This window comes from Sarcophilus harrisii, chromosome 6 (assembly GCF_902635505.1).
Source record: "Sarcophilus harrisii chromosome 6, mSarHar1.11, whole genome shotgun sequence".
Classification (NCBI taxonomy): Eukaryota; Metazoa; Chordata; class Mammalia; order Dasyuromorphia; family Dasyuridae; genus Sarcophilus; species Sarcophilus harrisii.
The window spans coordinates 244,922,072-244,992,612 of NC_045431.1; the positions used below are offsets into that span (position 1 = coordinate 244,922,072).

General features: G+C 48.8%; 1 protein-coding gene across 1 annotated transcript; it reads left to right on the forward strand.

Moving 5' to 3' along the window:
- The first annotated feature begins 4,192 nt into the window (after positions 1 to 4,192).
- VWCE (von Willebrand factor C and EGF domains) lies at positions 4,193 to 37,199 on the forward strand. Its single transcript, XM_031941652.1, has 20 exons — positions 4,193 to 4,548; positions 10,511 to 10,605; positions 10,734 to 10,823; positions 12,719 to 12,847; positions 16,397 to 16,513; positions 19,963 to 20,079; positions 21,280 to 21,408; positions 23,923 to 24,392; positions 24,469 to 24,562; positions 25,348 to 25,430; positions 26,038 to 26,125; positions 26,957 to 27,042; positions 27,310 to 27,427; positions 28,481 to 28,566; positions 29,908 to 30,004; positions 32,802 to 32,884; positions 33,411 to 33,501; positions 34,191 to 34,273; positions 34,942 to 35,032; positions 35,920 to 37,199. The coding sequence occupies exons 1-20, from the start codon at positions 4,415 to 4,417 to the stop codon at positions 36,549 to 36,551; spliced, it is 2,913 nt and encodes a 970-aa protein (XP_031797512.1). The 5' UTR covers positions 4,193 to 4,414; the 3' UTR covers positions 36,552 to 37,199.
- Positions 37,200 to 70,541: the final 33,342 nt, after the last annotated feature.

A 70,541-nucleotide genomic window follows, 5' to 3' on the forward strand; every position in this document is an offset into this window, starting at 1 on the left:
AGATGAATACCAGGAGTTTACGGCAATTGCTTATCAGGGAAGAACTTTATTGAATTATAGTCTAGGGCAATGAAAGCTGAAGGTGGGGATGATCTGAAAAGTTTTTGGAATCTAGGACGGGTAGAGATGGAGCATGGATCTTGCATAAGACGAGGTTCTTGGGATTGAACATAAGGAATGAGGATGGAGTTCGTGGTAGATTAGGGTCACTGCGTGGCTTCTGGCAGTGTTAACAGTTGCTTTTATAGTTGAGCAATTCAAGATGGGCTCAAATACACTTAAAATCATTGACTGTGAGCTGAAGACAGAGCAGACCTGAAAGGCCCCTTGCCATAAAGTGTCATAGTTGAATATACTGTTGAGTTAGAAGTGATATTTGGATATGAGAACTTCAGAGCTGGAAATGGTCTTAGTATATAGAATGAGCTGGAAGGGGCTTTAGGACAAGGAAACCCAGAGCTGGGAGATAACTTTAGAACACAAAATGTCAGTGCTGAAAGACCACCCTCCCCTTGAACATATTGTAACTGGAGAGGTCCTTAAAACACTAGTGTCAAACTCATCCGGAAAACAGGGCCGCCAGATCATACAAAAGTGTTGACTGCAGACTGCAGAGGTAGAAATAGAAACCACCTATTCACTTCTGTATTCTTTTACATTTTTCATTTATTTTTCTTAAGTATTTTCCAATTATGTTCCAATCCTGTTGGGGTCATACTCAGAAGTAGAATGATTTACAGATCTAGGGCTACTGGAGACCCTTTGTAAAGTTAACACATATAGGACACGTTGCTTTGGGATACCTGAACAGAGGCAGGACCAGGAGGGAAAGCTTGGTGTCCTTGGGGTTAGACGCTGTTATGGGAAGGCAGTATGGGGTTGATTGATACCCTTGGTCTTTATTTTTAGGGACAGTACATTTTGACTTGACTTGGGCTGTTTTTAACTTGTGTTCACCTGTTTACTAGACATTTCCTTTCCGTTAAATTCAGGCTAGAACATAACTGCATGAAATAAGTAAGAGTAATAACATCAAGGTAAACATTTAGGTGTAAAAACGACTCTACAGGTATGGGGTGTTGCAAGTTTAGCCTAAAAGTAGCTTTTATATATATATATATATATATATATATATATAATTTTTTTTTTTTTAATGACTTAGGACTTTGAGTAGACTGCATTCAGAAAAGACAGAGTGATTTGATAGGATCGGTCGCCCATGGACAGGATTCAGATATTTGCCACCTCATCCACAGTCACTTCGTTATTGTTGGCCCTTTGATTCCTCTGGATGATCCATTAAGGTCTCTCCTAACTAAATCTTTTCATTCTAAACCCAATGTGAGGTAATATTGGGCCATGAGAGCCTTGACCTGATGCTCTAGTCAGACCGCATTTATGGAATATCATGCTCGCTTTGGGGCGATACACTTAAAAAATTTCATTGACAACTTAGTCTACAGATGGGTACCATGGTCTTCATGGGTGATGGGCAAGTCAAACCCTTTGTTTCTAAAGCGAGGGGTTGGAGAAATGGATCTGATGATAACACAGCTAGATCTGGAACTTGTTGCATGGCTAAGTTCAGAGAGAAGTAGTTTATGGTTTAATGGGCTTGGGGTCTCCAGTGGAATGCTTCAGGGACCCGCACTTGGCTACCAATGATTTGGATCAGACCCTCAATGACACGGTACTAAACGTGCAGATGGCACGAAGCCTGGAGGGTCATTGAGTGACCAAATCTGGATCCAAAAGGACCTTGACAGGCTGGAATATGGGTTGTTTCAAATATGAAAGTTAGTAGGGATGAAAGTAGCCTTGCATTTGGGCACAGATAATTGGCTTCTCAGTATAAGACGGGGGAGACGTGGATGGCTACCAGTGGCTCAGAAAAGGGGTTAGTGGGTTAGTGAACAGCAAGCTCAGGATGAATCATCACCACCCCCTTGGACTGCAAAAAAGCAGGGTGCAGCCTTGAGGCGTCCGAAGAGAGAGCCCTAGAAACTTCAGCCACCATTGAGGGTTTGAGAAGTCCCTAAACTTCCCCAACCCTAGGAAGTCTCTCTGGCCTGATAAGCAAAACTGCTTAGATGGAGGTCAGTGAGACAGTGAAATTGCCTCTGGGATGCCAGCTGTGAACATCGCATGGTTCCAACTCATGATCATAAAAGTCACCAAAGAATTGTGGGAAGGAGAACCGACAGAACTGAGACCCTACGGCAGGGTGCAGGGCTTTACTGTGGGAAGGGATTTTTGAGTTGGGGAATTAAAGGGAAGAAAGCGGCTTCCCCCAAGCTAAGGATCCCGAGTGGCATTCCCACCAGACAGCCAACCAAGCCAGCAGCCCCCTGGGAAGGCCCCAGCGTACCTGTGACTTGCCAGGAGCATCCCGGCAGCAGCCACTGATGCACTGTCCTACAAGGCCATTCCCTCCCGAGCCTGGGGGAAGGCTTTCTAACTACTCTTCTTGCTGTGAGTAAATAAATCCCTTCCCTAAAGAACTAACCAGACCTACAGGTGACTATTAAGGGGAAGCCCTCTGGAGCGGGATTGGGCTGCCGGTGGGAGGACGGCGGTTATCCCTGCGGGGCTTCCCGGGAGCAGGGATGTCACAGGTACTCTGCCCTGAGCCTTCTGGCGCTAGGCCGCCCTCTAGCGGCCACTAGGGGACTTCAGGCATAAAGTGAGTAGTGAAATTAGGGACATCCTCCAGTTCAATTCCCCTGCTGCACAGATGGGGAAACGAGTCCCAGATGGGCTAAATGGCTTAGCCAAGTCACGGAAAGTCAGCAGCAAGTCAGGAGTTAAAGGCGAGTCCCACTCCCGGTCCGGGCCCCTCTCCCCTCTAGCAGCGCCTCTGAACCTCCCTTTTCCCCTTAAATGGAGGTTAAACTAAATGACCTCTAAGGTGTCTCAGCTCGAAAACTCAATGGCCGGTGACGTTTCTAGGCGCTGACGTTCAGTTCAATGCAAGGCCGGACTTGTACAGTGGGACAGATTGAGCCGTGAGGCAGTGAGCTCCCCGTCCTTGGAAGTGTCCAAGCAAAGGCTGCAACCGCCGAGATGAGAACTAAGTAGCCTGTTTCCCATTTCCTCTCCCCCGGGGCGCTCCGTTCCGTGTCCAGGCTTAGCCCGTGCGCGGGACACTGCGGGCACGGAGGGAGGGGGCGGGGGGAGCTGCGCCTTGATTTGGCCGGTCCCCTGCGGCCATTCGGGAAGACCAGATGCTCTGGTGAGAGAGGAGCCGCTCGCTGTCATTCTGGAGGGGTATCCTGGGAGAAAAGGTGGCGAAAGCTCCCCAGCCTGTCTCCTAGGGACCGTCCCCCCGCGCCCCCCGGCCAGGGGCCGAGGCGCCACCTGCCCCGAGGGAAAAATCCGCTCCGGCTTTCCCAGGGCCCGGAGCTTTTCACCTTCACGGACAAAAGAAAGCGCTGCCCTCACGGGAGGGCGGGGTTTGGGCCCGCGAGGCCCCAGGCTCGGCCCCGCCAGGCCAGGAGAGGGGCGGGGATGGCAAAGGCCAATTTCGCTCCCTGTCGGGGCCCCCGGGCTCTCTGGCCGTATTCCCCAGGGCGGGCGGGGCCCCAGCGCTCGCCCCCCTGCCAAGGAAGCGGACCGCTCCCTCTGTCCTTGTCCCAGTGCCCCGGGGGACCCCGGGGGCCACCTTGCCCAGGGCGAGGAGCCCTAGTCCACGGCTGGGGGCCGAGGGCTCGCTGCTCCTTGCCCCTGCGCGCCCGTCCTTCCGCCGGTCCCCGGCCTCGGCTCCAGCGGCTCTCCTCACTCTTGCGCTCCCTTAGCCTCGGGGCCCCAGCGCGGCCCCCTCATTTCCAGCGCGCCCTCTAGGCTCCCGCGGCCCCATCCGCTCCCCGCTTCCACAGCAACGCCCCCCTCCGCTCCAGCATCCCCTCCAGACTCCAGTGCCCCGCCTCGGCTCCAGAGCTCCCCCAGCGCGCCCCCCTCGGCTCCAACGCCCCTCTGCTCCGGCGTGACCCTCCCGACTCGAGCGCCCTCCCCCCTCGGCTCCAGCGCCCCAGCGGCGCCCTCGCGCCTGCCCTTTGTGCTCGGTTGCGCCCCGCCGGTGCCGGAAAGCCGCCCCCGTCCCCACAGGCGCCCCCCACGGTTCCCTCCCTCCCCGGCGGGCCCCTCCGCCTCGGCCCAGCCAGCCCCCGCGCCCCTCAGCTCCCGGCGCACCCCCCCACCGCGGCCCGGGGCACGCTCTCCGGGCCGCCCGCTCCCTGCGGGGCCCCCGAGGCGCGCGGGGCGGGCAGGGGGAGGGGCCAGGGGCCGGCCGGCCGGGCAGCGCTCCCCCAGTCTCCCCGGCCCCCCCGCCCCACCCCCGGCTCCCCCCCTGCAGCGGAGCGAGGAAGGGGCGAAGGGAGGGAGCGGCGGGCCGTCCAGCCCCGAGCCCAGGCGAGCCATGTGGGCTGGGCTGCTGCTGCTGCGAGCCGCCGCCGCCGCCGCCGCCGCCTGCCTCGCGCTCTCCCTGCCCGGCGTCTCCTCCCGCGGCTACACGGGGGGCAGGAAGAAGCCCGTTCCCTTCGCGGCCGAGAGGTAAGCCCGGGACCAGCGCCGGCGCCTCGCGCTCTCGGGCGCTCCTGCCTCCCTCCGCGCCCGCCCCAGGAGCCCCGGCGGGACGGAGGGAGGGCACTGGCCGCTGGGCGGGCGAGGGTGGGCACTGCTCTCCGGGCAGGCTGGGCAGACGAGGGTGGGCACTAGCTGCTGGGCAGGTGAGGGTGGGCACTGCTCTCCGGGCAGGCTGATTGGCGAGTGTGGGCACTGCCTGCTGAGTGGGCGAGGGTGGGCACTGCTCTCCGGGCAGGCTGAATGGGCGAGGATGGGCACTGGCTGCTGGACAGGCGAGGGTGGGCACTGATCTCTGGGCAGGCTGAGTGGGCGAGGGTGGGCACTGGCTGTCGGGCATGGAGGGGTAGCACTATGCATGTGGCCAGATGTTCTCGGGGGCACACCTCTGTGGCGCTGTCCACCTGGTGGTGGGGGTGAGAGGCTCCGGGGTGGTCAGAGGCTTGAGGGAGCCAAAGCAGCCCAGGAGTCCTCCTCCCTGGCCTGGCCGTGTCTGGCCCCACTCCCGATGTGCCCCTGCCTGTGCTGGGGCTCCCCCACCTTCCCGCTGAGCTCTGCCTTCTGGCTGCCTGCATCCTCCCTCCCTGGGCAGCCCCACAGCCTCCACCTGGGACTCGAACATGCCTCTGGTGAAAACCTGAGCACTCTGTGAGCTGAGGGGGTGGGGGGGGGGTGTCTAGCCCTGCCCCTGCCTCTGTCCCTGCCCCTGCCTCTGTCCCTGCCCCTGCCTCTGCCCCTGCCTCTGTCCCTGCCTCTGCCCCTGGCGGGCCACGTTGCACTTCGGGTCAGGTGGCCCACAGAGTTCGCTGTGCCCTCCCTCCCCCCTGTCCTGAGTGACAGACTCCAGTGGGGCCCAGCCGGGGCCCGACTTCAGCCCTAGAAGGCCCAGGGTTCAGTGGGAGGAGACAGGGATCTGGGGCCCCAGCCCGGCGCTGCTCCCTCCTATCTTGGTGATCCTGGGCAAGGATTTCTCAGAGCCTCCCTCTGCCCCAGGGCACTAGGCTAGGCGCTGGGAACAGAAAGGGGGAGGAGGGGTTCTGGCCCCAAGGCCATAATCCACCCCAGTCTGCTTGGATACATGTTTGCATCTATACGGTGCACACGGAAGAAGGAAATCATCCATTACCCACCAAGTGTTTTATAAATATCGTCTCAGTTGAGCCCAAAACAATTCTGGGACCAGGTGCTCTTAGGAGCTCCATTTTACAGTTGGGGAGACTGAGGCGAGTAGGGCTTGCTCAGGGCCACACAGCACTCGTCCGAAGGCTAGATCTCCCAGCCTCGGCTCTATGTTATTCTATAGAAAGGAGTAATTGGGGCGGAGAAGGCCCAGGCAGCGGGGGGCAGGGCCAGAGCAGGAAGGGCTGTCACACACAGTAGGATGTGTAAATGCTGGTCCAAAGTAAGAGAGATGCTAACAGGCAGGGTGGCCTGGTGAGCGGCGGTCTCAGCAATCCTCACTGGTCACTAACCGGTTGATTTTGGGCAAGTTCCTAACCCCCGGGTGTCCTCCATAAGAGAGGTTCCAGGCGCTCCCTTGAGGGACCTCCAAGGTCCTCCATCTGATCCTTCCTCCATTGGGAGCTGTTTGAAGCAGGAACGCTTGGGCTCTTTACCTTTCTCTATCCCCGGTGTGCCCGGCGTGCAGTAGGTGCTTAATAAATGCTGGTTGACTAGGGGGATGACAGCGACTTCTGCTTCTTTTTGTACTTTAATAACAGAGAAATAGGGGATTGAGTTTTCACCAGAAATGCCTTTAAACGCAACAAATCGTGACTTTTTTGGGAAATCTTCCCTAAGGGGTCCAGGCCCATTCGAGCATTGCCTGGTGTTCATCTCCTGGGGAATCTCTGTCTCCCCTTCCTCCTCTCTCTGTCTCTGTCTCTGTCTCTCTGTCTCTCTGTCTCTCTGTTTCTGTCTCTCTCTATCTCTCTTTCTGGTCTCTTTCTCTGTCTCTATCTCTCTGTCACTGTTTCTTTTTCTCTCTGTCTCTGTATCTCTGCTCTCTGTCTCTCTTTCTCTCTGTGTCTCTCTGTCTCTCTCTGGGTCTCTCTCTCTCTCTGTCTCTGTCTCTTTTTCTCTCTGTCTCTGTCTCTGTCTCTCTCTCTTTCTGTCTTTGTGTCTCTCTGTGTCTCTGTGTCTCTGTCTCGGTCTCTCTCGGTCTCTCTCTCTGTCTCTGTCTCTGGCTGTTGCCTTCTCAGTTGGACGAGTCCGGACTCGCTCCCCCACCTCCGGGCAGCTGGCTGGGAAAGCGCTCCTGTGTGCGTGTGCTGCCGGCCCCTCACTCCCTGCGTGAGAACACTGTGTCGAGCTGGGGTTTCTGGCGGGGGGCCAGGGCTCCCTCCCCTGCAGCGGCGGGGTCCTCGCCCCTCCCCCCACATGACAGCTTGCACCTGTGCTGTCTCAGGAGCTGCCTGCGGCTCTTGGCCACGATTCAGGGCCTGGGTCCACCTGTCTCTCAGGCAGCCTGTCAGCTCTTCTCCCCGGGGTCGCTGCCTGCCCCGGTGGGATCTGATTGGACAGACGCGGGCTGGAGCTCCGGGGGAGGGGGGGGCACTCATCACTTCCTGTGGCTGCTGAGCCACAATCAGATACCACATGAACTGGCTGGTGGCCTGATGGGCGCCCCGCCAGCTGTCACCCCGACACTTGTTATTGGGGGGACTCAGCCCGGCATGCTCTGGGGTGGGGGGAGGGGCAGGGAGCAGCCCCTGGGGGAATGTGGGAACTGGAGGAGAATCCGCTGACTCCCCAGCGATGCTGTTGCAGAAAAGGCTCTGGGGACTCTCCCTATTGGACAGTTTGAGTGACCATAGACAAGTCACATCATGGACAGTCATCGATTGGGAGCAGGGATTCCAGAAGCTTTCATCCTACAGATGAGGAAACTGAGACAGGGAGTGAACATGAGAGATAAGAGCCGAACCCACGCTCTCCAATTCCAGAACCAGCCTCCTTTCCGCTCCACCAGACCAGGCCTGCAGGCCTCAATTTCCCCCCATAGTATGAGGGAGATGGCTTCTGAGACCAGCTCAGAGTCTCTGAACCTCTGAAAGGAGCCCCAGAAACTGCTTAGCACATTTGCCTGGGGGGGGGGGCGGCGAGGGGGGTGTTCCTTGCTCTTCATTTCCAAAGGTCAGCTCTCCACCCCTGTATTCCCGTTACTAGGTGTCAGCCAACAAACCCAGTGGCCTTTTCTCTTCATGGCTCACTCCCCACAGGCTGCTTAATCCTTTGCTTGGAACCCCCCCTTTTCTCTTCCTCCTTCAGCCCTTTTTTCCTTCTCCCTCTTCCTTCCCCTTTTCTTCCTTCTTCCTCTTCTCCCCTCTTCCTAGCCTTTCCCCTCTTCCTCTTCTTCCCTTTTCCTTCCCCTTTTCTTCCTTCTTTCCTTCTCCCTCTTCCTTCTCCTTTTCTTCCTTCTTCCTCTTCTCCCCTCTTCCTACCCTTTCTCCTCTTCCTCTTCCGTCCCTCCTCTCCCCGCTTCCTTCATCCTCTTCTTCCTCAGATGCTACCTCCTCATTTTTCACTCTCAAGCTCGCTCTGCCCATTAGGAATTGGAAACTTGGTGATGAAATACTCAAACCCTCTTGTCTGGAGAATGGAGAAAATGGAAAAAAGAGCTAGAAAACGAGTGCTAAGGACATATGACCTGTTTGTGACAGATCTGGGATTCAAACTCAGACCCCTTTCTCCTGGTACAATGAGGGGGGAGATGGACTCCAGCAAAAGCCTGTGTCCTTGGTAACAGCCCAGTATCCGAGGGGGCCATAGTGAGGAGCGCAATGACCCCTGGGAGTCTGTGTGGGGTAGACAGAGCTTCCCGGTACTGACGCCCACCACTATCTTACACAGTCTGGAGGGGAAGCTACGGCCGTCAGCTCCCAAGACTCTCTGGTACAACCAGACCTGTGCTGTGGCTGCCAGCTGATTTACACGCTCAGCGGAGCTGACGCTCCTTGTTTTGGGGCCTTTCCCATGAAGGGTCCTCCCTTTCCCCTCGTTGACCGTGAGCTCAGTAGGCTCAAGCCTGTGAATTTGCTCCAGATCGCTCCCCACTTTGAGGCTCATTGGTGTTCAATCAGTTTCCCTTCCTTACCGTCCATGTTCACGGGGCAGCAGCGCTGGTTCTGTCCCAGGGGACCTGGATTGAAAAGCCTGACCAGACTGCTTAGCTGCTTGTGTGACCTTGGAAAGGTCTGTGCCAATAACGATGCTCTCGCTCCCTGCCCCCCAGTTAGGGGGAGGATGGAAAGGGGGCTTTGGGGGAATGGGCCGTCTCTCCCAGGTGAGCTTGGGAGCTCTCCACAAGCTAATTTCTGACTCCATGAGAGTCTCTCCAGTGGAAACCACCCAGTACCCAGCATGCCTCTTAAAAAAGTGGGTTTCTAGTATGGGAAGTTTTCTCACTCGATTCCTGCTCCAGAATGGAGGGCATTTCATGTTTTCCGTGCCTGGAATATACCCCTCTTCACCTCCACCTTTGAGAGTCCTTGACCTTCCAGGCTGAGCTCATATACTGCCCTTAGTGAGCACCCATTTATTTTTTTTTAATTTTTAATTAATTTATTTACTTTTGCTGAGACCATTGAGGTTAAGTGACTTGCCCAGGGTCACACAGCTAAGATGTGTTGAGTGTCTGAAATCACATTTGTACTCAGGTCCTCCCAACTTCAGGGCTGGCGCTCTATCCATTGTGCCACCCAGCTGTCCCCCAAAATTTATGAAGTATTCAAGACATCCAAAGACAGGTTGAAGCAGCTTCTCTGCTCCCAGAGCTTCGTTCGAGCAGGGGAGATCCCCCTTCAAGCTGGTACTTTCCCCCAATATGCTCCCCAATTGGTCTTGTTTATATGTGGTCTCCTCCCTTTGGCTGGGGACCCCTCAAAGGCTGCCCTGGTTCCTGGCACACTGCAGATGCTTCACAAGATGGAAAGTCATCTCTGGGGCAAAATGTTAGCTATGGGGCTTGGACTGGACCGGGAAAGGAAGGGAACCAGAAAAAGGTAGAGTCTGAGCTGAGTCTTGAAGGAAGGCTGGGAAACTAAGGAAGGAAGATATTCCATTGAATTGTATTATTGAAAAGACATGGAGGGGCAGCTAGTGGCTCAGTGGAGAGAGCACCAGTCCTGAAGACCTGAGTTCAAATCTGCTCTCAGACACTTAACACGTCCTAGCTGTGTGACCCTGGGCAAGTCACTTAATCCCAATTGCCTTAGCAACAAAAACAACAACAACAAAAAGACAAGGCATGGAGAGGGGGAGATAAAAGATCAACCAGAAGACCGGGGAACCTGGATTGGAGAGTACATAGAAGTAAAGTGTAAGAAAACTGGGATGGTTGGAAGGGACCAAGTTGCAAAGACTACATTTGATCCTGGAGGTAATAGGGAGCCACTGCAGTTTATTGACCTGGGGAGTAACATGGATGCACCTGCTCTTTAGGAAAATTACTTTGGCATCTGAGGTGAAGATACATTGAAGGGAGGAGAAATAAGAGGCAAGTTCAAGGTTACTGCTGTAGACCCAATGAGAAATAATGGGGACCTGGACTAAGATCACACTGGGCGGGGTTGGACAGAAAGGGATGTACGTGAGAGGTGTTTCAAAGGCAGGAGCACTTTGTTCCTCCTCCAGTGCTTAATACGATGTGCTCTGTCCTCCTAGAGAATGTGAGCCCCTTGAGGGCAGGCCGGGTTTTGCTCTGTCTGTGAATACTCGGCACACAGTAGGAACTCAGCAAATATCTGCTGACTTAATTTTGAGCATGGAATGTCCCTGCACCCAAGGTGGAGTCTCTAACCCCCTATAGATCCTCAAGGGGTCCCCTTCTGCTGACCATCCGGCCCCCCACCCGGGCGATGGTTTCCATCATCCGCTTGACTCGGTTTCTCCCTCGGTGCAGAGGATCCCAAATAATCTCTCTCTTTTCAAGACGCCGCCTGGGCCCCCACGTTTGCCTCTCGGGGTTTGGAAGTGGATGCTGCCCTGGCTGGGTGCCCTCCCTGGGCAGCGGACAGTGCACCCTCCGTAAGTGCCTTTGAACCTCTGGGGCCTGGGAGTGTGTGGGGAGGGGTGGGGCTCGGGGCTGGAGGACATGCTGCCTGTCCAAAGGGGCCCCGGACCTTCCTCATTCCCCCCTCGGTGTCTTCCTCCAGCTCTCTGCTCCTTCGGTTGCGGCAGCGGCTTCTGCATCGCTCCCAACGTCTGCTCCTGCCGGGATGGAGAGCAAGGCATCACCTGCCCAGGTACTCAAAGTGGGGGCCTGGGTTCTAATCTTGCCTCGGCTCCGACCAGGCCCCGGTGCCAGAATCGAGCCCTTCTCCTGCCTGGACTTTGGCCAACTCTCTGGCAAAGGATTCTGGCTCGTTGCTTCAGCTCTAAGGCTGTGTTCCTCTGATGTGGCAAGTGGGGCACTATCGATTTACTCTTATATATATTTTTTATTTTAGCTTTTTATTGACAAAACATATGCATGGGTCATTTTTCAACATTGACTTTTGCAAAACCTTTTGTTCCAACTTTTCTCCTCCTTCCCCCCACCCCTTACCCCAGATGGCAGGTAGACCAATACATGTTAAATATGTTAAAGTCTATGTTTAGTCCAATATAAGTGTACATACTTATACAGTTCTCCTGTTGCACAAGAAAGATCGGATCTAGAAAGAAGGTAAAAATAACCTGGGAAGAAAAACGAAAATTCAAGCAAACAACAACAGAAAGAGTGGAAATGTCATGTTGTGGTCCATACTCATCTCCCAGAGTTCTTTCGCTGGGTGTAGTAGGTTCTCTTTATTATTGAACAATTGGAACTGATTTGGTTCATCTCATTGTTGAAGAGGGCCACGTCCATCAGAATTGATCATCATATTATTTTGTTGTTGCTGTATACAATGATTTCCTGGTCCTGCTCGTTTCCCTCAGCATCAGTTCCTGTCAGTCTCTCCAGGCCTTTCTGAAATCATCCTTCTGATCGTTTCTTATAGAACAATAATATTCTGTAACATTCATATACCACAATTTACTCAGCCCTTCTCCAACTGATGGGCTGAATTTACTCTTTTAAAGACTTTTTTATCTTTTTTAAATCAATTGCATATAAACAAAAATTTTAATGTTTGTTTTTAAAATTTTAAATTCCCAATTCTTTCTTTAATTACTTCTCTCCCTTCCCTGAGAAGGCAAGCAATTTGACAGAGATCTATGTAACATCCAGGGGGCACCTAGAGGGTGCAGTGTCTAGAACGCTGGATCCAAAGACATGAGTTCAAATTCACTCTCAGACACTTCTAGCCATGTGTCACTGAGCAAGTCCCTTAACTCTACTTATTGCAGTTTCCTCGTCTGTAAAATGAGCTGGAAAAGGATTACTTGGATATCTTTGCCCCCAAACCCAAATGGTGTCACAGAGAAGTGGATGTGATTAAACATCACTGAACAACAACTTTTGATATTGATAGCAGATTGATATTATACACATGTATTCATGCAAAAGATTTCATGAAGAGACTCTCTCCAGAGATTTGGTAGGGGGCAGGCTGTGGGTAAGGGAGGCTGGATGGCCTCCACTGAGGGCTCACAGAAGCCACAATGTAGAGGCAAAGAAGGGAGCAGAAGACCGGGATTCAAGCCCTGGGTCCATTATTTAAGACTCTCTAAGAAGACTTGGACAAATCAAGCTTCTCTTGTGAGCTTTGGTTTCCTCCTTTGTAAAATGTAATTTTTGCATTATCAGAACTGGGATGAGGCAAGGACTCTGCAAATAGTCAATTGTTATTACTTGAGTGTGAGCTATTATCATAACTGTAACCAAGGCTGGGCCAGCTGGGCTTTCACCCAGGTGGGAAATTCAGAGACACTATCCTGGAGTGTGCTTCCTTTCCTACCTAGTTCTGTCTCCTATTTCAGCTTCTTTTAGAAGTGCAGTCCTCTCTCCTTCAGGTGTTAGGGTGTCTCAGAATGTGCATCGCCCCTCAGTGCCCCCCATCCATTTGCTTATGTCCGATCTTTTGGCATCCTAGAGACCTTACGGTCCTGGAATGGACTTCCTCTCTCTATAACAGGAGATCCTCCCGATAATCCGGGCAAGGATTGCCCTGCGGTTATTGCTATTACTCTCATGTTACCAATGCTTTCATTTCAGAAGCCCCCGGACCCTGTGGTGAATATGGTTGTGACTTGGCCTGTAACCATGGAGGTTGTCAAGAGGTAGCCCGAGTCTGCCCTGTGGGGTTCTCCATGATAGAAACAGCCATCGGTATCAAATGTACAGGTGAGAATGGTGGGAGAGTCCTTGCATCCATCTGTCCACACTTGTTGCTCCTTTCACTTTCCAAGGCAAATGCAATGGAAGACCTAGATTTTGAGTGACTCCAAATTTAAGGGAGGAGGGAATGTCATTTTTCATGCATCCATTTATTTGTCTGTGCATTCTGTATAAATATCTAAAACCCCATCCAGATGGGGAGATGCTTGGGAGAAACACCAGTCTCTCTATCGCTCTCACCAACTGGCTACCTTTATCCCCGAGTTCCCCTTCTTTCATGATTAGGAATATTAAAACTATCTTGTTAGTCTAAAGGGAAGCTTCTTTTTTTCCCCCGATAGTATTTTATTTTTCCAAATATATATAAAGAGAGTTTCTAATATTCATTTTTAGAAGACTTTGGGTTCTAAATTTTTCTCCCCCCACCCTTACTTCTCCTTTCCCCCCAGATAGCAAGCAACCTGATATAGGTTAAATATGTATGATCCTTTTAAACATCTTTGCATTATTTGTCCTGTTGTGCAAGAAAAATCAGACTAAAAGGGGAAATAAATCACAAGAAACAAACAAATAAACAAAAAAAGGTAAAAATACTATGTTTCGATCCACATTCAGTCACTATGATCCTCTTTCTAGATGCGATTGACATTTTCCAACCCAAGTCTATTGGAATTGTCAGGCAAGGCTTCTTAAACTTTTTCCACTCACAATCCCCTTTTGCCCAAGAAATTTTACACAACTCCGGGTATATAGGTTTATAAAATGGGTATATAAATCAAACACTTACTAATAATAAATCATGATTTTATGGACCTCCCCCCATATTCGATTTCATGAGCTCATATGGGATCTCAACCTGTGGTTTAAGAAGCTTTAATCCGAGGAGTGCTCGCTATAGATTTTATCCAATTAAATTATTGGCTCAGCCCACACCCACCCAAAAAATGCCACTGTCTTCTGCTCCTGTTTTATTTTAAAAAGTCTTGCTGCCATAACATGATGGAGTAAATCATACAGCTACAGTTTAATTGTAAACAGTTTTTTGCTCGTAGGAATAAAAGGAATGAAATCTAAAATGAAAACAACTGTTCCATGGGCTATTTATCTATAAGTTCTCCTGTGTCTTAGGCAAACCTTTAAGTATACCCCAAGCCAGGAAGTGCTAAAATCATGGTTCAGGCCCTTGGACTGAGACCACCTCTCCCATCAGATGCTTTTACCGGGAGTTTGAAATATCCTCAGTATTCTTCTCTTCAGTAGTCTCCAGAAGAACCAATGTCTGATCATTTTTGGAAACTAGATGCAAGACACCAGTGGTTGTTAGGGGTTGTTTTTCCTTTCTATCTCAGTTTAAAACATTCCCCTAATCTAGCTTCTTAGCATGGCCGGCACATTGGATGGGTGATACTGGTGCCCAACTGCTCCTCCACTGAACTTGCCCATTACTTGTGAAGTGATTGAGTAGGCTCAAGGGCAAGTCCAGTCATGAAGAAAGACTCATTACGTGTTATCCATTCTACTTGCCAATTTTCCCAATTTCCCCCCCCCTCAAGTTTTTGCCCTGGTTCTATCCTTTCAGATTGTAAGTCTTCATAAGCTCTAGGATATGTGGTTCATTCTCCCCTTATTTCCCAACCCCAATGGAGCAGAGTGAGAAATAGATTACATGCAAAGAAAGGACTGAATTTAACAAGATGAATTTAAATGGAGATAAATGTCAAGTCACATTGAGGTTTAAAAAATCAATAGCATGAACTCATGACTGGGCATCAGTTCATCGGGGAAAAACACCAAGAACCAAGTGAATCAATAATGTCACCATCCCCCCAAACTAATATTTTGTTTATGCTCATAGATGCCATAAACATTCCATGTGTCTAGAAAAAGGGAGATATTAGTTCCTTGGTCTTCTGCCCTGATTAGACCCCATGTGGAGTACTGGGTTTGCTACCACAGTAGAATGGCTACTACCTTAGTAAGGAAACTCAGTCTTGCAGTATGAGGGGAACGATTGAAAGATTTGGGAATTATTGACTGGGAGAATACAAGAATCAGTGGCAGGGAAGGGAGACACAATAGCTGTTTTAAATCATTTAATGGGTTATCCTGTGGAATAAGGTCTAGCCTTGTTTTGCATGGCTCCAGAGAGCAGAAGCCGAAATAATGGGTGAAAAGGACAGGGACATTGATTTCAGTCCAACATCAGAGCGAATCAGAGTTGTCAAAATCCTTCTATGGTAGTGGCGGAAAATCACTGGACTTGGAATCAAAGAGACCCTCTCTCTGTCCTTCACTCTTGGGGAAGTTGTGGACCTCAGTTTCCTTCTTTGTAAAAGGACGGGGTCAGATGAGGTGACCTCCAGGCTCCTTTCCAGCTCAAATGTTCCATGACCAGACTTAGTCCTTCCTTAAAATTCTGTGTCTGTCTGTGGACCAGTTCTCTTGCATCTTGACTTGGTTACATGATTCCTGTAGTTTTATGAGAGCAAGTGTGTGACTTTCCATATGAGTTTGTCCCTGACCTTGTATGAGCTTATTTTATTGGTGGGTGGGTGTTTTCCTTCACCAGCCGGGTGGCTGGCCGTGTGGGCGTAGGAATGTCTGGGGGTTGGTTTCCATGATGTAGTGGAAAGAGCGTTGGCTGGCAGCTAGAGGAACTGCGGTCAGATCCCAGCTGTACCACTTAGTACCTGGTGACCCCGGCAGAGTGACTTCACCTCGTTTTACAGATTAGGAGGTGGGCTTTCTTTAAAATCATAGCTTTCCAGAATCAGAAGGGACCGTGGAGCCTGTAGAATTCAACCTGAGAAGTACCATCTATGACATCCTCAACAAGTGGTCACCCAACCTTTGGAGACCTCTGGTATCAGGGAACCACGGCCTCCCAGGAAGTCTGTTCTTCCTCCATTTTTTTTAAGACCGAGTCTTTCACTTCTCTCCTTGAGCTTCAGTTTATTCATCTGGGAAATGAGGGAATTGAACAAGATGGCCTCTGAGGTGCCTTCCAGCTCTGGAACCGTTATTCTATTACATTTCCCCCAGTTAGGTTCCGTCTAATTTTTGTGGCTTGCTGAGACATTTTGGAATTCTTGGTTCTGTCACGTTCAAGTGTGTATTAAGGATCCCTTCCGGTCTTGTACCATGAATGATTGAAACAGAAATCAAGGGGCATTTATTAAGCACTTACTATGTGCCTGTACTAAATTCTAGTGCTATAAATTCTAAAGGGCAGCCCTTGCCTTCCAGAAGCTTATATTTGAAGGGTACAGTCATCTGCAAATCTGACTGAGCATTTTGTTTATACGTTTATCCGAGTCATTGATGAAAACGGCACCAACACAGGAACAGGGACAGATCCACTAACGGAGGAGACCTTCTCGTACACCTTGGATTTACTCATTCAACCAGGCCAGAGCCCACCTAACTTTTATCTGTTTCTAGAATCCTGCCATCTCTAGATTCTTTGAGCCTGTCTTGGGGTCAGTGTCATTATTCTTACTTGTCAGAAAATTGTCCCAAAGACGCCAAGCTCCAGGTGTTGTTTCTCCTTCCCAGACATTGATGAATGCTTAAGCTCGTCCTGTGAGGGCCTCTGTGTGAACACAGAAGGAGGATTTGTGTGTGAATGTGGGCCAGGGATGCAGCTTTCTGCTGACCGACACAGCTGCCAGGGTAAGTCCCCCCCAAGAAGAGACTTGGCAACTCGGGTGGATCCTATGGAAGCTGTTCCCGTGTCCATCCAGGACACAAGGGCAAAGGCTGAGATGAGAGCGGGAGGGAGGGAGGACGGGGTCCGCTCAAGAGTGAAGGCAGGAGAGAGCCAAGGGGAGCTTGAGAGAAGCATGACCTCTGAGGAGGGAGATGGACCAATTGGAGGGGAAAGGAGCCCACAGCTTTCTAAGCAGCTCTGCTAGTGATAGAAGTTGGGGAGGAAGTCGTGGAATTCCAGGTTTGGAATCAGACTGAGATGTCCTCTTGTTTAACCATCAAGCAATCAATGAAGATTTATTAAACACCTACAGTGTGCCTGGCACTATGCTAATAGCTGGGGATACAAAGAGGCTAAAGACAGTTCCTGACCTCAAGGAGCTTGCAATTTAATGAGAGAGATAAGAGATGGCGATATATAAGATAATTAGGAAGTAATTAATAGTGACTAGAAGGTACAAGAACAGACACAAGATAAATAGGAAATAATTAACAATAATTGATAGTGACTAGAAGATACAAAAACAAATACAAGATAAATAGGAAGAAATTAACAGTGACTAGAAGGTACAAGAACAGATTCAAGATAAATAAGAAGTAATAATAGTTAATAGTAACTAGAAGATACAAGAACAGATACAAGATAAGGAGGTAGTACTTAATAGCAACTGGAAGATACAAGAACAGATACAAAATAAATAAGAAGTACTTAATAGTAACTAGAAGATACAAGAACAGATACAAGATAAATAGGAAGAAATTAATAGTGACTAGAAGGTACAAGAACAGATTCAAGATAAATAAGAAGTAACAATAGTTAATAGTGACTAGAAGGTACAAGAACAGATTCAAGATAAATAAGAAGTAACAATAGTTAATAGTAACTAGAAGATACAAGAACAGATACAAGATAAGGAGGAAGTACTTAATAGCAACTGGAAGATACAAGAACAGATACAAGATAAATAGGAAGAAATTAATAGTGACTAGAAGGTACAAGAACAGAAACAAGATAAATAGGAAATAATTAATAGTAACTAGAAAGTACAAGAACAGATGCAAGATAAATACAAAGTAATTAACAATAATTGATAGTGACTAGAAGATACAAAAACAAATACAAGATAAATAGGAAGAAATTAATAGTGACTAGAAGGTAGAAGAACAGATTCAAGATAAATAAGAAGTAACAATAGTTAATAGTAACTAGAAGATACAAGAACAGATACAAGATAAGGAGGAAGTACTTAATAGCAACTGGAAGACACAAGAACAGATACAAAATAAATAAGAAGTACTTAATAGTAACTAGAAGATACAAAAACAGATACAAGATAAATAGGAAGAAATTAATAGTGACTAGAAGGTACAAGAACAGGTTCAAGATAAATAAGAAGTAATTAATAGTAACTAGAAGGTACAAGATAAATAGAAAGAAATTAATAGTAACTAGAAGGTAACAGATACAAGATAAATAGGAAGGAATTAATAGTGACTAGAAGGTATAAGAACAGATACAAGATAAATACAAAGTAATTAACAATAATTGACAGTAACTAGAAGATACAAAAATAGATACAAGATAAATAGGAAGAAATTAATAATGACTAGGGGGTACAAGAACAGATTCAAGAAAATAAGAAGTAATTAATAGTAACTAGAAGGCACAAGAACAGATAAAAGATGAATAGGAAGTAATTAACAACAATTAATAGTAACTAAAAGGTAACAGATACAAGATAAATAGGAAGTAGTTAACTATAACTAACAGTAACTAGAAGGTACTGGATTAAGCAGGGTTGGGGAAGGCTTCCTGGAGAAGGTGGGATTTTAGTTAAGACTTAAAGGAAGCCAGGGAGGTCAGCAGGCAGAAATGAGGAGGAAGAGGCTTCCTGACATGGGAGATGGAAAGGATGCCCGGAGTCGAGAGATGGACACAGTCAGAGAGGGCTAGCGCCATTGGGTCCAAGTGTACGTGTTGGGAAGTAAGATGTAAGAAGACTGGAAAAGGAGGTGGGAGCAGGTGATGAAGGGCTCTGAATGCCAAAAAAAGCATCTTGTATTTGCTCCTGGAGGCGAGTGAGAGCTGCGTGTGTGTGTGTGTGTGTGTGTGTGTGTGTGTGTCACAGTCAGTCCTGTGTTTAAGGAAAATTACTTTAGTGGCTGCCTGGAGGCTGGATTGGAACGGAGGGAGGCTTGAAGCAGGCAGAGCCACCTGCGGGCTAGCGCAATAATCTAGGTGTGAGGTTATGAGGGTCTGCACCAGAGCTGGGGCAGTGTCAGAGGAGAGTGGGGGGCGTGTTCAAAAGATATTGCAAAGGTGCAATCGACAGACCTTGGCAACAGAGTCGATATTGGGGGGTGGGGAAGAGAGAGGAAAGAGTACAGGATGATTCCCACTTTGTGAACCTGAGGGACTGGGAATATAGTGATGCTCTCCACAGCAGCTGGAGAGGTGGAGGGGGAAAGCTTTAGGGGGAAAGACAGTGAGTTCTTTTTAGACCCACTGAGTTTGGGGTGTCTAATGGGCATGCAGCTCAGAAGGGCTGGAAGGGAGCTGGAGATGCAAAGTTGGAGGCAGGAGAGGGGAATGTGAGAACCATCCGCTCAGGGATGCTCATAGGAGCTGCTGAGGTCTCCAAGTGAGCAGTGTGGAGGGAGAAGGGAAGAAGGCCCAGACAGAGCCCCGAGGGACCCCTCTCGTTAGAGGTGTGAACTGGATCCAGCAAAGGAGACAGAGAAGGGTTATCAGAGACATAGGAGGAAAACCAGGACAGACAGACAGAGAAAGAGAGAGAGAGAGAGAGAGAGAGAGAGAGAGAGAGAGAGAGAGAGAGAGAAAGAGACCCACAGAGAGACAGAAACAGAGATAGAGACAGAGATGGAGGAAGAGAGAGACAGAGAAAGACAGTCAGAGAGAGAGGGAGAGAAGTGTCCTAAAAACCTCAAGAGAAGGGAGGATCAATTGGGAAAGAGTGACCAGTAGTGAACAAGGCTGCAGAGAAGGAGGATGGAGGACAGGCTTTTGAATATGGCAGTTAGGACTTATTGGCCTGAGCTGGAGCGTTGGCTTATCAATAGAAAGGAAGCTCCTTGAGGGCAGGCACTTGTCTGGTTTTTCTTTGCACTCCCCAGTGTGTGGGGGAGAGGGGTAACCAGGAAATGTTTAACTTAGGACAAGAAGAGCTAATGGGTAAGAGGTCAGAGTGGGTGTGGGTGGGGTCTGGGGGGCCTTCTTGGAGCTCTATAAAAACTGGTCTTCCTCACTCGCAGCATGGGCTGGCAGAGGGCAGAAAGGTGCCCCCTTCCGAGATCAGCGCCTTGGACAGAGGCTTGGCTGCCTGCCCTGGTTACGTCTTTTCACATAAGTGACTGGCCTTTGCCTTTGAGTGCCCCATGCCTTTCCCTTTCAGACACAGATGAGTGCTTGGGGGTCCCTTGTCAGCAGAGCTGCAAGAACAGCATCGGCAGCTACAGGTGCTCCTGCCGAATGGGCTTCTACCTGCATGGTAACCGGCACTCCTGCGTAGGTGAGGCTTGACTGGGGAGGGGCCTGCCATGCTCAGAGTGGACCCATGTTTTCAGAAACTTGGGGTTGTACAAATATTCATCTGGGGTGGTTAGCAGGGTCAGAGGAGGGCACCTGGGTGGGCTCCTACCTGGAGGGCAGGAGTGGGGGGCCAGGAAGCCACTGTGTGAATGCAGCCTCAGCCCCTCGGACTTAACTGGTAGCTGTAGAGCCCGGGGATCATGGCATCTGCCTTGCAGGCTAATCATAGAAATCCAGTGAGGCCTGTAAAGTGCTCTGTAAATCTTGGCGCTCCATCAATGTTAGCGGAATCGTTACTGGGACACGTCTTGCCCCAAGTCCCACAGACAGGGGGTGGCAAAACCGGACTTCCAGGTGCTCGTCCGACTCGCTCCGGCTGGTGACCTTGCCCAGAACCCTCTGCTCTCCCACTAGACGCGCCTTCGTGTCGTGAGGAAGAGGCCTTTCCCGGGTCCCCGTTTGGACCCCCCAGACTGCTTTTCGCTTGGGAAGCCACCTGACTGCCCCTTTGGCCCTCAGTTTCCTCCTCTGTCAAATGATGGAATTGGACTTAAAGTCCTCGGAGGCTCTGTCCAGCTCTGGCTCGGCCCAGGCGAAATCCCGGCTGTGCCCAGGGCCGGGAGCAGACCTGGCTGGCAGCTGGGTTCGATGCTTAACACGCCTAGTTTATATTAACTGTTTACTGGCTAACAGTAATGGCGGGCTTTTATATAGCAACACTACGTGCAGACTGCTAAGCCCTTTATAATTATTATCCTATCGATCCTCACAATGATCTGGTGGATGCTATTGTTATCCCCGTTTTACAGATGGGGAGACTGAGGCAAATGGAAGTTAAAGTTAAGTGATTTGCTTAAAGTCATCCAGCTAGTGTCTGAGGCCAGATTTGAACTCACCTGCGGCCCCATCTCTCTGTGCGTTGCACCCTGTGCTTGACCTTAGGGACACAGAGACTAATTCAGGAGCATAGAGATGGGGGCCGCCCCTTAATGTGGCTTGACCATTGGCAGTGAGGGTCCAACCCCCCTCCCCCAGCCACCAGGACCAGGGACTGCAGCCTCTCTAGCCCACATTGGGGCAGGAGGAAGGTCCTTTGGTGGGGGGGGGGCAATGTGGCCCTGTGGGGAAGTGCCCCTGGCTGGGACCTCCATAGATGCGTGTCTGGGGGCCTCTTCTGCAGACGTGAATGAATGCCGCCGACCCCCAGAGAGGCGCATCTGCCATCACTCCTGTCACAACACCGTGGGCAGCTTCCGCTGCGCCTGCCGGGCGGGCTTCCGCCTCAGTGCCGACAGGGCGTCCTGTGAGGGTAAGCGTCCTTTCTCTGCTCCCCTTCCTGCTCAGACCTCTTAGAAGGGGGGCCCCTGAGAGCAGAAATAGGCCCAAGAGGTGGAACTTGTCCCGGACATGGAGGCTTGTCTGCCCTCAGGAAAGATTTTGGAAGCTCAACGAAACCTTCTCCAAGGCCACAAGTCTTTCATTTTTGGGAGGGAGGGTGTTCCTGGAGTCTAGTATTGTGCCTGGTACACAGTAGGTGCTTAATGAATGCTTGTGGGTGGGTTGATTGAACTGGATCCATAAGCATTTATTAAACACCTACTCTGTGCCAATCATCATGCTCAATACTGGATTGCATTTGTCAGATATTTTCTGGAAGTAGGGGTATTTAATAAATGCTTGTGGGTGGGTTGGTTGAACTAGAATCCATAAACATTAATTAAGCACCTACTCTATGCCAATCATCATGCTAAGTACTGGATGACATTTGTCAGATATTTTCTGGAAGTAGGGGTTCTTCAAGTCTGCTCTGTGATTATTTCTTTGAAAATATTGTGATATTTATATTTCAGTACAATAGTTTCCTTTGTGATCCTATTCATTTAAAAATATTCCGAGGACTCCATCAGCTTTTCCCAGATCCAGACCCAGAGGAGTGGGGAATACACAGAAAGGGTGATGAATCCTTGGTCTTGAGGGGTATTGCTCCGATACCCATTGGACTCACTGGTCTCTGAGCCCCTTTAGAACGTTCTACGAGTTAGGAAACTTTGTCTTTTTGAATCCCTCCTTCATTCGTCCTCTCCCTCTTTTCCTCCACCTCTTCCCTGATTTTTCCTTATAAATCTCCAGGTCTGGATTTGAATTCAGGCCCAACCGGACTCTAAGACCAGTGCTCTACCCACTGTGCTACCTAACTGCCCCTTCCCTTCTTATTTCTAAAATATACCTATTAAATGCCTTCTCTTTCCTCCCTTTTCCTTCCATCCCCTTTTCTTTCTTCTTCCCTTTTAGATTTATGTTTTTTGTTATGAACTTGAAGGTTTCCAGGTACAATAAAGAACAAGGGAAAGAATTATTTGTAAAATCCTAACTTTCTTTCATGCAGTATTTTTAAAAAGTATTAAAAAATTTAACTAGGTGGTAACAAAATCCCCCTATTTGTATCTGTTCCTGAACTTTTTGTTTTCTTTCTCTCTTTTTCATATTTTATTACTAGTCTTTTCTTCTAGAGCTTGAAATATAGTAAGAGCTTAAGAGATGCTTATTGACTCTTTTTTTTTTTTTTTTTTTTTTTAAAACAAAGATCATTGCTCTCTTCCGTCCGCTGACTAAACCTCTGGCCATCACTCATTTCTCCAGCTTGTCTTTCTTTGTTCTCATGTGTGGATCTCTTGAGCTCCCCCTTCTTCCTTATGTCTCCCCTCCCTGCTCCTCCCTTCTCTCCCTTCCCCAGCTTGCTCTCTCCCAGAGGGCAATGAGGCATCAGCCTGGTGACCCCTCAGGCAGATGCCCTGAGCTGGGAGAAGGCAGCTGCAGTGGCCAGTGCCCAGAACAAATGCCCGGGTCAAGTGCCCGGGTCACGCTCCCCTTTCTTTCTCCTGTCTGCTTCTTGGTGAGCCGGCTTCGGGAGTCAGGGAGACAGCAGAGAGACTGAGGAGCTCCAGGGGGTTTTGGGCCCCTGGATGGGGATAGAAAGGAAGAATTGGTGGCTTGGTTGGGAAGGGGTTTTGCTTCTTAGGACCACCCTGTGCTGACCTTTTTATTGGGAAAACCTATTAGAGGGTAAGCAGGATAGCAAAGCACGGTCTGTAGTCCGTGCTCTCTGAGGATTGGTTGCAAGAAATGGGAAAAAAGATCATTTTTCAATCAATCAATAAGTATTGGTTGAGCAATATGACAGGCCCATAGCCCATAGGGGGAAGAGACCTTAGAGAAACTTGAGTTAGCCCTTCTCCTATTTTATAAATCAGTAAACTGAGGCACAGATAAGCTGGATCATTTGCCTAAGGTCACACACTAGTAAACGTAAGAGGCAGGGGCTCTGCCTCTGTGCCACCTGGAAGCCTGTTGAGAGGATGGAATAATTCCAATTCTTTTAAATTATTTTTATTTTTAAAACTTATTGAATATTTTCCCCGGTTACCTTCAAAAGAATTTTTTACATTTATTTTTTAAAATTTCCATAAAATTCAAATTGTAAAAGAAAACATAAATTTCCCACCCTAAGGAAAATAAAAACCCTCAAGAAAATTAAGTTAGAAAGGGGGGCGGGGAGAAATAGAGAGACAGAGACAGAGGAGAGAGAATGACAGAGAAAGAGAGAAAGGAGACAAGAGACAGACAGAGACAGACAAGACAGAGATAGAGGGACAGACACAGAGAAAAGAGAGTGTGTGAAGTGGGCGTGAGAGGAACGGGCCCCTCCTGGAGAGCTGAGCAGTGACCTGTTTGCCCACTGGTTGGAGTGGGCGGCCACCAAGGTTCTTTAAGCTGAAACGCTGACCCTGTGAGCCCCATCTGCCCTTGACGCTCTCTCTTTCAGCATTTCCAAAGGCCGTGCTTGCCCCCTCGGCCATCCTCCAGTCCCTCCAGCACCCCCCGAAGATGCTGCTGCTCTTTCCGGAGTCCGGCCTGCCCGCCCTGCCTCCCGGCCACGGCCCTCCATCCCGGGCCCCAGGCCCCCCACCGGTAACCAGGACAACCCCTGCCCCGACGCTGCCCTCGGCGCTGCCCGGCCCCCCCGGCTCTACCCGGTCTCCCGCACCCTTGGCTCCCACGGCGCCCCTGTCCCCCAGCCCCTCCTCTCTGGGAAGAACGCTGAAGCCATCTGTCCTGGCGGGCCTGCTGCCCCCCTCGCTCCTGCATGGCGAGGGAGGGTGGACCCCACCTCCTCCCATTGGCCCCTCGACGTCCCGGCCTTCCCCGGTGACCTCCCCTTGCTGGCACCAAGGAAGCAGCCATGAGCACGGGAGCCGCTGGACCGAGCCCGGCTGCTTGCTCTGTGGGTGCCAGGTGAGTGCCAGGCGGCGGCCCATCCCCTCAGTCCTGGTCCCTGTGGCCTGGGGGTGACGGGTGTCTCCTGTCGTAGGACGGCGCGGTGACCTGTGACCGGCTGCGGTGCAAAGCCTCCTGCTCCCACCCGCTCCCCTCCCCAGATGGCGGCTGCTGTCCTGACTGTTCAGGTGAGGAGCCGCTTGGAGGGCCGCTGCCCCGTGGGGGTCTGGGCCCCCCTCCCCCGGGGCCAAGCCCGCCTTCCCAAGCTGGTCACAGAGTCAGGAAGTAGGGCCTGGCTTCCCTCGGCTGGGGAGCTGGACCAATGGCCTCCACGGCCCCTCCTGCTCTAGATCTACGGCCCATGGTTAGAGCCCAAGCCCACCCCAGAGGCCCTGGGCATCACATGGCCTCCCATTGGACAGACACAACTTGTTCTTGTAGGTGTCGGGCATTATTCTACCCATTTTACAGATGGGGAAATTGAGGCTCACTGAGGTGGTGAGTTCCCAAGATCACATAGTGTTCCTGACTCCGGCTCTCTGGGTGCCGGATCTACCCCAGAGAGCAGGGGATGTGTGTCCGCCCTGAGGCCCCGGCGGGGCTCCCCTCCCTCCAACTCCCTCGGCTTCCCCCTCAGTCCCAGGCGGACGTGGGTCCCCCTTCCCTGCCGGGTGAAGGAGGGCCCCGGGAGCTTCCACCCCACGGCCTCCGAAGGAGGTCCCTCCTGGTGCCAGCACGCCTAGCCCTGGGGGATGTGGCTTAATGAGTTCCACATTGGGTGATGGCTGATTCCTTCCAAGTTCCCGAGCCTGCTTTTGCTTTGGTCCAAGTCTTCGTGGTTGGAGGGGGGTCCCCCCTTCGCTGGGGCCACGGGAGTGGGGAAGAGCTGCCGGGTTGTGAGAGTTCTGGGCCCCCCTTTTCCCCTTTGGGGCCGCCTTCCTCTGAGTTGCCCCACGTCCTCCCTGTCCCCCAGGTTGTTTCTATGATGGGTCACCCAGGGCCGAAGGGGACGTATTCTCCCCCGCCAGCGAGAACTGCACCGTCTGTGTCTGTCTTGTAAGTGTCTCCTTCCAGCCTCCGCCCCCGGGGGGGTTTCCTCGGCTCTCTGGGGAGCCTGAGAGGCACGGAAGCTGAAGGGGGGGCAGGGGCTGGCTCAGGCTTGCCAGAGGGGGGCCATATGGCTCTGGGATGGAGACCGGGGTAGCTGGGTGGGGGGCCCCTGCGGGGTGGGGATGCCCTCGGCAGGCAGGAAGGGGTTACCCAACAAATGTGCCCCATCTGGTGAGGGAAGGAAGGGAAAAGGCCCCTGAGGGAGTCCCAAGGCCACTCTCTCTCCAGGCACAATATTTGCCAATGTAATAACGGAGTCAGCGGGAAACCTGGGGGTTTGGCCATAACCCCGGCTGAGCCTGGTGGGAAGCTCCCCTCCTAGGGAGGGAACCCACTGCTCGGCCTGTACTGGGCAGGGCCTCAGTTGCCAAGATGAAATCCGCAAATAAGTGGAGTTAGGGGCAGCTCAATGGGTGGACGTGCTGGCCTCTGGGCTCCTCGACCTCCTGGAGATCCTCGCTGGGCGGAGGCAGGAGGCTGAGCATGTGGTAGAGAGTCGGGGGCTTGAAGCTCTCCAGCCCGGCCTCAGCCACCCTCGTCCCCTTCCCCACAGGCCGGGAACGTGTCGTGTCTGGCCCCCGAGTGCCCTCCCGGTCCTTGCCTGACCCCTCCTCAGTCTGACTGCTGCCCTTGCGTTCCAGGTAAGTTCTCTGGCTCGCTCGGGCTCCCGGTGCCCTCAGCCAGTCCGGGCCACATGGCAAACAAGAACATTTGGTGGCTCTTTGAAATGGGGCAGTGCTAGGCCGGGGTCGGAGGGGCTGGCCCCAGGTGGAGCGGGCTCTTCCTTCTCCCTCACCCCCCCCCCCCCCAGAGCCCTTTCCCAACGTGCTTTTAACTTGGTTTCCGTTCCATGAGCAAGAAGCAGCCGCTGTGACCTTAGCGGTTTGACGGGCTGTGTTTGCCACTTGGCAGAGGCCCTGATCTCATGAGAGAGGCGGCCCTGGAGTCTGGACTCCTTGAGGGTCTGCGGCCTTGGGCGAGCCCCTTGCTCTGTGGAAGGCCTTTCTGACCTGGGAGATGTGGCTCCTTATGCCCCATGTAACTTCACACAACTCTTTGAGCCTCAGTTTCCTTACCTGTCAAATGGAAATAATTCCCTTTAAGCTACCTCCCTCTCAAGGTGATTGGCAGAAAAGCCTGCAAATCCTGAAGCATCAGACACACGCGAGCTCTTGGCATTCTGGTTGTGACGAAGCTTCTGGGCTGCCCCCTTTCGCGGCTAGCCGGCCAGGGGTCCCCCGTGTTTTCTATCAAGAACTGGCTCCTGCCCATAGTTCATTCCCTGCCAATTTCTGTACCCAAGCTGAAAAACAGAATTCTTTAGGGGGGAAACAGAAGTGGCTCAAGGGCACAGGGATGTTCCCATAAGCTCTGGCTGCCGCTGGCGGTGGGCCATTGCCCTTGCACGGTATCCCATCTTCCCCCTTCCCAAGCTGCTGGCGTGCAGGGGGCTTAACATGGTTCTTTTGCAGCGCGGTGCTATTTCCACGGCCGATTCTACCCGGAGGGGGCTGAGTTCAGCGGGGATGGGGATGAATGCACCACCTGCGTCTGCCAGGTAGGGAGCGGCTGGCCCTGGGTGCCAGGCTTCCCGGCAGCTCTCCTTGGGGGGTGGGGGGGAAGCAGTCAGGAAGCTTTATCCCATCTCTCCCGCCTGCCCCATGACCCCATGCCATTTGGTCTTTGGGGAGGGGCAAAGGATGAGGAGCAGGAGTGGGATGGAGCTTTCAGGGCCTGGCTCTCGGCCCCCCCCCCCCCAGAATAGGCTGCCGGAAGAACTGGGGGAGGCATGTCTGTTACCTGCCTGTCCTTGACTTCCTTTCAGAACGGGGAGGTTCAGTGCACCTTCACGCCTTGTCCAGACCTGGCTTGTCCAAGAGAGGAGTGGCAGCTGGGGCCAGGCCAGTGTTGCTTTACCTGCCGAGAGCCCACCCCTGTGTCAGGTGAAGATGGCCTGATGACCTTTCCTTCCTCCCCTCCCCCCCTCCCCCCCCCCCGCCCCGTCCCCTGGGATGCAGCAGAGAATCCCAAGCTTGGCAGGGACCTTAGAGGCCCTTTGCATGTAAGCTCAGGTTAAAGCAGATCTGGACGGGCTAAAACGCTGGCCCAGATCCCAGAAGACGAAGTTCACTAGGGATAAATGCAAAGTCCTGTGCGAGGGTTCAAGCAGTCAACTTCTCCTGTATAAGATGAAGGGACTGTGGCTGGACTGCAAGCCATTTGAAAAAGACCTGGGGTTTCTAGGGACCCATAAGCTTTGTGGCAAAGATGTGCCATGGATTCTTGTACACATGTTTCTGAGGACTCTGCCAAGTTTTCCCTGATTCTAGAATTTAATTCAGTCTGAGATTCTCTGAGCCCCTGTCCTGACACATGGATTATTGCTACAATAGCCTCAGCAAGTAGTCATCTGGGCTCTGCTGAGAGGCTCCCGGGGATGGGGGACTCACTACCTCCATGGAAGGCTCATTCCATTTTTGGCTAGCTCTGATGAGCACAGTGGATGGAGCATTGGGCCAGGAGTCGGCAAGACCTGACTTTAAAGCCAGCCTTAGACACCTACTAGCCATGTGACTCCAAGTAATCTCTGTTTATCTCAGTTTCCTCATCTGTAAAATGGGAATAGCAGTAATACTTATCAACTTGGGCTGTGGTGAGGATCAAATGAGGCTAAATAATTATAAAGTGCTTAGTTCACTGTCTGGTACTATTTAATGTTAGCTCACAAAGAGTCGCTTAGCTCTGTTTGGCTCAGTTTCCTCTTCTGTAAAATGAGCTGGAGAAGGAAATAAATGGCAAATGGGGAGAGTTGGACGTGACTTACACAAGTGAAGAACAATAGCAAGGTTGGACTGACGTCTCCCTTCCAAATCTGAGCCTCCGTGAAGCCACCTGCAGCCCCGTCCCTTGGCCACGCCCTCTGCCCCCATCCTTCCCTTCCCCTTCGTACTTGTGCCCTAAACCTTGGTATCTCTTGCTTCTTTCCTTGTGGCCAGGCTGCTCTCTCGACGACAATGGAATTGAGTTTCCCATTGGACAGATCTGGTCCCCTGGTGATCCCTGTGAGTTATGCATTTGCCAGGTGAATGACAGCCTGTTCTACCTCACTCAGCTTTACCTGTTCTCCCTGGCCTGAGCCAGAGAGAGAAGACCCCCTGCTCCTGCCCGCCCCCTGACCGCCCCGTGGCCTCCTCCGGAGCCCAGCCCTTACTGCCCAAGGCTGAGCCTCTTCAGCTGCCGGCCAGGGAGCTTTGTATAGCTGCCCCCATTCCTTGGGTGTGCAATAGTTTAGTTCCCAGTTCTCTGTGAAATCAAATCTGGGAAAACAGAGGCTGCCATACACCCGTACCCTCCAGTTGGGAAGAAAAACCATTCAGTGTGAGAGACCTCATGATGTAGTGTAGAAAGTGGGCTGGCCCTCAGGAAGACCGGGCTTCCAGGCTTGCCTTTGACAGCTTTATGATTCTGGGCAAGTGACTTGACTCACAAAGAGTTGCGTATCTCTTTGCCTCAGTTTCCTCTTCTGTAAAATGAGCTGGAGAAGGAAATAAATGGCAAACGGGGAGAGTCGGACATGACTCAGTTTCCTCCCCTGTAAAATGGAGAGGTAGAATTAGATGGTCTCTCTGGTCCCTTTGAGCTGGGATCTGAGAAGAGAGCTGCCATCACTGTGCATGCTTTCCGAGCCATGATTGGGGAGCTGATGCCAGGTTGCCCAAAGCATCGGTAAGCACTTCTCAGCTCCTCTTCCACGCTGGCTCACTACCCTTAGTAAAGCTTCCTTCCTGTTAAAATAATATTCCCATAAGAGGGAGGGAAGAATTGTCCATGTTTAACACATATCGGATTACTTGCCATCTGGGGAGGGGTTGGGGGGAAGAGGGGGAAAATTGAGAACACAAGCTTTTGTAAGAGCTAATGTTGAAAATTATCCATGTAGATATTTTGAAAATAAAAAGCTTTAATTTAAATTAAATTAATTAAATTGAATAATTTAAATTCATTTAATTTAATGAAATTAAAAAAAAAAAGAAAGAAAGAAATCACATTCCCAAATGGAAAAGAGGGCCTTATTGTACTCTGTAGATTTGGGGCGGGTGGGTCCTTCAAGGGAAACCCAAGGGCACCAGCGTTGGAGATGGATCGAGCTGGGCCCCGCTTCTGGTGTAGTCTGGGAATGTAGTAGAGGGAGGTTCTGGGGTGTTGCTTTGTTTGGGGCCGAGGGCTGGTCTCCTTTTCTGATGTGCCCCGGCCTTCCCCGGTGATCTGGCTCACTCTTCTCTGGGGAATCGGAGCTGCCTCCTGCTGCCAGGAGCGGTGCCCTCCTTTTTCCTGAATGGAGCTTAGCAGGGTGGTGGGAGAGAAGCCCGGCCTGGCTTCAGGCGGCACCTCAGAGGTTCTGTCAAGTGCCTCCTTCTTTCAGGCAGATGGCTCTGTGAGCTGTGAGCGGACCGACTGCGTGGAGACGTGTCCTCACCCCATTCGGATTCCAGGACAGTGCTGCCCCGACTGCTCGGCAGGTAAGCAAGAGGGGACTCCTCCTTCCCGAGTTCCCTCCAACGACTTCCGATTGTGGAGGGTTGGGAGCCCAGAGACCTAAACTCAGGGAGTCAGGATTATGGTAGAGCTGCAGAGACCTTAAAGGACATCCGTCCATCTGGACAGATAGTCAGCTGGACAGTAAGCAGCTGCCAAGTGCCTACTGGATACCAGATTATGGTAGAGCTGCAAGGGACCTTAAAGGTCATCCATCCATCTGGGCAGATAGTCAGCTGGACAATGAACAGCTGCTAAGTGCCTACTGGATACCAGATTATAATAGAGCTGCAAGAGACCTTAAAGGCCATCTGTCCTTCCAGGCAGGCAGATAGTCAGCCTGTCAGTAAACAGCTGCTAAGTGCCTACTGGATACCCAGGCACTGTACCAAGTGTTGGTCATTGTCTCATAGAGCTACATCTGCACTTTTCACATGAAGAAACTGAATTCTCAGAAGTGAAGTGCCAAGCTCATACATTTGCGTAGGAGGATTTGGATCCAGATCTTTGTAGGACGCTGTGCTGCCATCTCAGCTCTGCCATTGGCTGGTACACAATATATATAGATTGCAGAGTATTAGATGGTCGTCCTGTAAAGGATGGAGGACAAGGAGGGTGTAGACAAGAATTTTATAGGATGGGTTGCTATCTGCATCCGTGGAGAGAGTGGGTATCTCATGGAAGTGATCAGGGGAGACAACCCTTCTGAAGGAAGCCATTTCCTCGAAGGATACCTTCCAACTAATCTGTGTGTATCTTTGTAATGTTCTTCTCTAAAATATAGTTCTTTGGGAGCAAGTTTCTTGGGGGCTTCTAGAGGCAACCTTCCTTTCAGTTCAGAGTAATAACCCCAAATGCAGCCAGGGATTAAAGTCCAATCCTTTATTGTCTCTTTCCAAGCCTTGTCTCCTTTCCTCCGGCCCGGTTAGCTTTCTGGAGGCCTATCTCTCTCCTTGGTTCTGAGAGGCCTGCCTTATGAATCTCTCCTCAACTGAATCCTGGCCAAAGCTCAGAGCTTCTAGTGGGCTTGTGCCTTAGTGTCTTAGAGTCCTTAAGTGGGCTCCTCCTTATATATGCTCTCTTAAAGGGGTGAATCTTGTGGAACTTTAATAAGTACTAAGTACATTAGTGAATAGAGAACTGTTAAGCACTGTGCTAAATAAAATAATTATTGTCTATCAATTCCACTGACTTAGCACCTTGTAAGAATTCTAACATATCTTGGCTATGTTAGTTATTTCTGTGTTAGTTTCTGAACGGGAGCTCTCTGAGGGCAGGGGCAGTTGTGGCCCTCCCTAGCCCATGACTCAGTGCCCAGCATATGGTAGGCACTTAATAAATGCTTTTTGTTTGATGACAGATTCTTTAAAATAGTTTGTCAAAGACCAATTTTTTTTTATTAAAGCTTTTTATTTTCAAAACATATGCATGGATAATTCTTCAACATTAACCCTTGCAAAACCTTATGTTCCAGTTTTCCCTCCCCTTCCCTCATCCTTCCTCTAGATGGCAAGTAATTCAATATATGGTAGAAATTTATGTTAAATCCAGTATATGTAAACATATTTATACAATTCTCTTGCTGCACAAGAAAAATCAGATCAAAAAGGAAAAAATGAGGAAAGAAATAAAATTCAAGCAAACAACAGAAAGCATAAAATTGCTATATTGTGATCACTCAGTTCCCACAGTTCTCTCTCTGGGTGCAGTTGGCTCTCTTCATCACAAGTTCATTGGAATTAAGACCAGAGTTTTAAAGCAAACTTTAAAGCAGATCCTCCCTGCTTTGGGGCTCATTTCCTCATGGAAAAGTGAAGGGTTTGGCCTATCTGATCTCCAAGGCCCCATCCGGCTGCCATGTTACCAGATGTTAATGCGGTATTCAATTCAACCTGTAATTATCCTTTGTACCAACTAAGTATACTTCTCAACTCGGGATGTAGACAGTACCTTGGAATGGACACAGTGGCTCATCACCCAGTTGGGGAATTGGGACTTGCACATAGTAAGCCATGTAAAATGGCTAAATTTAATAAAATTAAATGAATAAAAACTAAATTAAATAAAGTCCTGTTGTGAAATGTATAAAGCAGATAATAAAACTAGGGGTGATCATGAAGGGGAGAGTGTCTCTAGTGCTGGAGTTCTTGAGGAAAGCTACAGAGAAGAGCCTTGAAGGACCCACTGCCAGGTTTTAGAGAGAAGGAAGGTGCAGGCTGGGTGGGGAGGGGGAAGACAGTGGGCAGAGTACCACGATGTTAGGCCCTGTGAGTAATCTTGTCGTCTCATCAGAGGGACCTTGGACTGGTGGAAAAAAGAGTTATTCTTCTACTATTATTATTCTAGAAGAATAAGTCTTCTGCTTTTAAAGCCCCAGCTTCCCTCCCCTGACTCCACCTGCCCCTCCCCAGAGACCCTTTTCCCTCTGGAACTCCTTATTGCTTTGGATAGACTTTGGATCTAGCTGTGGCCTTGTCGTTTTCCTCCAGAAGGATGGAAGCTCCTTGTGGCCAGGGAGGGTTTCATTGTGTCTATTTCCAGCATCAAGGCCTTTGCAGGCACTTGACAGCCATTTGCGAAATTGATCTGAGAGTAATTGACATGACAGAGTGAAGGAAAGAGACCAGAATAGAATCAAACAGGGAAACAGATCTGGAGGGCGAGTTGGGTGGATGGCGCCCATGTGGGGACAGCCCTGTGGGCCTGGAGCTGTAACGAGGCACACCCGGGAGCATCTGGAAGGTCCCTCTGATCCGGCCTTTTTGTCTCCCTCCTCCCTAGGCTGCACCTACACAGGAAGAATATTCTACAACAACGAGACCTTCCCCTCCGTGCTGGACCCCTGCCTCAGCTGCATCTGTCTGGTATGACAAACCTGGAGGGGCTGACACTCCGGTTTTAGCCGCTGAGCTGGAGGAAGCCCACTCAGGATGGGCTGGCTTTCATGCCGATTCCAGCAGGTGCACGGTGGAGCCTCCCCCCTCTCCTGTGAAGAACGGCCTTGGCTCTGGGGTCCAAGTCAGCTCTGGCTCCCCCCTTTGTAAAAGAGGCAGATTTCCCCCAAGGCACCCTCCCCCGCCCCAGCACATGTGCTGGAACTTAGCCTCTGAGCACTTGCAGAGTGTCAGGAGGCTGGACCCTTCTTACAGAGGGTGACTCTTCCCCCAGTCCGGGTCTCTGAGCAGGATGGGAGCCCCGTTTCTATGTGATCACAGCGGTCCCCATGGCACCAAGGGGCCGTAGGACTCTCTTTTATTCCCCGAGTCATCTTGGGTGTATACTCATGGTCTCAGCTTCCTGGGCTGTAAAATGGGTGGAGGAAAGGGTTCTCTTAAACTGCAGGGTCCCTACAAGCCCCCTCCCCCAGAAAGCCTTTGTGTGTTTCTGTAGCTGGGCTCTGTGGCCTGCTCCCCCGTGGATTGCCTCATTTCCTGTACCTACCCGTTCCATCCCGAGGGAGAATGCTGCCCCGTCTGCCACGGTGAGTGAGCGGCCCACTAGGACCCTCTGTGCTCATTCGTTCATTCAGCAAACGTTCGCTCATTATCAACCGTATGCCAGACATAGTGCGAGATGCTCTGCGGCCCAGCCCCAGGGAGATCCGATTCTCCTGGGAGAAATGGCGTGGGCACCTGGGAACAAATACAGAGCTCTCTCTGTGTGTACGTGCATAGAATATGTCGGCGAGCCGGGTCTGTCTCTTCACCGACCTTATTATCCAGGGGGTTTTCTTGGCCAAGAGACTGGACTGAAGTGTAATTTCCTTCCTCCAGTGGCAGTGGATTAAGTGACTTGTCCAGAGTCACATGGCCAGTAAGAGCCTAAGGTTGCATTTGAGCTCAGGCCTTCCTGACACTTAAGCTGACTCTGGGCCTTTTAAAACACATACAAATTGAACAACGCCATTTCTGGGGAGTCGTTAGAAATTGGGGAGAATATTGAGGAAGTGACATTTGAGAGGAGCTTCCGAGAAAGCTTGCTGTTCTAAGAGGCAGAATAAGCAGCAGTGCATTCTGGGCCTGGAGCGCAAGGCCCAGAGGTGGAAGATGAGCAGGGTCTAGGGGGCGTGAGCGGGTGGGAGTAACGTGCAGGAAGGCTGGATGCAGCCGATGGGGAAGGGATTGAAACTCTCTGTGCAATACCGGTGCTGTTCCTTCTGTCCTTCTGCAGACTGTAACTACGAAGGAAGGAAGGTGGGCAACGGGCAGGTGTTCTTGCTGGAGAATGAGCCCTGCACTCGCTGTACCTGCCAGGTGAATGGTGCCCACCAAGGGGAAGGATACACTGGAGCCGTTCCTGCCCCTGCCCTCCTTTCTCAGACCCCTCTTTACCCCCGTCCCCACCCCAAAGCTGGGCCAACAAAGTCTTGGTCTTCTTTGGCCCCTTCCCCTCTTGTTTCTTTCCTTTGGGGACCCAGGGAGCGATTGATTTAAATGGATCATAGATTTCAGAGCCAGAAGGGACATTAGGGTTCATCTAGACCAGCCCCCTCATTTTACAGATGAGGAAGCTGAGGCCCACAGAGAGAAAACAGCTTGTCCAAGGTCATAAGGTCTGGTGGATCAGTGGTTAGAGCAGTGGATTTGGAATAAAGAAGACCTGAGTTCCAGTGCTGTCTTTGGGAGCCTTGTGGCCAAGTCACTCCCCCACTTTGGGCCTCAGTTTCTTAATCTGTAAAATGAGAGATCTGAGGTCCTTTCCAGCACTAAATCTATGATACTTTGATGCAAGATTTGAACTCAGCTCCTCTGACTGGAAAGCCGGTGTATTTTGCATTAGACTATCCTGCCTTGCTGCTCCTCTCTGCTGGGTCCTGGGCAGGGGCTGGGGTCTCAGTGGGAATATTTCTATTTGGAGGCCTGAGAGCAGAAGGGCATTCATTCGGGCAGGGTGGCTCACGGCTTCTTTACTGCTCCCTCAGCTTGGGGAGGTGAGCTGTGAGAAGGTCACCTGCCAGCCAGCCTGTGCTGACCCAGGTCCAGCATCAAGGGACTGCTGCTCCTCCTGCCAAGGTGAGACCCTCGCCCGGGGCCATCCCTTCCCCCTTGGCCTGGTCCCCTGTTCCTCTTGGAGTCAAAGACAGGAACCTCAGAGGTCACTCTGTCCAGCCCCTCCCCGCTTTTTACAGATGTGGAAACTGAGGCCCAAAGCAAGGAAGTGATTTAGGATACTTAGATCAAAGATCCAGGGCTTGTAAGGACCCCAGAAACCCCTGAGTTCACCCCCTATTTTATAGAAACTGGCCCAAAGTGGGAAAAAGACAGAATAATAAACTCAAAGATCCAGAGCTTGTGAGGATCTCAGAAGCCATCAATTCCACACCACCTCCCCCCATTTTACAGATGAGGAGATCGAGCCCAGAATAGGGAAGACACTTCTCCAGATCCTTCCAGGTGACGTGACAGAGCTGGGACTAAAAGAGCTCCTCTTGCCTCTTGCCACAACTCTTTCATGCTTAGTCAGGCAACAGCAGGCAACAAGAACTTATTAAGCACTGACTGTGCGCTGGGCCCTGGGTGAAGCCGTGAGGATCCAAAGAAAGACAGGAAATCCTCCCAGCTAACATGTGTCCACCACTTTCAGGCTCCATAAATGTTATCTCTCTGTGCCCTCTGATAACCCTGGGAGGTGGGGGCGATCCTGGTGGCCCTCTTACCGATAAGGAAACAGGCTGACAGAAGTTCGTTGACAGAAGTTTGGAGTCAGCAGTTCGGGCTTCCTGACTCCGGAGCCTGTGCTTGTTTCCCCACGTCAGCAGCTGCCTCCCGAGCAGACACTGCCGGGGAGAAGCCCATTACGGGGCTCAGGGCCGGGCCGCCGAGGGCTGGGAGCAGGGGGAGGATGCATATTTGCACTGACTTTGTTTCCCTCCCTTCTCTCCCCTCCTCGAAACCTTCAGGGGTCTCGCTTCCCGTGGAAGGGATAGCTGGGCTGGCTCTGCCCAAAGCCCCCCAGAGCCCCAGAGAAGCGGCCGTGACCCCCCAGAACTGCAATGTCAGCTGTGGAGCCCCCCAGGCTGATGCTCAGAGGCCGCAACCTCAGCATCTCCAGGTCCTGTTGAGAAAGAACGCGCTGACTGTGGAGACTTTGCCCGTGGAGCCCCAGGGGCCGGAGCCCTCTCGCTTGCCCCAGCCACGGCCAAGGCCTTTCCTGGGTTCTTGCTCCTCCCCAGGGTCCTCCTGCCTCAATCGCTTCACACCGGGAGCCTCTCATCTACCTCCTCCCTCCCCAGAGGTTCCTTCGTCTCTGCCTGCAGCGTCAGTGACGTCCCCCCCACCGTCAAGGGTTCTGGGAGCCCTCCGGGCCCATCCAGCGTCCGAGGGGCTTTTGCCACCCCTCGTCAAAGTCACGAGGTCTCCTGGGCCCTCCGAGACCAGGCAGGACCCTTTGGAGCCCCCCACGGCCAGTTCAGCGATTCCGGGGGCCTCTCCCAAGTTTGCTGGACTGTCTTTCTCCCCTACAGCCTCTCCCAGGGCTCCCTGGCTGAAGCCTACAGGGAATCCCTCCCATAAGGGGGAACAGAGTGTATAGTGGGGGCTTGTTTGGAGGGCTGTGCCAGCAGGCCCGGAGGGGAACGGAGGGGGAGAGACAGACAGAGACAGAGACAGACAGAGAGACAGAGAGATTCCTGGTCCAAGGAGTGCGTGGGCCTTTTTTGATGTCTCTGGTGAAAGGGATGGGAAGAAAAGGCCTCTATTGGCCTCCCCCCCATCCCAGTGGTACCAAGGCCGTATTCGACAAGAAAACTGGGTGACTCCCAGACCCTGCTTCCCCCCAGATGGCACCGAGCCCGGGCAGATGGTGGAGAGAAGCAGGTCGCGTCTCCCCTCGTGTCAGGTCATCTTCCCAGCCTCTTTCTCTGGTGAACTGGGGAAGGTCAGGAATCGGGGAAGAGTTGGAGGAGGCCTTGGAGCCAACCACATGTGCAGGAGCTTCAGCGACTTCCCTGTGGTTGGGTGTGACACCCCCAGCCTCGTTCTAAGCTTCAGGTTTCCTCATTAAATGTTTTCTCAGTTACCCCAAACTTGCCCTACTCATTCCCACCCTCTCTCCTCCTCATCGCCCTCGCTACCATAATCCAAGCCGAATACAGCCGGGGACAGTTTAGATGGGAGTCGATGGCTACATCCTAGGACACAGGAATAAAAATGGGAATTTTTGATTTGTTTGGTTGGCTCAGGGAGCTAACTCCCCTATAAGAGACTCCTGGCAGGTTGTCGGGGCAGCTGGGTGGTGCAGTAGATAGAGCACCAGCCTGAAGTAAGGAGGAGCTGAGTTCAAATTTGGCCTCAGACACTTAACACTTCCTGGCTGTGTGACCCCCGGCAAGTCACTTAACCCTAATTGCCTCAGCAAAAACAACAACAACAACAACAACAACAACAACAACAATGCAGGTGGATACCTTTTCTACACTTGATATTCTGAACATTGAAAAATTCAGGAAATATCACGTTTTTCTAAAAGAAGGAAAAAACCACATATTTACCTCCTCATTCCAGTCTGGGGAAAAGCCCCCTCCCTTAATCTGAGGGCAACCCCCCCAGTCCAGCAGCCAAACTCTCGGGTACCCTGACATGTGGGCCATGAGTAGATTATTTACACTCCTCATAGTGGCCAGGAGGGAATGCTTCCTTTCTTGCATTTGTATTCCTGGAGCCTAGCATACAGTAAGTGCTTAATAAATCACTGTGGATTGATTGGTCACTGTGCTAAATAGAAGTTCCTTGGGTTCAGTCCAATCCAATCCAACAAATGTTAAGCACCTACTCTGTGCCAGCTGCCAAAATAACAAGGAGCAAAAGAAAATGTTCTTGCCCCCAAGAGGGCATTCGTGGAAGATAAACTTCATGTATCCAGATAAGTAAATGCAGGGTAAACACAGAAGGTGCAAGGAAACTGCAAAGTAATTCAGGGGTGGAGGAGGAGATCAGTGAAGGTCTCAAGCTGAATTTCCCCAAGGGATGGAAAGAAAACGGTCCAACTTTGGGGGAAGCAAATGAATTTCCCAAGGGATTCCAAGAGATGGAAGGGGAAAGTTCCAACTTTGGGGAATAAGATGTGGGCGAGCTGAATTTCCCCAAGAGATGGAAGGGAATGTTCCAACTTTGGGGAACAGGAAGTAGGGGAGCTGAATTTCCCCAAGAGATGGAAGGAGAAGGGTCCAAACTTGGGGGAAGCAAGTAGGGGAGTTGAATTTCCCAAGGGATTCCAAGAAATGGAAGGGGAACGTTCCAACCTTGAGGAATAAGAAGTGGGGGAGCTGAATTTCCCCAAGGGATTCCAAGAGATGGAAGGGGAATGTTCCAACTTTGGGGAACAGGAAGTAGGGGAGCTGAATTTCCCCAAGGGATGGAAGGAGAAGGGTCCAAACTTGGGGGAAGCAAGTAGGGGAGTTGAATTTCCCAAGGGATTCCAAGAAATGGAAGGGGAACGTTCCAACCTTGGGGAATAAGAAGTGGGGAAGCTGAATTTCCCCAAGGGATTCCAAGAGATGGAAGGGGGATGTTCCAATCTTGAGGGACAACGAGTGAGTGAAGGCCCAGAGAAAGGAAGTTATAGAGAGACCCGCCTCTCAGTGAGTGGATTGAACCTTCTAGGAGATTCATTTTTAGGGATGGGAAATAAGAACATTTGGAAGGGATGGTTGGGAAGTATAGCAGGGTTTGGCTGTTGGCCAAGTACCCCAAACATTCTTACCCCCAAAAGCATTGAAGTGAGTCTGCAAGCTTGGAAACAAGCTCTAATATCCTTGGATCTTCGTGTCATCTCCCACAAAATGGCGGCAAACCCATCTCTTCCTTCCAAGCATGTGGAGTTGTCTTTGGGCAGATCATGGCTTCACATGGGGGGCCCCCCTTTTTTCTTTTGGTGGTTGGGACCAGGTACTATTTTGTCTCAGTTTGGCAAGAATTCAGATGGAAAAATCTGCCAGTAAAGGGACTTGGGTCACTTGTTTGTCCAGCTCAGATCTCAGACCTGAAATATGGGGTTTTGCCCCAATCAGATAAGGATGGTGAAACGACTCTTGAGAAGGGCCGTGAGTTTGTGGGGAGAGTCCCTGTTATAGGGCTTGGTTACCTGGGAGGAGGGATAGACCAAGCACAGACTCATGGGAGTCGGGTATATGACACACTGACACAGGGAAGATCAATGAGTCTTGAGCGGCACAGCCCCAGAGGGTGAGTGGGTATTTCAAAAGTTGACTGGATGTAAGCAAGAACTTCCTCCGATTGTCATTGTTTGGTTATTTTCAATCGTGTCCAACTCTCTGAGACCCCATTTGGGATTTTCTTGGCAGATACTGGAGTGGCCGTTTCCTTTTCCAATGCATTTTACAAATGAGGAAACTGAGGCAGATGGGGTTCAGTGACTTGCCCAGAGTCACATAGCTAGAAAGGATCTGAGACTGGATTTGAATTTAGGAAGGTGAGTCTTCCTGACTCAGAGCCTAGCTTCGGACACTATGGTATCACTTAGCTGCCCTAATCCTACCAGTTGGAACTGTCCAAGGGGGATTGGGCTACCCTGGGACACAGTGGGATTCCCTCTCACTGGAGGCTCTCAGGTGGACTATGTCAGAGAAGGTCCTTTTTTTATTGTTTTTCCAAGTTAAACTAGATCATCTTTGAGATCCCTTCCAGAGGTTGTAGACTAGGATTTCCCAGATGCAATTCATTAACTCTTAATAGTATTTATGTAGCATTCGAAGGTTTGTAAAGTGCCTTTCATTTATTCTGTTGTGATCCTCCCAACAACTCTGTGAGGTGGATCCTATATTTATACCCATTTTATAAATGAGAAAACTGAGGCTGAGAAAGAAAGTTTACACAAAGTAACTTGCCCAGGCGGTCCTACAGCTACTATGTATCTGAAGCAGGATTTGAATTCTGATCTTCCTGACCACAATCCCAGTGCTCTGTCTACTGGCCACATTGTTCCACTTGGCTATGGGACATTTTGAGGGGAGACCTGTATTGACAAGCTGGGGATGCTGCTGTAGGGCAGGTGGGAAAACTGTTGGGATAAAGAAAGGAACAAGAGAGCCGATGATGCCGATTTTTGCGATTCCCTCACTCCTTGTCCGGGCATCCTCTATATCAGGGGAATTACAAGATGTGTTACCAGGTTTTCATAGTACGGGTGGGAAAAGGATTTTAGAATCGTGGAGTCTAGAAGGGAACTCAGAAGCCGTTTAGTTCAAGTCTCCCATTGCTACAGAGAGAAAGACTGAGGCCCAAAGAGATGTAGTGACTTGGACAACGTCACACAGATGTTATTAAGTAGAACTGGGCAAAAACAAAGAACAAAACAAAACAAAAAAGGCAAGTAAATTCCCAGTTGTTCAGCTGTTGGAACAAGGAACACCCATGATAATATTGGTCCGATTGACTCCAAATCCAGGATTCTTTCCCCTTCAGCAGCTTAGCCCTGGTCTCCCATTTCCCACGCCCCGCGTATTCTAACCTCATAATGTGGCATAAAAGTAGAAACAAAAGAGAAGCCTCCAAGGCTGGTTTTCTCTTTGTTTATTAACATTCAGGGTTCTACACCCAACTCCCCATCCCAGCAGAAGAGCATCTGAAAAGACTTTAAATATTGGGAACTTGAAGGGGATCGGGTACGATCTTTCCTGAGCTCTCATTCGGTTGTCCGGCCGACCCGGTTGTTTCCGCCGTCAAAGATGGACAAGTGTCGGTCATAAAGACGTCCCCAAGAATCCAGAGGTCCGAGTTCATTGTTGAGAAGCCACTGGAGCGGCCTTCGTTGTTCTGGAGAAAGAGGGATGGGAGAGGGTACTAGAGACATGATTGAAAAGCATGAGGAATGGTGAAAGATGAACAATAGACTGGCCAAAAATCAGAGCGGGGCCAGCCAAGGGCTTCCGGGGCAAGGAATTTAACTTTTAACCAAAGAATAGCTGGTTTTCAAGGCTCCTAATCCCTCTCTGTGAATGATCGGAACCAGCACATGGCTGCCCGATGACTGGTGGGGCTCAGAGAACTTATACATTCACTGGTCTAGAACGGGAAGGGAACTTTGAAGCCATAACCTCCTTATTTTACAGATGAAGAAATGAGGCCCAAAGAAATTAAAGCACTTGCCTGGGATCACACAGCTAGTAAATATCCAAGGCCCAGATTGAACCGGGTTTTCCTACTACACCATCTCTTGAAATTTAGGTTTTCCTGGGGGAGGGGAACAAAATATACAGAGGCAAATAAATGTGGTTTTTCTGGGGATGGAATAGAGAGCACCCAGGAGAACGTTTGCAGCCCAGTGGAAAGCCCAGGATCCTTTGCCTTTGGCTTCCTTAGCTGCTTGATGTAGCCCTGAGTGGACTCAGGGTAGTGTCCACTGCTGGACAGTGTCCAATGCTGGAAGATTACTAATGGAAGAACAGGGAAGGTCTAGAATGGAAGGGATTATTGTCTTTTACTTCACCATCGCCATTCTGGCTGGCTCCTCTGCCAGGCTGAATGCTGGGTATTCCATTAGCAGAGCCAGTGGCCTGTGAGTTCCAGTGTCACTATTGCGTGACAGTCCCCTAGCAAGGGACGACTTCCATTTCACACACACACACATACACACGCACGCACGCACGCACACATACACACCAAGATCGCTAAAAAGCTTAGGAACTTAATGGTCCCTAGACTGGCCTGGCTTTAAGCACAGGGGTTGGAGACTTCCTGTTGTGATTTCAAGACCACAGGAACAGCCCCTCAATAACCCTCCCTTTCTCCATGTTGACTGATGCTTGAGATGGCACAAAAACCAGAGCTTCAAAGCAGCCACCTGGCCCCTAGTACCTCGATGAGAATCCCTTCTAACATCTCCCTTACCAGTGATTACTCAAACTTTGCCTCAAGCCCCTAATGAGTCCCCTCCAAGGCAGCCCCTTCCAGTGTTGGACAGCTCCAATGGTTAGCTCAAATTTTCCTTCCATCTCCTCTAAGTTTTTCCCTTTGCAAGTTCTGTCCGTCACTCCTAGTTCTTACCCAGAAGACTAAGCTCACCTCTCCTTAACATGAGAGTCACGTCCCCTTGAGATTCAAAGCCTACATTGCCTTCAACCAGTCTTTACAGGTCACAGACTTGAGGTCTTTCAACCACCTCCAGTGACTTCCTTGGGACATTCCCCCAGTTCATCAGTGTCCTTCCTAAAATAGGGGTCTCAGAGCTAGACGTGTTCTGGTTCTAGTTTCAGACACTGAACCCAAGTATAATTTGGTCCTTCTTAGAGAAGTATTGCTTTTAAGGAAGAGTAAGGGTGGGGCAACTGGGTGGCTCAGTGGATAGAGCACCAGTCCTGAAGTCAGAAGAAGGACCTGAGTTCAAATCTGGTTCCAGACACTTAACACTTCCTAGCTGGGTGACCCTGGGCAAGTCACTTAACCCCAATTGCCTCAGCAAGGAAGAATGAAGGAAGCTTCCAAAAGAAGGGCATTAGGAAGTAGGGGAAGTGATAGGATGATTTAAGACCCTAGAGGCCATTTAGAGCCACCTCTTCATTTTGCAGAGGAGGAAACTGAGGCCAGAGAGAGAAACTGGTTTTCTCAATACCACAGGATCCTAGATTCTAGAGCTAGACCTCAAGGGGACTTCAGGGGCCACAGACTAATCACCAATCACGAACTTGGGGGCCAGGGAAAGTGACTCTTCTGAGACCACATGACTAATTTTATGCCAGAGATGGGGATTTGAACCCACATGCACATCATGTAATTTGTCATAACTGTCCAAGAGGGCAGAGACAGTGAGTGTCAGATGGATCCTGAAGATAAGATCATCATAAGCCCGGAGAAAAAGTCCAGTGAAGGGATGATGTGCAGGAAGCGAGAAATCAATGAAGAGTGAAAAGAGATGGTTTTCCTTTGGTTTTCTGATACAAGCTGGCTGTGTCACTTAATTTTCTAGGCTCTAGGCAATTCTCTAAGACTAAATTACAGGGAAGGTGGTGATCTGCTTTGGAAAAGGGCATTTTCCCATCCGTGAGTCCCCTAGATGATCCTCTATTATTCTTCTGTTTTCCTTACGCATCTCTTCCCTTCGAAATGACCTCACTTTTTTCCTTCATCCCACAACATTTTCTCCATCCTTCGACTCCCTCCTTGTCCCTGATCTCCATCACTTGGACTCCCTCTCCTAGCGGTAGGTGTTGGCTCCGTGGGCGACTCTGGCTGAGTCATCGGTGGCCATTTCCACTCAAGGCTCTCAGAGTTTCTGACTAACTCCATGTCAAGGGAATGGCGAGTTGAAGGCAGTTTGCTTTCTGACCTTTCCATATGTACTCAGCTTAGTAACTGGTGAGAGAAAGAAAAGCAGTAATGGCAGAGAAACCAGAGAACAAGAGAAGGCAAAGGCACCAAAGGGAGCCTCCTGGCCCTTCCTAAGAAACAATTGCTTCTCCTTCCTCAGTTTCTCTCCTCCCCTGAAGGTGCATCTGGAAACGGCCACCAGAGTGAGGAGCAGGAACCATTTCATGGTTCTCCTGGTTCCCACACCAACCAGGGAAGAGAAAGATCATGTTCAAGACTAGGAGAGGCAGGTGGGACTTGGTCCTTAGATACACTGTGAGCCCCCTGTAATTAGCCTGAAAATCCCCTTGACCAGCAGCTTTCAGGTCACTGAGAAGATCTTTCCTTGTCTCCTTGTACATGAAGACTGAGCAGATATGTTCGCTTTAACCCTTTCCTAAAGGCCCTGGGCCAGAAATGTAGGCCCAGGGGAATGAGCACAATGCAACCCTATCCAAGTCTTGAGCCACTGGCTTTAAAATCTCAGGACAAGCTTGAATGCGGCAATGGATGGGATCCCCAAAGAACCAAACTGAAAAAACAAAAAACACCCAAATGAGCTCATCTGATGCCAGTAGAACAGAAGCTTCCTTGGGGCAGGGATCTTTTTTTTTTTAAAGCTTGATAGATCCAGCAAGATAGCAGAGTGACTGGTACCGAGCAGATATTTAAGCAACGTTTATTAAGCTAAACTGAATTCCTATGATTGAGTGGGGTAAACAACAAAATGTGTTTAAAGTGCTTGGCAAATCATCAAGTTCAGAGGGAGAATGGTGGTTCTTCAAAGTTCCTCCCTGTTCCAACCTGCTTTGTTCCATGTTCTAAGGTCCCATCCAGATCTGACATATTACATTCTATGTTCTAGAGCCTTGCTTAACTGAAATTCTGTGTTCTACAGTCTGTTTCCTTCTCCCTCTGTATTGTATATACAGAATGCTTTATATATGTGTATACACACACACACACACACACACACACACACACAGGTGATTTCTATTTCTAAAAGTCTATAATTAAAGATTCTTTCCAGCTCTGACATTCTATATCGTATGTTTGAGAATCTTTCCCAGCTCTGAAATTTTGGGTTCTGGATTCTGTTTCCTTCTACCTCTAACATTCTGTATTCTATATACAAAGTGCTTTTTCTCTCTAAAAGCCTATAATTAATTTTTTTTCCAGCTCCAACACTCTATATTCTATGTTTGAGACTCTTTCCCAACTCTGAAATTCTATATTTTATATTCTAAGTTTCCTTCTACCTCTAACATCCTGTGTTGTAGATTCTAAGGTCCTTTCTAGCTTTATTAATCTATGATCAAAGGTTCTTTCCAGCTCTGCCATTCTGTGTTCTATGTTCTAGAGCAGTGGTTCTCAAAGTATGGGCTAGAGAATCCTGGGAATCTCTGAAACCCTTTTAGAAAGTCTACACATTCAAAAATAGTTTTTTATTTATTATAATAGTTTTTCTTTCCAATATGGTAAATGTCTATAAATATAATCCAGATAAACAAAAACGCTTTGGAGAGATCCTCAGTCATTTTTAATAGGATAAAGATACTGAAAACAAAAGTTTAAGAACCACTGTTCTAGAGACGTTCCCAATTCTAAAATTCGGTATTAATCTGGAAGGATGATGGTGTTAATCTGGATAACTGGAAGGATGATGGTGCTCTCCACGGAAACTGGGAAGTAGGGAAGAGGGACGGAGGGGTTTTGTAGGGAAAAGCGTACTTTCTGTTCTGTCCAAGCTTTCCACTAAAGGCCGATACAATGGTGACCACAGCAAGATTGGGAAGCCGTTAGTCTCCTTGAATCTGGACTTCATAGGATTTTAGGCTTAAAGACATTGCGCTGGAAGTACTCTTAGAGGGCCAGCCAGGATGGGAGATGAGATACTGATGCTGAACTTGCATGAGCATTCCCTGGCTCGCTGCCCCTGGGGCTCCCAGAGGAGGCAGCTCCTCTAAGGCAGGGCTTTCTGGAGTTTCATCTTGGAACATAGACCTAGAGCTGAAAGAAATCTCAGGAGCCATGTGGACCAACTCTTTTATTTTGCTTATGAGGAGACTGAGACCAAAGGAAAGGAAGTCTCTTGGCCAAATCACAGAGGCAGTAAAGTGGAAAGGCAGGAGGCTCAGAAGCTTTTGAAAACAGATCAAAGCACATGCCAGAAGTCGGGGTGGGAGGAAAAAGCAAAGGCAGAGGGGAGGGAGAAAGGAAGGGAAGAAGGAAGGAAGGAAAGGAAGAAGGGAAGAAAGAAAGAAGAAAGGAAAGACGGAAGGAAACAAAGACAGGAAAGAAGGAAAGAAAGGAGAGAAGGAAGGAAGCTTTCAAAAATATATCAGCTCAAATATTAGAAGCAAGGGAGGGAGGGAGGAAGGAAAGGAGCATTTAAGTACCTACTATGTGCCAGGCATTGTGCTAGGTGTTTGATAAAATCGATCTCATTTGATCCTCATAAAAACCTCATGAGGAAATTAGACAGAGCTTGGAATCCCACAGCTAGTAAGGATCTGAAACAGAATTTGAACCCAGGTCTTCCTGACTCCAGATCTAATTTAATATCCACTGGCCCCACCTCCCTCCTAGGAGGGGAATGGGAAATCACACAGAAGTCACTGGATCTCATCCAGGTCATTAAGTCACTTGGGGATGTCTCCAAACCTCTGCTTTTCACGGGACCCCTGTGACCTTTGATCAGCTGTGGATTCCTCACACCATAATCAGCACCCCCACTTTTCCACTTGAGCTTCTCTAGTGTATCGTCTTCCCCTGTTAGAGCTTCTGAAGAGCAGGGGGTGTCTCTCTTTTGTAACTGCAGTACTTAGCACAGGACCTGGCCCATAGTAAGTGCTCAAGAAATACTTTTTCATTCATTTGTTTGTTCATTCATTCATTCGTTTGTTCATTCATCCACTTATTTGTTCATTCATTTATTTGTTTGCTCATCCATCCATTCAAAGATTCAGCTGAAGAGAAGCTGGGAATCATCACTTACTGACCGAGAAACTCTCCAAGCTGAGCCCATAAGGCAGCTCTGCAGTCAATGCCCCCAAAGCATTTCCATTAAGGTTCCCCCCCCCCCCCCCCCCACTTTGGGCAGCAAACTTTCTTTAACATTGAGGACATATTTTCCATTCCCTCATCTTAGGTCTCCTGGTCTTTCCCCTCGAGAGAGAAACATGTTGGGTCATTTTGTGAAAAGTTCACTTCTCCTGACCCTTTCCCATCCTGGATGTGTGCCCGTGGCCCTCCCTCCGACTTGGAGCCACCCCAAGAATGGAGCCTCGCATCGGAGGCTTGGAGAGGGGGAACTGGATGAATACCCAGCACTGCTTGGGGCGGATGCAGATGGAATACAGAGTAAGAAAAGAAATGGGTTTAAGAGCAAACATCCCAAACCCCATACCTGGAAAGTGATGTTCACCTGGAAAGTGATGTTCACCTGCAGAGGCAGTGGGCACAGGAGGGAGAGCACTGGATCTGGAGGCAGAATACGTGTATTGAATCCTGCTTAGATGCTTACTATCTGTGTGATCTTAGGCAAGTCACTTACCTTTGCCTCAGTTTTATCATCTGCAAAATGGGTATAATAATAGTACCAGCTTCCCATTCAGTGGTTGTGGGGAACAAATGAGATAATTCATGGACACACTAATAGCACTTATCCTTTTCAATGGTTGTGAGAAGCAAATAAGGTAATCTATATATAAAATGTAAAACACTATATATATATATATATATATATATATATATATATATATATATATATATTTGGTGTTCAGTTGTTTTTCAATCACTCCTGACTCACCATGACCCCATTTGGGATTTTCTTGGCAAAGATACTGGCGTGGTCGGCCATTTCTTTCCCCAGTTCATTCTATAGACGAGGGAACTGAGGTAAACGGGGTTAAATACCTTGCCCAGGGTCACCCCGCTAGGAAGTGTCTGAGGCTGGATTTGAATCCATGAAGACGAGTCTTGCTGAGCCCATTGCTCTGTGCACTATGGCATCATGCTCTATGTTAGTTATTATTCAAGGTGACATCCAAACTACAAGCTTATATTTGTGAAACAGGAAAGGGGGGACAGAGTCTGGAACTTGAGCCAGAGGACGTGGCCCAAAGGGGCTTGGATCCTCACTCTTAAATTAGTCTGAGGCCATGAACAAATTTCTTCTCCATGATTTACTTTCTCCATCTGTAAATTGGTTTCTTCCAGATCTGAATCAGTCAACTAGTCAGTCAACAAACATTTGTAAAGTGCCTACTATGTGCCGGACACCAAGGATGCCAGGAGAAAACTTTGGCTTTGGAGCAAGAAGGGTTTGATCTCCTATGTGACCCTGGACTTGTCTGCTTGGAGCCTTCTCTTTCTCCTTTATAAAATGAGAGGACAGAACCAGAGGATTCTTCTGAAGATCCTTTTATTTCCAAATCCTACAACAGAGATGTGAGACAACTTGGATTCATGGGAAATGTCCTGGGTTTGAAACCAGATGGCCCTGAGGTCCAATTCTGCTTCTGCCCCTTATTCTTTTTTTTCCCCTGAGGCAATTGGGGTTAAGTGACTTGCTCAGGGTCACACAGCTCTGTCTGAAGTCAGATTTGAACTCAGGGCTGGTGTTTTATCTACTGCACCACCTAGCTGCCCCTTCTGCTCCTTATTCTTTATGAGACTCAGTTCTCCTCAGCTGTGAAATGGGGAGGAGACCGGCGACGGATTCCAAAGTGCTTTCTCGCTCTAAATGTTCCAGGATGCAGGAGCCCAGAACAAGATCTCATCCCGACACGTAAACTGTCAATGGCCCACGGTCAAGGAGGAGAGATCAGGGGTCCGGGCAGATGGCTCCTCCGGGAAGGTCCTGGCGCAGCCTGGGCTATGACCTGTTCTTGGCCAAACTATATGGAAAAACAACCCCAAACAAAGCAAACCCCAAAGCACAGAAGGCCAGCCCCCAGAGTCGGGGAAACATCCTAGCAGGGAAAACCTCTGGAGGAGGTGATCAGCATGATGGAGGGAGGCTGGACCAGGTCCAGAGGGGAGTCCTCTGAGACGCTTTCCGTGCCAGACAGGAAGGATACGAGGGGGCTGAACTCGAAGGTCAGTGGAGGCCAAGTGGTATTTTCCAGTTAATGAAGGGCAAGGTCAGCATGAGTCAACAGTGTGAGCAAGCGGTTAGGGAAGCCGGAGGAGGTGAAGTGGCTGCAGTGAGGGAAGAGGGGATCCTGTGAACAGGCTCCGGTCAGGGCATCGTTGGGGTCCATGTTCAGTTCTGAGCAGTGCTGGTGGGTGTGGGCAACTGGGAGGGAATCCAGAGAAAAGAATCCAAGAAAGAAATGGGGATGCTTAGCCCCAAAGGAGAAGACTTGGGGGGGAGCAAGAAATTCCTAAAATCCAGGGGCTCAGAGAGACCTAAGAGGCGGGTCAGCCTCATGCTCTCATTTATCAATTTCATTTTTCCTGGATTAAGTTTTGCTTTGATCGCCACAAAGGACAAACAGATGATTACAACCCAAGAAAGAGAGGACTCGAGAACTTCTCCAACCTACTCAGCATGATTAATGACAGGAACAAAACCCCCAAATCCCAAACAAGATCTGTCATAGGGTGGACAGAACAAACCCCAAGCCAGTAAGCAGTGGGTGGGTGAGCATCCCCCCTCCATGTGTGCCATTCTGACCCATCCAGACCTGCCTGGACACGCCCAACTCCCACAAAGGTTCTCCGAGAAGGTCCCGCAGGCCAGATGCCCAGCTTGTGTTGGTGGCCTTCCCAGCAGCCTCCTGACATTGAGAGTACAGCAGTAGAGCTAACTGATCCATCGATCAACATTTATCAAGTGTTCATTATGGGTTAGGCGCTGTGCAGACAAAAGGTGCCAAATCCTTCCTGGGAAGAGGCTGACAGTCTAATGCAGGGGTCCTCAAACTACGGCCCGCGGGCCAGATGCGGCAGCTGAGGACGATTCTCCCTCTCACCCAAGGGGGGGCAACAAGAAGTTTCTTTATTTAAAGGCCCACAAAACAAAGGTTTTGTTTTTACTATAGTCCAGCCCTCCAACAGTCTGAGGGACAGTGAACTGGCCCCCTATTTAAAAAGTTTGAGGACCCCTGAACGGATCCACCTTATCTTTCCCGCTCTCCACACAACTCCTTCTTTTTCTTTGAAGGCGTCCTTTATAAGGTCTCTACTTTCAAGGGTTATTCTGTAGCCTGCCCATCCCTACCATGCTCATCTCAACACCCCTTGGATGACCCTCCACTTTATTTCTGGGACATTCTATGACTCACAGCCATAGAACACGACTGGAAGAATATTGAGGTTAAAAATGGGAACCCTTATTTCAGGAAGAAGCCCAAGAACACTACAAAAACTGCCATCTCCCAGAGACCAATTGACTCATTCTCCTCTATCTGTTCAGTTCTAGGTCCAGCTTATCATTCGTCCATCCTATATGTCCATGAGTAAATGAACAAACAAGCAAATGAATAAATAAAGATATCACATGTGTATGTCTTCTTTGTTGGGGTAGAGGGTGAAATGTCCTATATTAATAGGGATGTGCTGGAGCCAGCTTGTATAGGTTTGTGAGAGCTAATTGTTCAATTTTCAGAGTGAGCATTTATACTTTTAACAATCAACAAATGTTACTAGCCGGGGCTAGACCTGTCATTTTGTTGATGGGCTAAAATTAAGAAAGTGATGGAGAAAATGTTAATAAATTCTGATTAAACTTAAAAGTGAGTTGTATAGCTTTGGAGAGCTGATTGTTAAACATTTATCAACACCTTGGAGCCCGCCCAGATATTTTCTGTCTCATTCACCTCCATCATGTGGAAGCTTGGGGGTGGGGAAGGTGACACTTCCAGCCATGTTGGATTAATTAAATTAAATTAATTATTTATAAAATAAATAAATAAATTAAATTAAATTAAACATGTTGATAAGAGTTCCATAATTGACTGAAGCAAACAAGTGACTTTTGGGGAGTTTTAAAAAATCTTTCCAGCTGGGAAACGTGTGGACTATTTCAAGTTAGTTTTGAGAGTTGGTTGGGAAGGGGGAGGACAGTGATTCTCTGTCCAAACTGTCATGTGCTTGGCTAAGGGGCTCTGCCTCTTTGTATTTATTCCCTCCTGATACGTTGAATATCCAGAGATGGAAGGGTTCAAGGGTTGTGGGTCCTGAAAGGTCTAGAGATCTGAAGCTGTGACGGTGACGTTGTCCACTGGCAGGGCAGTGACTACAGTCCGGCAGCGGGTTGTCTTCCAGAGCAGCAATGGCTGACGGCAGGGGAAGGAGAGACATAGTGAACTCGGAGATATATAAAAAGATAAGTTACTGGAGAGAGGAGGCTGAGGACGCTTGTGACCAAGAGAAGTGTTCAGTAAAAAGTCATAACTAAAGAGAATTGTGTGAGACTGAACAGGGAGACAGGACTTTTATATTGGGAGGGAAGTAACAAGTTTCCTCCACGAGTACTTCAAAAACCTTTTACTCTAAGCTTGAGCCCACTCTTCCCATGGATGTATATGCATTTGTGGAAAATTGTGACCCACCAAATATTAATTTTTTCCTAAATTAGGGGTCAGTACACCACAACCTGAAGGCCGAATCCAGCCTGCAGCCTATTTTTGAATGGGCCTTGAGTTGAGTGGTTTTTACATTTTGCAAAATGTCGTGAACCTGACACTCATCCTTCTCTGTCCTGTTTCTATGGCCTGGGTTGGTGTGGGAATCCACTCGGTTACTTTGTCCTGCGGCTGCCCAAAAGGGCTGGCCTCTTGTGAAGAAATTCCCTTAAACAGCCCAATCAATCTAATTAACCTTAACAAAGCCCATGAAGAACCAAGCGGAAATGAGCCCCTTTCTCTTCGATTTCTCGATCTTTTCTCAGAGGGTATGCTACCCGACAATTGCCATAATCTGGGCAGAACACGCCTGCCCCTTTCCATTTGGTCCAGTTAGCAGGACAGTCTGTCCCTTTACAATTCTTCACGTGGCTATCAAAATGATCTTTTTCAGCTCTCCTTATGTCACTCCCTGATTGGCTTAACCACAATGGCTCCCTTATCTCCCAGGAGAAAATCTAAAACTCTCTGTTTGGCTTTTAAAGCCTTTTGCAAATTGGGTCCTTTCTGTTTACAGTGTTCTTCCTCCTTCTTCCCTTCCATGAACTCTACAGTTCATCCCCCCTAGGATCCTTGCTGTTCTTGCACGAGACATCCCATCTCCTGACTCAGTTTTCAGCGGTACCTCCATATCTGGAACTCTCTCCATCCTCATCTTCACGTTCTGGCTTCCCTGGCTTCCTTCAAGTCTCAGATAACATCCCACTTTCTAAAGCCCAGCTTTGTGGTTCACAACCCCATAAACGAATGAGGGAGGGTTACAAATTATGATTTCTTATTAATAAATGTTTTATTTGCAGCTATTTAATATACCTGGGATCATGTAGAAATTTCTTGAGTGAAAAAGGTTTGCAAGTGGAAATAAGGGACGTCTTTCCTGATGCCTATTAATGCTTGTATCTTTCCTCTGTTTATCTGTTTCTCCACTTTCTTCTGTCTATATATTGGTTCTTTGCTCTCTATAAATTTCTTGGACTTTCCCACCCATTTCTGAACTTAGTGTAGATGCAATAATATTCCTTTATATCGTGTGACCATAGTTTGTTTGGCTATTCAAAGCTCACACTGTCCAGCATTTACACGGAACCTTTAAGTTTGCAAAGCACTTTTACAAATCTCCCATTTGAACCCCACCATAACTGTGAGTACTGTGATTATCTCCATTTTATAGATGAAGAGCCTAAGTGATTTGCCCAATGTCACAGGCTGTCTGTGATCAGTTCTGGACCCAAGTTTTGTTTGACTCCAGTTCCGGTGTTTTATCCTCTGCCAATTAGTTCCCAGTTTCTTAATCAATGGGTACATGATTTAGTTATTGCTAACCCCCACCCCCCAAAAAAGCATTGTTCTGTATATTTTAGTGTATGTGGGAACTCTCTGTCATTTACATTCTTGGGAGTATATAATCCCAGGAGCGGGATCTCTGGGTCAGAGGGTTGGAATATTCTTGTAACTTTTATTAAATAATTATATATTACTTTCTAGAACGGTGGAACCAGTTTGAATGACACTAGCAAAAAATTAGCTTGCCTGTTTTCCTACACTCCTGCCAGACCGGATTTCAGCACTGTTTACCATCGTTGCCAGCTTGACAGGCTGAGGCAGCACCTCAGAGTTATATTACTTGGAATTTCTTTGATTTTGGTACTTTTAAAAAAATGGTTGCTGAAGGTTTGGGATTATTCAAGAAGTGCCTGTTCATATATGAGAATATATATATGTCATGAGAACAATTATAAATAGATATGTCTATTGGAGAATGGCTTTTATTTTTATTCATTTTTCTTAATTTTTTACAGATTTTAGAATTCACCTTTTTATTAGAGAAGCTGTTGCAAAGATATCTTTCTCCTATAATCTGTATCTTTTCTTTTTATCCTAGATGCATTTGCTTTTGTTTTTGCAAAAGTTTGTAATTTTCAGAGAATCAAAATTGTCTTTTTTGTCTTTGTCTTTTTTTTCCTTTATGATGATTAAAAAATTGAGAAAACAATAAACTATTGACCCATATGTCTCCTTTCCCTTCTCTGTAAGAAAAACTTCATAAGAATTATCTATACATGTGCTAAGAGCATCCTTGATAATGGCATGAGAACAGGAAGCCTTCTGGGGAAAAAAGAAGTCAATTATTCAACTGATTGAAATGGTCAGAGAATACAAGATCTCGTTCTGCTGATTGTTCGTCGGCTCCAGAAAAGTATTTGATTTGAGATTCTCTTTCGGCAAATCGTCTCTCATGTGCGGCAGCGATGTGGTGATTAAGGTCGTTCAACCTCCGGTTTTTACTCTTTACCCCACTACTGTTGACTCATTGCCCAGATGAGTGTTCCTTCTCTGTACTAGGAAGAACGCAAGCATCTGTAACCCTCCTTATCTTTTTTGCTAGCTCCGAGCCCCCAGTCAGTGATAACATTGACGACAAAACAAAACGCTCCAGCGTTGTATCTCTCTCGAGTCCATCGTGAGGGACGTTTCCCCCCCTCATATTCCTTCTCCCAACTCTGGTCTCAGTAAGTATCTTAAACTAGCTGATGGTGTGTTTTTGCAGTGTTTATAAAGAGAAAGTAAACATTTACAACAAAGTAAAAGTCAACAGATTTTCCCATGGCCAGAAAAAAAAAAAAGGTTTTTGGTTTCCATGAAGGAAGAAAGGAGATATAAGAACGTCGCTTTGGGGTCTCTAATCTGGAGGAAAGGGGAAGATGTTTCTGCCCTAACTTGTGCCTTGCTCTCGGAGTCCTGGCCCTTTCATTATGGCAGTTGTGTGGGCCTGGGTTTCCCTCTCCCTGCTCTGTGTAGTTTCTGCTCAGGACATCAGGAGCTGTGTTTTTCTTCTTGGACTCATTGAGCTGACTTTTAAAGTCGTCCAGCAGTGTGGCCCTATCACTCCCAAAAAGCACCTCATAAAACACCTCATAAAGGGACCAGGCAGTTAGGTGGTACTGTGGAGAGAGAGCGAGCCTTAGAATTAGGAGACTGTGAGTTCAAATGTGGCACGCCGTATTTGGATGACCCTGCACAAGCAGCTTTGCCTCAGTTTCTCCTTCTGTCCAATGAGCTGGAGAAGAAAATGGCAAAGCCTTCCAGGATCTCTGCCAAGGAAATCCCAAATGGGGTCAGAAAGAATCGGGGAGGGCAGAAGTGACCCAACAACATAAAGAAATCGTCTGGTCTGGCTTTGTTTTTATACTTAATTTCATACCTGATTGTCTGGTCTTTGTTCCCCATGGGATTAGATTTGGAAAAGAGCAATTACCTACACAAGCTTATGTTAAAAATCCCCCTCAATTTCTTGAATTATATGTAAAGGAGTAAGCTTACGAAATCCTGGGTCTAAGGACAAAAAGTAGCTTTATTTCACTAATTATAAAAAGGCAGCCAGGCTGCATCCCTTTATTATTTGCCAGCAAGTCCTCTGGTTGAATTAGGAAAAGAGTAATGGATGGGCCCGGCCTTAGGTGGCCCTAAAAAAGTCTATGGACTTTGAGAGAATCCAGACAGAGCAGGAGAAAAGGAGGATGAGGAGAGGAGAAAGGGAACAAGCATTTATTTAGCACCTACTAAGTACCAGGCGCTGCTATAAGTGCTTTACAAATATCTCATTTAATCAAGGACACTATTAGGAGCCTCATTTTATAGTTGAGGCAGGCCGGAGGTCTCCAAGGTCACCCAGTTAGAAAGTGTCTCGGATCACACTCGAACTCAGCTCTCTCTGGCTCCGGGCCCAGCTCCCTGTCCAGGGCCCTTAGCTACCTCTAGCAGCTTTGTGTAGTGTGGCCATTGGACCCATCCTGGAGAATAAAAGAGTGGGGGGAGAAGGAGAGATTTTCTTTCTCCCCGCCCCAGACTGGGGCATCTGGCAGTAGAATTTCTTGCTCAGTATCAGTTTGAGAGGATCAAGGCTGAATTGAGAAGGGGGAAGCTCTTTTGTGCCCTCACACTCACACACTCACACTCACACTCACACACTCACACTCACACTCACACTCACACTTACACTCACACAAAGATATATTGGGGAGAGAGATGGTCCGATTTCAGCTGGTGGGATGTGGAGGTCGGAGAGGGCGATGAGGTGAGGAGCCGGCTGGCTGCAGGGACTGGGGAGCCCTTCCCGGCAAGAGAGGAACCCCCAGAAGGGGGGCGGGATGGAAAGGGAAGGACTCTGCTTTGGACATGTTGCATCAGAGGGGCTTAGGGGACATCTGGTTTGAAATGTCCAACAGGCAATTAGCGATGTGGGATTGGCAAGAGCCGCTGCAGTTGGATAAATAGAGCTGGGATTCATCTGCAGAGAGATGCTAATTGAACCCCTGGGAGAGGATGAGATCACCGAGTAAGAGAAGAGGAGAGGGCCCAGGACAGAGCCTTGAGGCGTCCCACTAGTTAGGGGGAGGGGCTTGGGTGGAGATCCAGGGAAAGAGGCAGGAGATGTGCTCAGTTAGGAGCAGTGTTAGAGCAGGGGGTCCCAAGAGACCTTGGGGGGGGACAGTATCTAGGAGCAGTGTTAGAGCAAGGGGTCCCTGGGGGGCGGGGAGAGTATCCAGGACATGAGGGCAAGTGCCAAAGCTGCTTTGATGTCAGGAAGGGTGTAAAGGTCAAATGCAGCTTCCATGGGCTTCAACCAGAGCCTGGTCATGGGGATTTTAGAAAAGGGTTAAAGAAGAGAAAGAGGAGACATCAGTTGTGGGCAGTTTTCTACCTTAGTTAAGTCATTTTGGCAGGTACCAGCGGCTGGGGGTGAGTGGCTTTTGAGGGAAACTAAGGCAGAACTGAGGAGAAAGGGTGTCCCTTCCACGCTGCCCATTCAGTCCCCTCTCCCCGGCAGAGAGAGGATTGGACTGTGGGAAAACTAAGGACAGGAGAGCTGTACCTGCGGTGGGAGGAAGGAGATGGCAGGGGGCTACAAAAAGAGAAAACCCCTCAAGGAACTGGAAGTCTAATGGGAGAGACGCCGTACAACAAGCCATGTACACCCAAGATCCCCGGAGAGCAGGGAGAAGGAAGAGAGGAAGCAGCTCCTCCCAGAAGAGACCCAGAAAAGCCTTCTGAAGAAGGTGGGCTTTGACCTTGGCCATTTAGAAGACTCCCGGTCACCCACTTGCTGGAGGCAAACCTCTCCCCCTGCTGGGGCCTCTCTCCATCTGGAAAATGGGGCCATGGCCCTGGAGGAGCTCTTCCTTTCCTCCAGGCTCCAATGGTTAGCGTTTCCCTCCCCAAGTCCCTTTCTCAGGGAGATATTCTACACTATCAATTCAGCGCCATATTAAGAATTGGCGCAGCTAGCCAGGAGAGCTTAGCTGAAGAGGACAGAGGAGAGGGAGAGGGAACGGACTTTGTTTTCCTATTGCCCCTGTCACTCATAATCCTCCCCAGTGGGTCCTCCGTCTCCATCTCCCCCTTTGTCTTGAACATCCCGAGGGTCCCAAGCGGGGCTCCAAGCAATCTCCAAGAGTCAGGGGCCAATGGCTCCAAAAAGTAACCTCTCCCCAGGAGATTCGGATTTAAAGGAAGCCTGAAGGGCCTTTGCAGACACAGGGCGGGAGTGGGGAAGATGAAGGGTTTTCCACACTTAAAACAATCTGCGTTCACTTTGAATTCCTAAATGAAAGCATCTGTCCCGTTCTAGGCCCTTGGATGTCGGGAGGGGCCGGAGCCAGCTTGAACTCACTAATGAAGCCAATTATAAATTTTCAAGGAAGAGATTCTACCTCGGCAATCAATAAATGCCACAAACTAGGCCATTGATTTGTTGTTTTGTGGGTTGTCCAGCTCTAAAAAACAGATGGGAAAGGTGTTGATCGTTCAGGGAATCTGGGCGATACAATAGATACAGACCTGAGTTCAAATGTGACCTCAGACACGTATTAGCCCGGTCACCCTTTTGGCTTTGTTTGCCTCAGTTTCCTCATTTGTAAAATGAGCTGGAGAAGGAAATGGCAACCCCCTCTAATCCTTTGCCAAGAAAACCCCGTAGGGGAGACAGCTGAACAACAACGAATGTGACTTTAAGTGTAAAAGGGTGCTGAGCTGCTGGTTAAAACTTACTGTGCATCTTCTCCATAGTCTCAGCTGTTTTCTCCTGCTGCTGCTCAGGACCCCTACAGTTCCATTTCAGCCGCCATCTCACCCTGTTAGAAAGTAAAGAGCAGGGACCATCTCTTTGCTTGTATTTGTGTCTCCAGCACTTAGCACTGCCATCCCTGGCAAATAGTAGGTGCTTAATAAATGCTTGTGTGAACTTCTTGGGAGCTCCCAGGGAGCAGGGCTCTCTGTCTCTGGAGGGTTTTGAGCAGGACCTGAGCCTGTTCACAGGGGGTATTGTAGAGGAGATTGCAGGGAGCCCTCAGATGGAATGGGGTGGGCAGTGAGTCCCTGTTGGCTCTGATATTCTAGGACTCTGTAACACAGGGTCTGACAGTCTGAGTTAAGCTCCTGGCTCAGAATATGGCATTATTGAACAGACTAATAGAATTATGGGGACTTCAGAGATTATCCAGTCCGTCCTAGTAAGCTGTAGCTATCCCGTCCCTAGAATTGGAAATATTTCCTCTAGGCTTCCAAGTTTGCAATTCACTCTTGTGTACATTATTTAATTTGACCCATCATACTGTGAGGTACCCGCTTTTTGCCATTCCCATTTTGCAGATAAGGAAACTGAGGCCGAGAGTGCTTAAGTCCCTTGGCCAGGGTCACACGGTGAAGGCTTTCTGACTCCAGGCCCAGCAGAAGAGGGTTTAGTGAAATGGGAAGCGTCTCAAGAGTCTGGCTCTGTCTCCCCTGAGCCTGAGTCCCTGAGACATGACATACGGGACGGGGCGGGCGAGAAGGCCGAGTTTGGAAAAATGGGCTGAGATCAGGTAAGAAAATATTTGGAGAACGGGAACACCTGTGGGTCTGGGCTAAGGGAAACGGCTGGCGGAACGACTGAGTCATTTATGGGTGATTTTGAAAACTTCCAGAAGCCTGGAGAGGGACCGAGAAATGAACCCAGACTCAGAGAAGGGGAAAAGACGGACGCTGGATTTCCTGGACGCTGGAGACGGTCGCCGGATGGTGGCGGGGATGGGGATGTCCTGGCCTTGGTTTGGCTGTGTCCAGGACCTCAAGTACCGGCTGGAGTGACCCCTGATTCAGTTAGTGGGAAAGGGGAGGGCCTGGAGCTCAGAGCTCGGGCTTCAAAACCATTCTTTATATATAGTAGGGTGGAACCCCACCTATGGGGGCAAATCCATTCTAGCCTCAGTTTCCCTCATCCATAAAATGAAGGGATTGAGTAGGTGGATGATCTCTAAAGGCCTGTTCATTTTGAAACTGTGATCCTGTGGGATCTCGGTGCTGGGATCACTCTTTGAATCTGGGATCCAGAGATTGACGGAATTGAATGCCATTTACAGATCCCTCCCCCACTCCATTCTCTGCCCTCTTCCACATGGGCCCAGGAGCCTGATCTGGAGGTTTCCTGGAACTCCTGGGCCCGGAGTGGCCCCTGTACCATCTGGGGGCTGCCTGGGAGGGGAGTTGCTGCAGATATGAGGTCATGTGGCGGATGATTTATTGTGCTTTCTTTTATTGCCTTTATTGATTCCACGCCCAGATGAAAACGCTGTATCCAATATCTAAACATGCTTGCTCTGTTCCTGTGGGGGAATTGAATTCATCGGGTCAGGGGCCAGGGAAATGTGCGAGTCTGCGGAAGAGATGGGGCTCGGCCTGGGACTGGAAGCTGACTCCGGCCGATGAAGCCCGGCCCTCCCCTGCAGTGAGCGGCTCCCGACCCCCTTCTGAGGAGCAGCTGGACCCCGGGCTCTCTGCGAGGACGTCCTTGAAATAATGCTCATTATCCCTCCGACTTCAGCTGGCACTTAGGGCCTCGTAAAGTGGGTTCCCATCTGCTGCCTCCCCAGATCCCAGCTGAGATAAGTTATGTGTGTTGCACTTTATAGGGGAGACGATGGCTGGAGAGATGAAGCCGTTTGTCCAAGGCTGGGGCGTCCCAAATGTGAGAGGGAGGCTCAGCTCTAACAGAAACATTCTACCTCACAAAGGGTCTGGGCCGGGGAAAAAGTCTGCAGACAGTGCCCTCACTCCGAAGACTTAGCCTCTATCCACTTGGAGGCTGCCCCATCTGCTGGGATGGGCCCAGGATCTGAGGGAGTCATAGAGAAGAGGCTTTGGCAAATTTTGAGTTAAGGACGCCTTTGCCCTTCCTAAAATAGCATTACTTCTTTCTTCTTCCTTCTTCTTCTTCTTCCTTCTTCTTCCTTCTTCTTCTTTCTTCTTCTTCTTCCTTCTTCCTTCTTCTTCCTCCTCCTCCCTCTTCTTCTTTATCTTCTTCTTCCTCTTCCTCATCTTTTCCTTCTTCTTTCTTTTCCTCCTCCTCCTCTTCCTTTCTTCTTTTTGCTTTATATCCCCATACAGACCATGGCATACAGTAAGCACCTAATAAATGCTTGAAGACTAACTGGGGTTTTTATTTCTTTTTGAAAAAAACAAGTCACCAATTCCAGTGAAACAAGCATTTTTTAAAGCACCTACTATGCCTTTTATTTTTATAACCACAGAATCTAGCAAAGTACCTGGCATATAGTAGGTGCTTAATGAATGGTTGGTGATTGATTGAACAATGGATTGATCTGCATGGGGAGAGGGAGCATGCTGACTGGGAATTCCCTGCGCCAGGGAGATCCCAGGTCTGGTCCTAGATAATGGCCTTCCTCAAAGAGCAGCTCCCATTTACATGACATTGTAAGGCTTATTTTACATACTGCACCTGGAAGGGGGATGGGAAAAGGGAATCAGATAATCCCTGCCCTGAGGGAGCCTCTGTTCTCTTGGGGGAAGAGTTATAAATGTAGATAAAGCTGTAACCAAAATGTTCTACACCTTAGAAAGGAGGGAGAGGACAGGAACGAGTGGGGAGAAAGCTGGGACACTTCATGGAGGATAGAACAGCTCAACAGAGCCCTGAAGGGAGAAAAAAAATCCTGAGAGGTGGAGGGGAGAAGTACCAGGCAGGGGGCGCACAGCCTTTGCAAAGGCCAGAGCCGGGAGCAGCTGGTAATGCAGTTTGTGTGAGATACCGGGCAAATAAGCAGAACCCTGTGCAAGAAGAGCTGAAAGGCAGATTAAGCCAGATTAAGGATGCCGGGTTGAATCCTTCATATTTCCTCTTGGGGATGATAGGGAGCCACTGAAGATTTGGGAGGGAGGGAGAGCTACAATAAGCCCTTTTATCCTGGAAGATTTCCTCCCTTCTCTAAAAGCCTCTGCTTTTCCCCAAGCTTCACTTCCCCAGGAGCTGTGCTTTCAGCTTTTGCCACAAGAGGTCAACCCACTAAATGTTTTCTTATAAGATGTCCTTCCAGAATCAACCGGTTTCAGCAAATGGCCGGGCACTCCCTGCTAGGAAAGGCTCTAGATTCACAGACCCCCAAGGCTTTACTTCCAGCCCCCCCCCCCCCAGCTGAAATGGAGTCTTCCCTGTAGCTGTTTAAAAATCCCATTTCTGAGCAGGGGTCTGCTAGCTTGGCCAGGCTAGCCCAAGGACCCATGGTTCAAAGATGCCAGGGGACGCCTCAGGGAGCCCCTTTCTAGAGGAGATCTCTTCATTTTCTGAGGAGCCGAGTATCCTTATACCCATTTTCTTAGGTGAGAAAGCCGAGGCAGGCACAGTGACTTGCCCAGTCTGAGATGGAAATCACTGTTTCTCTTGACTACAAGTTAGCATTTTAACCACTGAGCAGTCCAGCTACCTACACATAGAAGATGGCAATATGGGCCCTTAAGAGGAGTTAGGGGGACATCTTGGGTCTTGGGAAGTTGGCTTTATGAGATAAGGTACGGATTATACTTTGCAAACCTTGCTGTGCTATAAAAACGGGGGCTCTTCTTACGATAATGATTATCTTGGACCAGATATGCCACTTAAGGAACTCCCGGTGAGCAAACTCCTTCTCCCAGTGCAAGTCAGTCTATGGATCAATCGATCGTTAACCACTTACTAAGCACCTACTATGTTCCAGATACTGTGTGAAGCTCTTTAGTTAGGAAGAGAAACATGTCCTGCCCTCAAGCAGCTTCCTGGGGGCCCTTTCTGTTTCACCTTCAGGTGGAATAATGTGGCTCCAAGGGGAGAATATAGAACATTAAAGCTGGAAGGGACCTCGGAACAAAGAACATTAGAGATCGATGGAACCTTAGAATATAAACATCAAAGCTGGAAAGGACCTTAGAACACAGGACATGAAGTTAGAGATTATCTGAGCTAACTCTCCCATTTCACAGAAATCACCTCTGAGGGATCCTCTTTGTCTGGCCCGATCACAGGATTATGAAATCTGCTCTGTAAAGAGTTTCAGAAGCCGTCTAGATCCAATCCCACCTTACATGAATGAGAAAGCTGAGGTTGATCCACTCTCCAAGTGGATCGAAGTTCTTTCCTGATGCTTCATCCGCGTCTGGATGCTCGATGCCCATTGGTGGGATGGGCAAACATTGGGGTAACAGCCTGTGTGAAGGCACCGGTGCATCAGGTTGCCATGGCTTCGGGGGGGGGGGAGGAGTTTCCCCAACTAATGCAGGGATGAGCCTGTGTCGAGCTTAGCAGGGAGGTCTTAGAGCGGTCCCCGAGTCTCTAAGTGGCTCCTGGTAGAGTCAGTGAAGCATCAGGGTTCAGATCAGAAGGCAGCCCTTTCTGCTCCATTCATAATGGCGGACAGTTCACCGCTCTGCCAGAGGAGGGCGTTTCCTGCCCTTATTTACCAGCTCAGGTGGCCAGCCGAGACATCATGGGAGAGCAGACCTTGGTCCCCTGTTGGGGGGAGGCTCAGAGACTGCGAGATAGGGGTGCGCCAGCCCAGGTTCCCATCGGGGGGGCTCGTATGGGGCTCAGGGGGGGCTTCCACCAAAGGCTGGCTGGGATCGAGAACCTCTGCAATCTGAGAGCGAGAGAGAAGGAACAATAGTCGGGAGTGGATGGGGGCAGTGAGGGAGGCTCTGAGGCAGAGAGGGAGGCTCTGAGGCAGAGGGGGCCTGTGGAAACCAGTCTACCGTGGGAACAATAACTGATAACTCTGGGTTACCATTTTTAAAAGGTTATTTTTAGCCAAAGGGATGAATTGTTAAAGGCAGGATTTTAAAACTCAAAGGGCTCTGAGAGGAAAAAAATTAGAACAATGAACAGAAGCATAACTAGGGCGGGGTGATCAGGGCTTTTTCCTGGGTACCAAGATTCAGAGGTCTAAAATTTCCTTTCCTTCTCTTTTTGTTTTTCTTTCTTTCTTTTAGAGGTAGAGAAATTTAACAATAACAGCTGACATTTAAGGTTTGCGAAGCTCAAAACGGGAGGCATCTCATTCATTCCTCACAATTATTCTGTGACTTAGATGCTTTTATTATCCTTATTGTACAGACTGGGAAACTGAGGGAGATTATACAACTTGTTCAGCACCTAGAAAGCTCCTGAGGCAGGATTTAAACTCTAAGGGCGGCACTCTTACCTGCTATTTGTCCCAGCTACTTCAGAGTGTAATCTCTGAGTTCTCTGTCTCACTCTGCTTCTCTGTGAAAGCAGCCTAGCCTGGGTGGATAGAGTGTCAGCCCTGAAGTCAGGAGGACCTCAGTTCAAATCTGACCTCAGACACTTAACACTTCCTGGCTGTGGGACCTTGGACAGGTCACTTAACCCCAATTGCCTCAGCCAAAAAAAAAAAAAAAAAAAATCTAGCTTTAAATCTATGATGTTAAGAACTACTCTAAAAGGTCTGGTGTCATTTGCACAGAACCATTGTTCCTCTCTCCAGCCCTCAAACAAATGTCCCCGGAGGAGGGTGATCCCATGGGTTCAGCTAGTCATTTGGGTAAGAATGAGAAGGTCAAATGCTGTCAAATCCTCTTTGTGGCTTTTAAAAACCTTCATAAGCTGACTCCTCCATCTTTCCAGTCTTCTTATAGCTTATTAATCTCTGGTGGTTTTTTGCACAAGGCCTAGAAGGCCCTTTTTCCCCTTCTTGCCCTCCTTCCCCTTCTTGCCCTCCGAATTTCCGGCTTCCTTCAAGTCTCAGCTAAAATCCCATTTCCTACAAGAAGCCTTTCCTTATCTTCCCTCATGGCTCCGTCTTCTCTGACTTCAGTATATCCTCCAGAGCCGGTGTGCACGTTGTCCCTCCCATTACATTGTGAAATTCTCTGGGGCAGGGACTGAATGATGCTTTTTTTTTCCTTTGCATCCCCAGTGTCTGGCATTCATTCATTCATTCATTTAATAAGCATTTATTACTGCTTATTAACTTGACTAACCTGATTCTAGTTTAACCACACCCTAGAAAAAGAAAACAAATCACTAGGGGAAACATGGCCTTAGGCTCAGGGCCTAGCACACCGGGGGCAAGAGCAGCATTTCACTCATTCTGACTGTGGACAGCCTGAATCTAGCGCCAGCTTTGGATGTCCTTCCTACGTGATTTTCCTTTCTTTAAGGGGATCCTTTAGGGTTAGAAAAGATGACAAAAAAGAAAGAGAAAGAGGCAGGGGGGCTGCTCAGATCACGTGGGACGAGCTTGCAATTTCCATTCCACTCCGGACTTTCCAAAGCTCTACCCCATTCATTGTCTCTCCCTGTCTTCTCAGCAGTAATTCGGTGAGGAAATAATAACAATGAATAACATAGAAAACACTTTATAGACCTCATCTTATGTGAACCTTACAAGCGCTCTCCGAGGTGCTATTCAAGCCCATTTTATACAAGAGGAAACTAAGGTCACTGGAAGGGATCTGGAGGGCATAGGGGAGCCACGATTTTGCAGATGAGGAGAGCAGCTTCTAGACGTAGCTAATTATCCTTGCTTATTAACGATCAAGCTCAGAGGTTGGAAGGAAACTTTAGCAAGTTTTCCATTTGGGCTCTTAGGGCAAAGGGCCAGTTGTCCCCACCTGGTTCCAGCTCTCGTTAGGAGAATTCAGAAGGCCAGAGCCCACCTGACAAAGCCCTCAGAGATGACCACCAGCCACAGGAAGGCGAACCATCTCATGTTTCTTATTCCAATCCCTTGAGAAAAGAAAGTTGAAGCAAGGAGCTCAAAGCTGGCTCCGATACGTACTCCCCCCACTGCACTCAGGCCCTTTGGAGGCCCATTAGGGAGCCTCGATAAGAAATGCAAACTTTCCCAGGGGTTGCTCCCTTCCGTCCTTGTTATTCCCAACAGAAGCGATTAGATAATTCCCCAAATATCGAGCGGCTGCGATGTTTTGTTTTGTTCTGCTTTTAAAGTACAGTTTCTTATTTTGGATGCTTCCTGGAAAGCCCCGGGACTTACCCAGGGAATGGGAAGTTATTGCCAGCTGGAATTTAATCAGAGTCCTGACTGGAAGTAGAAGTGGAGGAAACAAAAATATGGGTTGAATTCAAGTAAGGAGAAAAGTGGTGGGACGCTCTTCCCTGGTCATGGAGAGGGTCATGGAGGGTCTTTCTCCAGTGAAAGAGGCAAGATGGTGTTTCCTGGCGGGGACTGGGAGCTAAGAATTACTTATGATTCTTCCCACTCGCCTTACTCATCCATTTCTTGGGTGTCCAGCCTCCGCAGATCCTCAGACTTTCCAAACCCAAAGCCCAAGACTGGACAGTTAGGGAAAGGACATGTCCCAGAAGGCATGGCCATGCAGTGACCAAGCCCTGAGGTCTCCTGGGATCTCCGCGCTCTGGCCAGAATTCAGCATTTCCTAACTAGCTTTCTCTGTGGGACCTCTTTGAGGAGCTGACAAAGGAAACAGTTCGATCCAACTTAATTCAACAGCATTATTAGGGAGACTCTATACTTGGTTTGGTGAGATGTGCAGGACCAGAGACAGAAGAAAAAAATTCAGTGGGAAATGGGCAAAAGAACAGGATGGGGGAAAGAGTGAATAAAAGACCACTTACTAAGAAGGCTGTTTGTTACACACTGAGAACCTGGAAAAATGAGAACTAACATGTATGGGGAGAGGGGGTCCCCCAGCACACTCACCAAAGTCCCCTTTCCCCTAGAAAAAAATTTTAGAACAATGAAGAGAAGCATAACTAGGGTGAGTGATCAGGGGTTTTTCCTGGGTACCAAGATTCAGGGGTAGAACATTTCCTTTCCTTTTCTTTGCTTGGTCTTACTGCCAGAGGAAGGAGTGGGCAAGGAGTTAAGGAACAAGGTCGTCAGGTGGGGATTTTAGAAGAGAAGGAAAATCAATAAATGCATTTTATTATTTGTAATGATGGACTACAATCCGTAGAGGGCAGGAACTCCGAAAAGGTAGATTTAAGGCTCAGTGTGATTGATTGAATCCTACAACAAGATATTAACTCAGTGGAATTGATGAAATCATTGGTTCCCGAGGGATATAACCATTGGCTTATATTTAGTACGATGAGTTGATTTAATTGGAATAGAGTATTTAAGAGGTCCGAGTCAGGAGCAGAGACTGAGATGTGCAGACTGCTGACCGACTGACTGACTGCAACTGGGAGACTGAGGGACACAATAAAGACTTTGGACTTTATCCCTGACTATTCTCATGGTGATTATTTGGCCGAGACCAAGGCTGGTCCTGAGGCCCTCCAGAAAGCTACCCGAACAATTCAATAATCCAATGTGGGCTCATTAATCCTTCCAGTGAAGCAAATGACAGCCTATGGGACCCTCAGCCGTGATTTCCACACAGTCCATCCAGTGAACAGGGAGTTGGACAAAGGCCTGCTGGGTGATGTGCTAAGCCCTGAGAATATAAATGAAAGCAAAAGAGACAGTCCTTGACCTCAGGAAGACAACACAAAAGGAGGCTAGATATTGGGGTGGGGTAGATGGGTAGCAGGACAGTGAGGGAAGAGTCGGAAAAGCCCAGAGAGCTGGGAGTGGAGTTGTGAGAGATGTGACTTTGGATCCTTAGGGAGAAGCCGTGTTTGGGCCCAGAATGGCTTGGAAGTCCTTTCTGTGCCAGGCGGCTGGTAACCTGAAGCCAGAACGTGTGAGAAATCACAAAGTGAGCAAAGTGACCCGAGGTGCCCGGCCACTCTCTCCTCAGGCAGAGGCCAATGCCCTGCACCTGCCTGGGACTGGCGGTGGGCGAGCCCTCTTGTCTCCCCAATCCTCGGCCCGGCTTTGGCTCCTTTAGGATCTTGTCAGTGACTGCAGCTTTGAGAGAGAAAAATGGAAGAGCCCATCTCGCTTCAAGTCTTTAAAGGGAGAATAAGACTCTGGGACGATCCTATCAGGGGAGAAGCAGGCAAGGCAAGCTCCGTCCTGTCTCTAGCTGCACTTTGCTACTCCAGAAACTTTGGGGGAATTTTCTCTTGAATCAGATCTAGGGCTCTCTCCCTAGTCGTTACCTGCACCCCAATGGGAGAGCTCCTTCACTCTGTATTGCCCGCTGTCTAGTCCCCTATGTATTCTTCCTCTGATTTCCATTTTGTTATTGATGAGGGTTTAAACTTTTTTTCATTCGAGAAATTTTTATGTAATCCTGATATATAGTTATACGAATCAAACACTTATTGAGGATAATTTTGCAACCCTACATTCAGTTATGAGATCCCATGGGGGATTATAAACTACAATTTAAGGAGCTGGGCCCTAAACTAATAAGATTTAAGGGAGGAGATAGATATAACTCTAACCCGATACCCTCTCTCTCTCTGAGGAGAGTAAAGGGATCGAGCTTCTGGCTCTAACCTCCTGAATCTCCTCCTGGAAGGAAATCAAGTCTCCCTTAGAGAAAGGTGGGAGGAGAAAAGGCTAGAACCACACAGTGACATCCCCATGCTACATGCTCTCTATAAATAAGAAATATTTTTCTAATCAAAGTTTAGAAAATGCTTCAGCTATGTTATCTCCTTCAATCCTGGCAACAAGCCCGGGAGTGAGATGCTATTATTTTCATTTTCATTTCAGAGGTGAGGATTGAGGTAAAAATGTCCAAGGTCACATAGTCAGTATGTGTCTGAGGGAGAATTTGAACCCACATCCTCCTGAGATCCATCACTCTATCTAGCTGCTGAAACGAGAGAAGAAACTACAGATTTTAATCTGGAGAAAAAGAAGACTGAGTCGGAAAACAACGATTGCCATCTGAATGACACTCATTCTTGCCTCCAAGCCAGATTGGATGACCACCTGTTGGGAAAGAACTCTTGTTCAGGGAAGGGTTGCACTAGACAGTAGCTAATGTGCTCTTGGGGAATGGAGCCCCCTCATTGAGGGAGGGTGCCCTCCAGGGCTCTCTCCCCTCTCAGACTCAAAGCCTGAAAACAGGCTGGCACTGGTTCGAGCCAGATTTGTTTGTTCACCTTCCATCTTATCATAGCCCACACTAGGTGTTCCTCAAAGCTCAAGATAACACAGATTCCCAAGAGGTTTCCAAGAATATCCCTGCCGACCTCAAAGCCTTTAGGCATCCAGCAGGGAGTGACTTTTTAGGGAAAGTCCCTGGAGGTCACCGGCCTAAGTCCGCTGGTCATTATCGGGCCCCCATCTTGACCAAGAATTCTGGAAGGGCTCAAAGAGCTCCCTTGACTGCAGATCTGTGGGCTGGGAACTCTTCTAAGGTGGAGGGAGCTGCAGGAGCAGCCTGCTCTGTCTCCTGGGACTCCAGAAGAGGTTCAGTGAGGTCCAGTAAAAACGGCATTGGCCCTGGAGTCCAGAGACCGGGTTCACCTCCCATCTTTGATTATTAGAACCCCTGTTATTCTGGGCACAGAGAGAAAGAGAGGGAGCCATAGAGGCCGCTCCAGCTTTCCTGCTAGGTGATCTCTCTGACCCTGGGAAGTAATTACCTCCTCCCTTTCACTTCTTAAATCAAAAAATCCACTCACTGGATCCCCGGGAGGGACTCCTGTTTTGAGGAAGTCTGTTGATTTTCTCCTCTGACTCACTTCCTGCCAGGTTTTTCAGGCTATTTGTTATCCCTCAAATATCCTGCGTGAATATTTAGATATCGTGGCTATCACTGGCAGTGGAGCGGCAGAGAACCTTAGAAATCAGGCCACATGTTGCAGATCCAGCTAAGCCAAAATTTTAACCTGGGTCTTGTGACACTCTGCTCCATCAACACGCCCTATCCCCCTGACTCCTGGTGACATCTTAGCTGGTCTTCAAGGTGAAAGTCACCTTCCTCCTTTTTGAACTCTTTGGGGATCACCTAACTGGAAGTGCTCTGTCTCTCCTCACTCCACTCCTCATTTCTCTGTCTCTCTTGGTGTCTGTCTCTGTCGTTCCTCCTCCTTCTACCCTACTCCCTCCCTCTTTCCTTTTCCTTCCCAATCTCTATTTGTCTCTTCTCTCTCCTGCTCCCCATCTCTCTTTGTCTCTTTCTCAGCCATTCTTCCTCCTCCCACCCTACTCCCTCCTTCTTTCCTTCTCCTTCTCAGCCTCTTTCTCTCCGTCTCTGTCTCTTCTTTACTATTTTAGCACCATAGACTCCTCTTATTCTAATTTGATTTATATTTAGTTGTGAGCTCCTTCAAGTAGGGACAGTCCCTGCTATGAGGTATTGAACATCACTGAGCACTCAGTGTTTAGTAAACGAATGAATCAGTGGATAAAGGGATGCTCCAATGGAGTAATCGTGGAGTTCAGGGGCAACATGACAGCATTCCCTGGATAGGCTGCAAGATCTCAAGGATGTCAACTGGATGCCAGAGGGCCAAGGCTGAGGTTACTGAAGGCAGGTCCAAAGATTCTTGGGATCACTGAATCATGGATCCAGTCCTGTGGGGGCCATCTGGTCTAACGCTCCCCTAACCGGGTGCCTTAGCTCATTGCTACCACATTCATGTTGTAATGCCAAAGGTCACTTTTAATGGGGTGACCAGTTCCTCCATTTGTCCTATTTCGTATTCTGCCTTAAGGTTATGACCGTCCCCTCTTAATGGTTGAGATAAAGGTGTTATCACCTAGGTCTCTGCATTATGTCAATGTTCTTGTTATTCCATAAAAGGCTTGCTGTCCCGATACTCAGGGCTAGACTCTTTGAGATGATAGGCTCGTCTAGCCCTGGGATCCATTGGTCCCAATATTTCTCTCCATTTAATAAACTATTGAATTGGTCTCTAATCTCTGTCCTGCTCAGTTTCTTTTGACATTACAATGTCACCCCTGGTACTGCTCCCCCTCAAGTCCCTGTAGTTTCCATTTTATCAAACCCACTAAAATCACCCAGTAATTCAAGGTGAGTCAATCCAACAAATATTACTAAGCTCTTAGGATATGCAAAGCACAGAGTTAGGGCTATAAAGATAAAATGTCCTTCAAGCAGCTTACAATTTTGTGAGGGATCCACAAGTAGATAGAGAAATAAACACAAGTTAATTCAGTGAGAAAACACCTACAATTGGGGGGGGGAATAAAGAAAAACTTCTTGATCTAGGTGATACTTGAACTGAGACTTGACTGGAGTTAGGGATTCTGAAAGGAAACAAGCTCTAGGCAGGATTGATGGAAATGTCAACAGAGGGAAGTCTCTAGAATTAAGAGAAGTTGGGAAAGGCTTCCTGAGAAGCTGGGATTTTAATTAAGACTTAAAAAAGCCAGGAGGCAGGATAAGGAAGGAGAGTATTGCAGCCAGAGAAAATGCTCAGAGTTGGGAGATGGAAGATCACATTCTAGGAAGAGCATTAAAGGAAGCCAGGAGGCAGGATAAAGGAGGGAGAGCATTGTAGCCAGAGAGCTGGGATCAGTGGCACTGGAGTGAAGAGCCTGAAATTTTATGAGAGTGTTCTAGACAAGTGGACTAGTCCAAGCTAAATCATGATGGGAGTTGATTTGAGGATTTCTGAGAATAATTAATAGTCTCGTTTGGCTGGCCTGGAGGTATGGAGTGTATGAAACTCAAGGGTCACAAAATTCTGATGATTCATTAGGGCTAAAGCAGGGAAGTGGCCCTTGAATACTGTACCACTGGAGAGCAGAGTCTAGCAGGTCCTCAAGTATTATTCCAGCAATGAAATGATTAGATGACTCTTGTCTGAGGTTCATCTCCAGGTTGGATGCAGGACAATGAATTTTGGAGAACACAGATCATCTACCCGATAACAGAGGGGTTATTGTCTGTACAAGTATGCACAAAGATGAATCCACTGGTTCCTTAAAATATGAAATATGAGTAAGGTCCCCCATAAGCCTGGGGTATGTGAATTGGCTCTGTGGCCAATGAATTCATAATATGACTATGTGACATTTCTATGCTGCATTACATTTTCATTTATTTTGTTAAGCATCCCCCAGTCTTCTGCCTGAGGGCACTGCCCTGGAGTTTGACACCTCTGAAATATGAAATCCAATCTCCTTTTTATAGAGGAGAAAATCGAGGTCCACAAAGTCATACAATTACAGTAAATGCAGAGTGGGGATTTGATCGGAAATTTAGCACTTTTTCTGAAAGTTAAATCTAGATTGTTTCTCCCACTTTCTCCCCATGATTATCATGTTAACTGCTTTCCTAACGTTGAACTATACTTTTATCTCTGGTATAAATTTAACTTGATCATATTGAATATAATTTTTTTAATATATGGCTACAATGTTTGGTCTCTCTTTGCTATGATTTATTTCATTTCAAAGTTTTGT

Excerpts from the sequence above, each read along its gene's own strand:
- VWCE (XM_031941652.1), top strand. The coding sequence starts at position 4,415 with ATGTGGGCTGGGCTGCTGCTGCTGCGAGCCGCCGCCGCCGCCGCCGCC. Across the intron at positions 24,393-24,468 it reads GCTTGCTCTGTGGGTGCCAG|GACGGCGCGGTGACCTGTGA; the intron begins GTGAGTGCCAGG and ends CTCCTGTCGTAG. Across the intron at positions 28,567-29,907 it reads GTGAGTTATGCATTTGCCAG|GCAGATGGCTCTGTGAGCTG; the intron begins GTGAATGACAGC and ends TCCTTCTTTCAG.